The following is a 72,089-nucleotide window of genomic DNA, read 5'->3' as shown; positions in this document are numbered from 1 at the left end:
ACATTATAGCGATATTTCACTGGGACTCTTCAGACAAAAAACTGTGTCTGTCATTTAAGCAATTTGGAAGCTACTTGCCTACCCATCTTTCATGTTCATATAATTATTCCTTTTCAGGTCTCTAATGGGTTTCAGGTCTAGATAGTTACAGTCTCACAATTAATCTTAAAGCTGTTCAGGATTTAAGAACTTTGTTTGTTTGTTTGTTTGTTTGTTTGTTTTTAATCTTGCTGTTGCATTGAAGTCTAAGAATTTTTTGTGTTAGTAATACAAATTATGATAGAAAATTATTTAGATATCAAACTTCAAAGTCCCCATGATAGTATTGACAATAGAACTGCAATATATGTGTTCTATACACATTATACTGTAGATATCACCTTATAGTATTCATAATTGTACTTATTATATATAGGCTACTATTATAAGAAGATGAATCTTTATCAGGACAAAAAGAGAAGTGTAGGCACAATGATTTTATGCACTGTGTAAAAGTTATCCTTGTATTGTACAATTCTGATTTTTCTGCCCCACCCCCTCCTATTACAATCAGGACATGGCGTTGTAATGCTTAAATCAAGAATCTCTTGTCTCAGGTATGAATAAACATTCTTATCATTTACTGTCTAACTTGTCAATAAAAGCTGATCACAGAATGTCTGGGTAGAAAAGATAATAGGGTGGATCTTTTACCAGTGAGAAAAAACAGGGAAGGAGAGGTGGGATAGAGTTTGGCCCCCTGATTAAGTGATGGAGAGAGAGGTCATGGAAACACATCTGAATCACAGAAAGCCAGAACAATAATGAAATGCAATTATCTTGAGATTTTAGGTGGGAGGTAGCCGTATTAGCTTAGAGGATTATGAGAAACTGCCCAGGTATTGATCTAAAACTTTTGGCAACCTCATCCCTCCACTTGATTCCCTGTCTTTCTACTGAAAACATGTAGAATCTACAACTTCACTGTACACACTGTTGGACATTTCATCTAAGGACCTTTATATTACTTTTATTATGTTTTGGTATGGGCCTAAAAGTTTGAAGTTGGGCATACATAATCACTGGTGGTAACAATTTAAATTAAGTGTGATAGAAATAGTATTTTCTGACACTTGAATAAAATTATTATTAAAATATTAGACAGATCCCATGCAGTTTCTCTCAACATCACACATTCTCTTCATCTTCATAATCCAGACTACAAATCTAATAAATGTCATCTGCATTACCAGAGGCAATGGCTGTACTAAAAACCCAGATAAGACCTGTACAGAGCCCAATAGCACTTGGTCAAAATCTGCCCAGTAGCTCCCAAGAACCTCTCTCCCCTCAATTTCATATCCACATGACTCTGAATTTTGATTGAGATATTGTACTATACCAGAGGGCACACTAGATCCCTGAACTCCAAAAAATAACCCTATCCTTAGAGTTCAATGTTTCTTCATAGCCCACCTAGCTTTCTCCACCTTGTCCACTTGTTTCCACATCTTGTTCTAGCCCCCTGTAGCCACATTAACTGGGTTCCTGAGTGGGAGGTAGGAGCTGTATGAGAGAGAACTATGAGAGAAATAATGGAGTCCAAGACACGTTTCTGTTCAAGGTCCCTTAAGTTTACTGAGAGTCCATGCTTATAAAGAGGGTAAGACCTCCTATGCCAGCCCATTTTTTGGTGCCTGGAGCCAGCCCATAGGCGATTTACAGGGTGTGTCTTCAGAACTTCTCAAGGATCTTTCAGCAGGAAGCAGAGTCTTTGAGAAGAGCAAATAGAGCCATCAAAGTCAGAATGCTCTACCCTAGGTAATCTCCTTCTTAGTTACAGCAAGGTCAAAGTCTGGATCAGCTTGCTTCAAGGCTGAGGGAGGCTACATCTTGTCCCACAAATCCAGAACTAACACCATGTTCTATCAAAGACAGTTCTAATGCTTGGATCTACAAATATTATACCACCACTCCAAAATCCAGAGATGACACATGTATTGAGAACCACAGAAGACCCTGGATCTGCCAGAGTCTTGCTAATTCAGGGCTCAAGGATCTCAATGACATGAAGGGGTCCTAGTGAAAATACATTTTAATATTGTCACAAGTACCAGAAATCTAGGACCAGACTGATGACTCATTGTAATAAACATTTGCAAGTATATGTACGGACAGAGGAAAATCCTTTGAGAACATTATGATATACTACAGCTTTCATGATGAGAAGTATCTTATGCTTTTATTGTTGTTAATTGTTGTTAAACTTCTTTATTTGTTTGTGTTATATTTTTGGAATGACATTGCAAGTTTAAATGGTAGAAATAAGGGGATGGGCAAATGAGTGTGACTATGGTTAAATGTATAAGGAATCAATAAAAAAAAACCTTTAATTCTCATACATCAAATTATATGCATTGAGAATGGAAGTCTCCCCTCCCTCCCCCCCCACCCCCAAGCAGTCTGTTATCCCTGCTGGAACTCCAATCTCACTTTCCCCAAATTCTCTGCCTGTAGCCACCCCAGCCTGCAATGGGCTGGTACAAACCTTGTCATCACTGAGGTGGGGACACCTGTGGTGCAGCTTTCCAACTTGGCTGCCTCCTTTTTGAAGTGACAACTGCCCTGAGATTCTGCTACCTGCCAATAGGCTGAACCTGTTTTTCCTGAGAGATTCCTGAATAAGCAACCAGCCTGGCCACTGAGTGCTGGTGGAATGGCTCCAGGCACCAAGAGTGGACTGGGGGGGAGGGGGGGGTTGGGGGAAGGTATGGGCCTTCTCCCTTATAAGCACAGTCTCTTAGTAAAATTGTGAGCCTTGAACAGAATCGTGTCTTGGTCTCCATTAATCTCTCTTGCTGTCTAAGTCTTTTTCAGTCCCAGCCTGCCTCCCAGGTGTACCCGGTTCTTGTAGGCCACGGGCCTGCATACAACAGATTGGCGTCTGAACAGAAACTGGGAAACATGGAGATGGCAGGAAAACACTGAGGGAATCACTGTCTTGTATGGAGCTCCAAGGGAAGGAAAGAATCAGAGGATCATATAGGGCAAGGTGAGCAACAGGTATTTATGCTAGCGCTGGCTTTAAACTTCATTTTTTAAAAGTGTTGCTGGAGGTGCGGTAGCATAAGGACTAAGTTGGAACAGTGCTGACTGTGCACTAGGTCCACTTAGGATTCGAAAGCTAAGGACTAGAAGCTTTGAATCAGGTGGTTGTCCATAGTTTTCAAAAGCTGCTTTAAGCAAGAGGAATAGGGTTTAAAATAATGAAACAGGCGATTGTCCACAGTCGAGAACTGCATCAGGCTAGAGGAATAGGGTTTAAAAATAAAATAAAATAAAATAAAATAAAATAAAATAAAATAAAATAAAATAAAATGAAATAGAGGAAAATGGATTTTGAAATTCTCCCAGAGACAGAGAGAAATCAGGGGACGCCCTGCTTTATTCTCTCTGGCTCTACAGCAGAAGTCCTCTGCCCTCTTTGTGTTGTCTAATGTTTGGTTCAGCGGTCCATTTACGTGTCAATCCATGTGTGTTTTGTTTCATTTTCTGAATGACTGAATGTTCTGTGTTTCATGTTGGAAAATAAAAATGGCTAAGACTTTATCTGCTGGTTCAGCAGGCCCCAAGAGTGGCCACACTTTAGCCAAGAATCAGGCGCAACAGGGGAGCTGCTGTTGGAAAAACTACTTTTAAAGAAAAGGAGTCTGAAACCTCTTGGTTGTAAGGCAAAAAAGCTGATAGCTGGTTTTTTCCTGGAGGGTTCTGTGCAATCGTGATTATTGTGTTTAGCAACTGACAAAGTGCCTTTTTATCTTATAATTATAGCTATAAAAAGTAAAATTCTTTGATTGGTCTAAATTTATAAGACTTGTGTAGCCACTACATTTGGTTTTTTACTGGTCTTATAGGTGTAACATTGGTAGTAAGACAGCTTTTATATGGTAACTCAGGTTTGGAGTCTTCCAAACAAGTGGCATAAAGCAGGCCAAAAAACTAGGCCTCTAAGGATATTTCTAGTTGAGATAATATTTAATGTGATTCTTATCCTAAAAAGTAGTCTTAGAGATAAGATTTAAAATGATGTCTCTTTAATGAAGCATTAAAATTTGCTCTGTCATGCATTCACAGGTATAAATTGGCAGTCAAACTTTGTAACATGATAGTAAGGCTTCTAATATTGATTTTAAAGATGATAAATTGTTTTAAAATTGGGTTTTGCTTTCCAAGGTGGTAGATATTATCCTAACATTGCAAAAGGAACTTGAAAATTATGGTTAAAACTGTCAGGTCCACTGACTACAGCTTGCAGTTCAATCACAAATTTAAGATTTTCTACTAACCCATATATTGTTAATTAAGATAATTACAAGAGTAATCATCTTATGAGAGCACTAATACAGGACTAATAAGGAGTAAGTTGGAACAGTGCTTACCGTGCACTAGGTCCACTTAGGATTCGAAAGCTAAGGACTAGAAGCTTTGAATCAGGTGGTTGTCCATAGTTTTCAAAAGCTGCTTCAAGCAAGAGGAATAGGGTTTAAAATAATGAAACAGGCGATTGTCCACAGTCGAGAACTGCATCAGGCTAGAGGAATAGGGTTTAAAAATAAAATAAATTAGATAAAAATAAAATAAATTAAAAAGAAAATAAATAAAATAGAGCACTAATATGAGAGCTCTCTGTGGCCATACAGCCATACAAAGCTCAGACCAGCCTCAGAGAGGCTTGTGTGACTTTCTTTTGTTTTGCAAACAGTGTGCCTAAGGAGGTTCTTGAAACTTGCCTCTCCTTGCCTCCAGGGGAATTTTCTTTTAGCTAAAAGAACACTGTTGCAGATCTATCCAGATGTTGTTCTAAATAAAGTTCTAATTCAAAGTTTATAAAAGGTCAATCATACTGTGGAACTTATAAAGGCATTACAATCTGGCTTGCCTACTTCATGTAAGGTTATTATAGGTTTAAAAGGTTTTCTTTTCCTTTGAATTCTGATAATTGTAAAGACTTTTACTTCTAGTGAACTGGTAATCACTGGAAAATTTTGCCTCTAGATATGGCTAATATAGCTTTACATTATGTAAGAAAAAAGTTTATTGTCTCTGCTTCTATACAAGAAGCTAAGAGTTTGAATCTTTCAGTGTATAGATTTTCCTAAGTGGGAAGTATCTTATTAGCTAATGCCTCACAAGGGAAATTTACTTCAAATCTTTGATCTCACACAATGAGCTTTAAAGTTCTGAGGAGTAGCTGTTGCTCCAGAAAAGATTCAGAGGCAATATCTTTATAATATTTATGGTTTTCATTATACTAGAATATTGTGGTACAGAACATCTAAGAACGAAAAATTGATTTGCTTCAAAATTTTATTTTCAAAAGCTTCCAGGAGATGTTAATTGGCTAAGACCTCACCTTAAACTCACCACAGGAGAACTTAAGCCCTTGTTAGGTGCTATCAAGTGAGATTCATATTAACTGGTGAGAAACAAAAAGGCTTTACAGAAAGTAGAAAAACTTCTGTGATCAATTGTTATCAATTATGATCAATGATAATTAAATATTAGCTGCTTAATTTTAGTTGTGGTTATTAAATGTGCCCACAGTGGTTCTTTGGCAAGAGCAAACATTAACGTAAAACCATCTTTCTTCACTTCCTGGGCGACCTTTGGTCTAAGGGGAGGGCCAGCTGGCTGCTGGCTGCTGGCTGCTGCAAAGCAGGGCTGTGGGGGTGGAGGGGTGGCTGTGGCACAGCATTCCCTGAGCCACCAGTGATGGTGCTGAAGGGCACCAAATAACGGGCGCCTTTGTAGAGAACTCAGTGGCAGACTTGAAGCACCAGTCATGTGTGCTGTGGCCCCCATGGATATCTGTCTGTCCCTGTTGGGCATGGCCATATTTTTCCTCCTGGAGTTCGGGAACCCCACCACTGCCCGGGTTTCCTGGCTGGCCTCTTCAGCCTCTTCAGCCTGGGCAGCAAGCTGGCGGCAGGGGAGACCTAGGTCGAATTCACCTCAAAGTAAAGTTTTAACATCTATTAAGGCTGCTGTGGTACTAATAAAGGATTGCTGAAAGGACCCAGATATAGCTGTCTCTTGTGAGACTATGCCGGGGCCTAGCAAACACAGAAGTGGATGCTCACAGTCATCTATTGGATGGATCACAGGGCTCCCAATGGAGAAGCTAGAGAAAGTACCCAAGGAGCTAAAGGGATCTGCAACCCTATAGGGGGAAAAACATGATGAACTAACCAGTACCCCGGAGCTCTTGTCTCTAGCTGCATATGTATCAAAAGATGGCCTAGTCGGCCATCACTGGAAAGAGAGGCCCATTGGACTTGCAAACTTAATATGCCACAATACAGGGGAATGCCAGGGCCAAAATTATGGGAATGGGTGGGTAGGGAAGTGGGAGGGGGGATATGGGGGACTTTTGGGATAGCATTGGAAATGTAATTGAGGAAAATACGTAATAAAAAAAAAATAAAAAGGATTGTAAGATGAATTCGTATATTTTAGAAAACCTATAACAAAAATTGTGTCGAAAGAACCTGACAAAGTATCTGTTCCTTGTTCTAAACAGCAATTAATTTGGTTATTGCAGAATACTGATATTTGGCCTATTGCATACCATCATTTTAAATAAAATTGATAATTACTATCCTGAAGATAAGTTGAAAATTGTTTTTATGCATGCTTTGGAACCTTCTATAAGTTCATTCATGCATGCATCCCATTTACTGTGTTTAAAAACAGCCCTTCTATGGGAGAAAAGTATATGTGAATTAGATCACATATTTATTCTTTTGAATTTCCTCCTGCTTCAGCACAGATACTAAATTGTGTGCTGTAGGTGGTGTTTTAAAATGTTGAATAATCAAGCTTTATTTTGTATATTAATAGTCAATATTATATCTCAGAGCTTACAATTGCCTAAAGTTGTTCATCCCTCAGATACTATAAATTCTCAAATTTTCAATGGTTTATGCATACATAACTCATAAGAAAAAAAATGCTGTTCTTTTAAGAAGACTGCTTTTGGACATTTAAGAATCTGTCCTGGATTGCCTGGACAAGACCCCTTAAGGTAATGCCATGCTAGATTTATATCTCATGCAGATTACAGGCCTTACATAAGATTAATCTCCTTCTTTATATAATCAAAACAGTAATACCTTAAGATATTATTTTGATATTTTTAGAGAATGTGCATGTCAAATTGAAAAAAGAATTTTCTTGGTGTCCTCAGATTCTACCTGTTTCCACATAATGGTGTTAATTCTTGAGGACTTATACTTAATCAATTGCTCTTATTTCTGATTAATAAGTAAATAAATTATGCACATGTGACTACTAATAACTTTTCAAGCTTTCTAGTTACAACCCCTCTTCAAGAGAAACAACTGAAAGTGTAGTCACTGCCCATTTTATATTAAAGCTGACTATAACAGTCATGTATTTGAGATGTTTTGTCAACAACTTTATAATTTTCAAAGACAAGGTATTTAACTATAGCTTCTTAAAAAACAAAGAAGAGGAGGAATTATATCCCCAAGCACATTATTTAAATCATATTTTTATTTTAAGAATTTTGGAATTTGGATGTCAAAGAGCTTAATAAATGCCTTATAGTATCTTAAAACTAGACATAATCATGTCTAAGTGAGATGAAAAGGATCTACTTATTGGCATATTGCTTGATCCTGAACAGCTACCCTATAGGGGAAAAGGGAAAGCTTAGGTTCTCTCCACAGAATGCTGCAGAAGCATGACAACTGCCAGAAGGATTCGTGTGACAAGCTGACCTGTGAGTTCCCTGAGTACCCTGATGGTGTTGACAAGAAAGCTGAATTAGGTATATGTTTTTGACACACCCTTGCTTGCCTTTGTCCCAGATTGGACAAGCTAAGGTGTCTTGCTTCAAGCTTTTTAATCTTACAGGACATAGAATGTTAGAGACCGTGGAATCTGTGTTAGAAAGATTAGTCATGAGAAAGAGTTATAATGATTTTTTCTTTTTCCTTCAATGTGACCAGTTATTCTAACTCAGTCTTGGACTGGTCTACTAATATTTCCAATATTAGAGATTCCTATTGAAGATAGCTAAAAATCTTAATTACCTAGCAAAGTTAATCTGGAGCACAGCCTCTACTTTCAGAGAATCTCCCGGCTTTCCTGCTAATTCTTGAAGCCAGCTCCCCCAAACCAGGAGGTCAGAGTCTGAGCTTGATCATTGCTAATTTGCAACTGAAAAAAGTACCTGGGCTTCTACAAAGCAGCTTTTATCCTGTTGGTTTTCACTGTCTTGACTTTGTTTTTCAAGCAGGTCAGTCAATGCTTCACAGTCTGATTTCAGCAAATGTGCATCCTCGCCTCCAGCAAGCACAGGTGGCAGAAATTAATCAATATGAAGAAGCATATTCAGTATATATTGTGGCTTTGGTCTGATTTGGGAATAAGGTGTGCTATCAGGGCTGGTTAGTCAATGACAGGCAACCAGATTTCGGAGCCATATCATTCTAAGACAGAGGTATATGCTGAGAGGCCGTGGTTTGTTAATAATACACCACAGAGCTATGTTTGTGCAAAATAAACACAAACAAGCTGCATATATTCTCCCTGATGAATAAGAATGGCTTGGGAAAATCTGAGATCCTAAAACAGGGATGGACACCAGCCACCATAACTCCCAGGCAGGATTATGGAGCATAAATAAATGTTATGCCTCAGTCCAGCTATTTTTATTATATAATCAGGGAGGAATTGTAGCCTCCCCCAGCCTGAAGTGGGCAAGTAGAAACCTTGTTGCCACTGAGGTGGGGCCACAAGTGGTGCAGCTTTCCAACTTGGCTGGCTCCTTTTTGAAGTGACAACTGTCCTGAGATTCTGCTACCTGCCAAGAGGCTGAACCTGTCTTCCTGAGAGATTCCTGAATAAGCAACCAGCCTGGCCACTTAGTGCTAGCAGAATGGCTCCAGGCACCACAAGTGGACTGGCGGGGGTGGGGGGGGGGTGGGGTGGGGGGGTGGGGGGTGGGGGGGGTGGGGGGGGAATAGGCCTTTCCCCTTTAAGCACAGTCTGCTGGCCTTGAACAGAATCCTGTCTTGATCTCCATTAATCTCTCTCAATGTCTAAGTCTTTTTCAACCCCAGCCTGCCTCCCAGGTGTACTTGGTTCTTGTAGGCCGCAGGCCAGTATACAACATCTGCCTGCATCACAAGACCCATAGAATCTGAACCATACATGTTAACTTCTCTCTCTCAATTGATCTTTGATGTTTGCCTAGTCCTCTGGGGCATGCTGACTAGCCTGCTTGCACAGGCAGGCCTCCATTCTCATGCCATGTCTCAACCCACCTTATTCAGACATGCATATCCTGAATAATACCTTTGGATGCTGACAAATTTAGACCTACTCCTCTGGAACAAGGAACAGCCCAAGGATACTGATCACAGGCTTGCCAAACAGGAAAACTGATTCTAACTCCCCTTCCAATACCTACTTAAACAGAAACATCCAGAGACTAAAGATATCTAGATGATAAAATCCCTGCAAAAAGCACAGTCAAATGAAGTGAGGGCAAAATGACACATTTGGAGCACAGCTATCCTACTACACCAAGCTCTGGATACCCTAGCACAATTAAAGGACAAGAAAATAGACCATAAGTCCAATCCAATAAAGATGAAAGTATCCTTTAAAGAGTAAATGAATATATCCCTTAAAGATATACAAGAAAATACAATTGAACACATGAAGGAAATAAATGCATTTTCTGTGCAAAACCAGAAAATGGAAAAATAAACTGTAAGGAAAATGCAAACTGAGGAAATTCTGGAAATGGGAAACAGTGAAGAGAAGAGGGAAAAACAGATGGAAGCATTACTAATAGAATACAGCAGATAGAAGACAGAATCTCAAGCATGTAAAATACAGTAGAAGAAATTGATACATCAGTCAAGGAAAATGTTAAATCTACATTATTCTTAACAAAAAATATCTAGGAAGTCAATGGTACCATGAAAAGAGATAAGCTAACAATAAGAGGAATAGAAGAATGTGAATGTCCCAAGTAGAAGGCCCAGAAAATATTTTCAACATAATCCTGGAAGAAAAAATTTCAAATACTCAAATGAGGAATACCAAATGGCTGAGAAGCACCTGAAAAAAATGTTCAGCATCCTTAATCATCAGGGAAATGCAAATCAAAACAACCATGAGATTACACCTCACACCCATCAGAATGGCTAAGACCAAAAATTCAGGGGACAGCAAATGCTGGTGAGGATGTGGAGAAAGAGAAACACTTCTCCATTTCTGCTGGGATTGCATGCTGGTACAATCACTCTAGAAATCAGTCTGGAGGTTCCTCAGAAAACTAGACCTAATACTACCAGTAGATCCAGCAATATCTCTCCTGGGCAGATAACCAGAACATGATCCAACTGCTAATAAGGACTCATGCTCCACTATGTTCATAGCAGCCTTATTTACAATAGCCAGAAGCTGGAAAGAACACAGATATCCCTCAACAGAGGAATGGATACAGAAAATGTTGTACATTTACACAATGGAGTACTATTAAGCTATTAAAACCAATGAATTTTTGAAATTCTTAGGCAAATGGATGTATCTGGAGGATATCATCCTGAGTGAGGTAACCCAGTCACAAAAGAACTCATGTGATATGTACTCACTAATAAGTGGATATTAGCCCAGAAACTTAGAATACCCAAGATACAATTTGCAAAACACAAGAAAATCAAGAAGAAGGAAGACCAATGCATGGATACTCCATTCCTTCTTAGAATAGGGTACAAAATACCCATGGAGGAGTTACAGAGAAAAAGTTTGGAGCTGAGATGAAAGGATGGACCATCTAGGGACTGCCACACCCGGGGATCCATCCCATAATCAGCCACCAAGTGCAGACACTATTGCATATGCCACAAAGATTTTACTGAAAGGACTTTGATATAGCTGTCCTTTGTGAGGCTATGCCAGTGTCTGGCAAATACAAAAGAGGATGCTCACAGTCATCTATTAGATGGAACACAGGGCCCCCAGTGGAGGAGTTAGAGCAAGTACCCAAGGAGCTGATGGGGCCTGCAACCCTATAGGTGGAACAACAATATGAACTAACCAGTAGCCCCAGAGCTTGTGTCTCTAGTTGCATATGTAGCAGAAGATGGCCTAGTTGGCCATCATTGGGAAGAAAGGCCCCTTGGTCTTGCAACTCATCATCTATGCTATAAAGCAGAAAAAGTGTATTTTACTCAATTGGTCTTATTTAATGAGTTTTCTTCCCTGAGGGACATAGACTCTATGACACTATATCTTTAACCTACATATTCAAAGACTTCTGAGCTATAATAAAACAAAAGATAGAAACAAAAACAAAACAAAACAAAACAAAAATTAAATCTGTAACCTAATTTTCTGGCCACTCAGAGGTTTTCAACTCATCTATTTACCCTATACCAATTCTGGTCTTAGAATTTGCTCATGAACAGATACTTCACTAAGATTCTGGTAATACTGGCCTCATCTACCTATGTGCTAATCTGTTCTTAATGATCTCTAAGGTATAAGGACGATTTTCAAACAGTGACATGATAAAGGTCATTTTAGGATTTTACTAAAAGCATTTAAACCTCCTTTCATCTTAGCTCCAAACTTTGTCTCTGTAACTCCTTCCATGGGTATTTTGTTCCCTATTCTAAGGAGGAATGCAGTATCCATGCGTTGGTCTTCCTTCCTCTCGTTTCTCTTCTGTTTTGCAAATTGTATCTTGGGTATTCTAGGTTTCTGAGCTAATATTCCCTTATCAGTGAGTGCATATCAAGTGACTTCTGCCCAACCCAGGGGTCCATCCCATAATCAGCCACCAAACGCAGACACTATTGCATATGCCAGCAAGATCATGCTGAAAGGACCCTGATATAGCCATCTACTGTGAGGCTATGCCAGTGCCTGGCAAATACAGAAGTGGATGCTCACATTCATCTCTTGGATGGAACACAGGGCCCCTAATGGAGGAGCTAGAAAATGTATCCAAGGAGCTAAAGGGGTCTGCAACCTTATAGGTGGAACAATAATATGAACTAACCAGTACCCCCCGGAGCTCATGTCTCAAGCTGCATATGTAGCATAAGATGGCCTAGTCAGCCATCATTGGGAAGAGAGGCCCCTTGGTCTAGCAATGTTTATATGCCCCAGTACAGGGGAATGCCAGGGCCAAGAAGAGGGAGTAGGTGGGCAGGGGAGCAGGGTCAGGGGAGGGTATAGGAGACTTTTGGGATAGCATTTGAAATGCAAATAAAGAAAATATCTAATTAAAAATGCATTTAGACATGTTATATCATCCTGAAGAAAAGACATGAAGTGATTTATAATGAAGAATATCTCCAAGAATACAACAAGAAAAGACCAAAGGACAATCTTTTAGAGATAGAAGAAATATGATTATTGCAGTCTGCTCAGACATAAAGGAATTGTGTCAAGCAACTCTGCTGGCTTCATGACTCTCAACTTTTCCAGGGTCTATAGCTGTGACAAGAGTAGTTGCAATTTTTCCTGGGTGTAATAATATGGGCTGGCATCTTTGTTGTTGTAGAGTATGCAGTATATCAGTGCAAACCTCCTGGCATTTAAATCTCCTTAGAGACATTAAGTCATAATACTTTTATGCACTGTGTAAAAATTATACTTATGCTATCTAAATGCTGAATTCTCTGTCCACATACCTAGTTTGAATCTGGACATAGCATTGTAATGCTTATGTCAAGAATCTCCTGTCTCAAGAAGAAAGAGTAGTGTAGGGACTCATAGATCCACAGAATATGGCATTTAAAGTTCTTTCATTACTAAAATATCTTTTTCGACAATGTGGCAGGTTTACTTCTGGAAGTCCCCAAAATTCACTTCTAAAAAGATGATGAACACTGAACAACATCCACTTGGAGATGACTTTAATTATGGCAAGCTTACCATTGTGCAAATAAAAAACTAACTTCATCTGTAGGTCTAATGCTGTCCAAAAAGACAAAACTTGTATGTAGGCAAAGTTGATTGCCAAGCAATGCCAAAAAGATAGATGCTCTAACATTATAGAGATATTTCACTGGGATTGTTTGTCCCAACTATGTCTGTCATTTCAGTAATTTGGATGCTGCTTACATATACTTCTTGTATATTCAAATAATTATTCCTCTCTGTCTCTCATGGTTTTCAAAACTAGATAGTTACAGTCTCATAATTAATCTTTAATTTTTTTAGGATTTGAAAAGGCTTTTTTTAGGCATTTAATTCTGAGAATATCGTTTATGTTAGTAATACAAATTAGGATAGAAGATGAATTAGATACCAAACTCTACTCTCCCAAAGACAAGATTGACAAAAGCATTTCCATATGTTTATTCTATATACATGTTACTGTAAATATCACCTTATATTATTAATAATTGTACTTATTATGTATAGATTACTACTATAAGAAAAAGAAACTTTATAAGGACAAAAAGAGGAAAGTGTATCCATAAAATTTTCATGCACCAAATAAAAGTTATCCTTGTATTATTCAAATTCTGATTTCTCTGCCCTCCACTTTTATTACAATCAGGACATGGGATTGTAATGCTTAAAGCAAGAATCTCTTGTCTCAGGTATGTATAAACATTCTTATCATTTATTCTCTAACTTGTCAATAAAAGCTGAAAACACAATGGGTAGGCATAAAAGATAGTAGGATGGAACTTTGACCTGTGAGAGAAAACAGAGAAGGAGAAGTGGATTAGAATTTGAAGTCATGACCAAGGAATGCAGAGAGAGGTCATGAAAACACATCTGAAACACAGAAAGCCAAATTCATAATAAAATGCAAACATCTTGAGATTTTTGATGGAAGGTAGCTGTGGGGCATTGGGCTATGCACAGACAGGCTGGTCTCGAGTCAAGCTGAGATGCTGAACCCCAGGACCCGGTGGTCATAATTTACCTACATGGGACTGAAGAAGTTTCCTCATGCTCCTGGAACTCTGGCTCCTGTGTAAGTTACCGCCCCTACAGCCCCCACAAGAGAAGCATGGCAGCTAGAAGTCATGTAGGCAATGTCCCAAGCTTCTTACCTTCAGGCTAAACTCCTCCCCAGTTACCTAGCAACAGAAAAGATAGCAGCTCACTTTAAAAGGGGCTGTTTGACCCCTCACTGCACTGTCATTCCTTCCTTTACTCCTCTCTCACTCAGCTCTTTGTCTTCTCTACTCTCTCCTCTCCTCTCCTTTCACTTTCTTACTCTCTTTCTCTCTAGCCTTTCCTCTCTCTCTCTCTCTCTCTCTTTTTCTCTCTCTATCTCTTACCTTTTCGCTTTCCCCCTGCCTTTCTATAATAAAGCTCTAAAACCATAGATAGTCTCTGCTCATCAAGGCTGCACTCACTTTCGCTGGTGTGGGAAGCTCTCTTCCCTCTTTCCTCTCTCCATAACCCCGGGGCTACAGGGTGTGGCCCTGGGTCCCTCAGGTTAGGGCTGCCCCTTTGTCCACCCCCAGTTGAGTGGGTCAGAGGCATGGATGCCCATCCAAGTCTCAGTGGAAAGCGTCTGGCAGCCGTCCATCATCTGCCTGTCCAGAGCATAGGTGGAACTCTGGCTGGACATGGGTCCTCCCCACCCCCTTTCCCTAAGCCCCCTTTTCAGTTCCCACCTGTAGCCAGATTAGTTTAGAGAATAAAGAGAAACTACCGAGGTATTGATCAAAAACATTTGGCAAACTCATCCCTACTTTTTGATTCCCTGTCTTTCTACTGAAAATTTGTAAAGTCTAAAAGTTCACGCTACACACCCTTGGACATTTCATCTAAGGACCTTTTTATTGCTTTTATTATTTTTTGGTATGGGCTTGAATCTGTGATCTCTCCATTACTTTTTTATTTTTTTGTTTTGTTTTGTTTTGTTTTGTTTTGTTTTGTTTTGTTTTGTTTTGTTTTGTTTTTCGCGACAGGGTTACTCTGTATAGCCCTGCCTGTCCTGGAACTCACTTTGTAGACCATGCTGGTCTCGAACTCAGAAATCTGCCTGCATCTGCCTCCTGAGTGATGGGATTAAAGGCATGTGCCACCATTCCCAGATTTCTCCAGTAATTTTAATGTGCACAAATATTGTGTTTTGTAATTTATTAAAACTTTTCAGCATGTAACAAGATGATATTAATATAAGTATGACATGTATTATAAGTTAAGAAAAATATCATACACATATATATCTTATAAATTATATGCTATAATATAAATTATATCTACTATACTATGTATTATATGCCTATTTAAGAATTTTCGTATATATGGGTGTGTAGATGGGTGTGTATTTACATTGACATAATACATTTAAATATCTAGATCCAAACTATTTACCTTATTATACCTTTTTCACCTGTAATTATTTAAGAGAAAATAAACATTTTTCTATATCTCTATCATTTTCTAGTAATATATAAGTCCTGACGTAGCAGAGACCGGTAATTTCAGCATTGTCAGTTGCAAATAGAAAAAGTCCAATACCCTTATCAAGAGAGTTTGTATAACTGATTCACTGTAATTCATTAAGTAGTGAGTATTGATTTTTCATAAAAGAAAGAAAATTAAATATTCTAACCTTTATCTCCAGATATACCAAGATGTTCTTTACCATGCAGAATGACACAGGCCCTTTGAAGACATGGTTTTGAAAAGCTTCATTTTCCATGATCATTTTATGTTCAAAATCTGTTCTATTCCACCTTATATCTTACTCATCAATGACTCATCTTTTAGCTTTGTGTACCATTTCTCTTTATTTAACTTCACAGTGAATATTGTTTCATGAATGTAACCAATATAATGATAGGACTGCCTGTCTTCACTTTCTATAAAGTCTACTATTCTGAAAGATATATTTGATAGACAAAAAAAGTCAACACACAAAACCCTACTAAATTTTTCATTCCTTATCTTTTCTGATAATATTTTAATATCTATACCTAGTCATACATGTTATGTTCTGCTTTAAATTTCAGTCATGGATATGATATCAACAACTAATCACAATTTTTTTCCTAATGTGTAAACTCCTCTGCGCTGATTCTTGTCCTGTTAGATTCTAAAATAGGGTGCATGAGGAAAATGATACCAAACATAAATTTAATTCATTATAAATACTAAAATTTTGAAGTTGCACATATACAATAAATGGTGGAAACATTTTAAATTAAGTATGATAGGAATATAATTTTCTGACCCTAGTATAGAATATTATAAAAATATTAGGCTGAGAGCCCATCCAGTTTCTCTCAACTGCATTCAATCCCTCATCTTCATATCTCAGACCATAAATCTAGTAAATGGACTCTGCTTTAATGGAGGCAATGGCTGTACTCAGAATCCAGATAAGACCTGTCCAGAACCCACCAACACTAGGACAAAATCTGCCCAGTCTCCAAACAGCACCCTCTTTCCTCAGCCTCATATTCATGTAGCTCTAGATCCTGGTTGAAATATTCTACTCCTCCAGAGTGCACACTGGATCCCTGAACTCTAAGCAGTACTCATGGCTCACCTAGCTTTCTCCAACAGTATCTTTTCCCCTTGTCTCCACATCTTGGCATAAAATCCAACTGAAGCCCCATGTTCTATCAGAGACCGGAACTTGGAACAGCTAATATCATAGTACTACTACAAAATTCAGAAATGACACAAGTACTGAGAACCACAGGAGTTCCTGGATCTGCCAGAGTCTTACTGATCCAGGGCTCCAGGATTTCAATGACAGGAAGGAGTGCGAGTGATGACACATTTTCACGATGTCACAAGAGCCCGAAATCTAGGACCAGACTAATGACCCATTGTAATAAACATCTACAAGTAAAGACGAGCAGACACAGGGATATCCTTTGAGTCACATAGTGATATACTAAACCTTTCATGATGAGCTGATTTTTATGCTTTTTTTTGGTTTTACTGTTGTTAAATTTCTTTACTTGTTTGTGTTATATTTTTGGAGGGAGTTGCAATTGTAAAGGGCAGAAATGAGGCAATGTAGAAATGTGTGTGATTGATGTGCATGATGTTAAACTCACAAGGAATCAAATATAAAGAAAAAGCTTTATCCCTCATACATCAAATTATATACAATAAAAACAGAAGGCTTCCACCATGAGCAGTCTGCTATTCCTGCTGGAGCTCCAATATTCCTCCTCCTCCACTTCTCTGCCCACATTCAAAAGAACAATGGAACTTGAACCATAAAGGTTTAACTTCCCTTCCCCAACCGATCTTCTCTGTTTGCTGAGTCCTCTAGGGAATGCCAAGCAGTGCTGAGTAGCTTTCTTGAATAGGCAGGCCTCCATTCTCATGGCATGTCTCTACCAATTTTCTTCAGACCTGCAGATCCTAAACAATACTGGTAAGTAGTGAAAAATGTAGACCTGCTTCTCTGGAACCATACAGCCCAAGGATACCCATCACAGGCTTACGAAACCAGGACACTTGATGCTAACTCTCCTTTGAATACCTAAAAAAACAGGAACATTCAGGGACTAAAGCCATCAAGGTGGTTCAAGGCCCTCAAAAATGCACAGTTAACTAAAGCAAGAGCAAAATGCCAACTTTAGAGCATAGCTATCCTACTACTCCAAGACCTGAATATCCTAGCACAACCAAAGCACAAGAATAGACCTTAATTCCAATTCTATAAAGATGATAGAATCCTTTAAATAGTAAATTAATATATTCCTTAAAGATACACAGGAAAATACAATTAAACAGGTGAAGGAAATAAATAGAACTGTGCAATGCCTGAAAATGGAAAAAGAAGTAATAAAGAAAACACAAACTGTGTGAATTCTGAAGAGTAAAAACTACTGAAGAGAAGAGGAACAACAGATACAGCTAGAAGGGCCTAGTGAGATTTCTTGTAACCTGTAAAAGACCACAGATGTTAACCTAGGCTACTGTACTCAGCAAAACTCCGATCAGCACAGATAGAGAAAAAGAAGGCATTTTAAAACAGACCTAAATTCAATATCTATTCACAAATCTAGCCCTACACATACAAAAAAAAAAATTTAATGAAAACTCCAACCCAAGGAGGAAAACAACATTCAAGAAAAAACAGGAAATAAGTGACCCCATACCAACAAAAACAATGGTAGCACACACAAATACACATGAATGCCAGTCACTGGTCTTTAATATCTCAAAATCACTTGGACTTAATTCCCCAATTTAAAAACACAGGCTAACAGAATCAACACAAAAATAAGATTTGATTTTTCTATGATTATTAACACAGAGAAATGAATGGGCTGAAGGGGAGAGAGTTGGAAACTACACAGTATTTGAGACTGAAGGGATCATATTTCATACATGTTCTTCAGGACACAAGGATTGATTGCAGTAATTTGAACAGACTGAATATAAGTGCAGGAAGTTGTAGATGACTAGGAGGAATCAACAAGTTCTGACCACAGAACAGCAGGTGCCAACTACAAGGGGCTGAGGCAGGAAATACAACACCTTGCTAGCCCAAGAAAGTTTGCATACAAATATGAAGATGAGAGATTTATACACAGTCCCTCACTGGTATTGGTGCATGGAAATTTTAGCTCCAGGAAAAGAAAAAAAAATTTAAAGAGAGAGAGTCCATACCATGACAAGTTTACCATAATTCTTTAGAAGATCAATTTTTCCATAACAATTTTGGCAGTAAATAAGCTCAAAGGGCTTAAAAGATAAAGGAGACACAGTTGGGTGGACAGTGACTGTAGGAATAAAAGAATTAGAGAATGGAGTGATTGTGATCAAAATGACTTGTAATACTAAAGACTATCTAATATCTAAAAAGTAGCACATAAAAGGTTTCAACATATTACATTCTTGCTCTTGCAATATAATTCAATAGCTAAAAAATCCCTAAAATAACAAACTTATATCTTCGAAAATGCATTCTTACAAACAGTATTACTAATAAACATGTTCACTGAGTTATATGCTCAGCCACAAAGAAAGAGGTTATTTTCTGTCTTGTATGAAGAATATTGAAGATTTTCCTTGGCAGATAATTTGTACTGTTTAATGTCTACGTCTATACACCAGAAACCCTATCATAAAGGAAATCACTACAGATGAAGAATAAAAAGAATGTTTAGAACTGACTTTAAATTTTAAGTCAAACAAAATAATCCAAGACACCTGTTCATTGTAATGACACATTATTATGTAAATCATTCTTGCATATTAAAGAATGGATTTCTTAGTCAACATCACAAATAAGGTTAATACACCTTGAGGTTACATAAGACAGTTCACATTATACTGATATGTGCACTCAGCTTGCTATTTAACCTGCCTTTTAATGAACAATGAAATAAAAAATTTGCTTGCCTTGGATTTCACATTTAACAGCTTATGAATAACATCATCCAAATTATGTATTTTCCATGACCATGTTCTAACATAATTCAATTCATAATAAGTGCAAGAAACAAAAAATCAGACAGAAATCAACCATATAAAGTTATTGACTACAAGTGTTTAAGACGCATAAAGGTATTGTTTATTTTAAAAAACATTTTATTACTAATGTCAATTGGGTGCAATTGGTTGGATTCCTTGACATAATTGCTTGTAAAACTCATTGGAATAAACTATGTAATCAGAGTGAACTCTTACAAATGATTTCAGAAAACTAGAATGAACGGTGCTTGTGAGCGAATAATCCCCAAAGAAATCATGTCTGGAAACTTTATGTTTACTTACATGAATGAAATCATAAGGTATATATAGAGAAGAACAATCTTGACCAAAATTATTTTCCCTGTTTTTCACCTGGACTTAGGATCTCAGATACAGAGCCCAAGGGCAGAGAGTGCTTAAGAATCCTCCAGAGGCAAACAGTGAACTGAAAAGTAAATGCTGTGAGAAGTACATGTGTTCTGTAATAGTAACTACAGAAATAAAAAGTGACACCTGGATGTGTTCATGGAAATTTGATATGTGACATTCTGCCCACCTGACACTTCATGCTGCATTTTTCTCAGGCACCTATCTTGATGGCACGGCAAAGATGTTCTCTTTGATTGTTGTCTTCTTGGTTCTGAAGCTTTCCTCTCTTTTTTGCTATTTGAGTGACCCCAGGTGCTTTTGGAGAATAAAAGACAGAGAAAATTATCTAGGAGATAAAGAGGCTGATTGTTTCTTTTCCATTTACACAAAGCATGGTTATGTGAAGAATGATTACTTCAGTGAGAATCTAGACAAGCAGTAAGTGTATGTTTCATTTATGCATAAAAGCACATAACGCATTCCAGGGACAGTGCGTTAGAGATAAAATCCTGTCCCTTCTGGCTGTCTTTCTCTAGCACATAACTAAAACATGGCTGGTCATTTTTCTAATTATGGTAGTTTATTGTGTAGATTGTTTATTCTCATTTTTGAATCACAAATCCAGTTAGATGTAGAATGAATAAATCACACTATTGGCTTTGCAGTTAGAGAGATGCCCTTTATGTGACAATTTATAACTTATGGTTTCATGTGATGCTAGTGTATGGTGTCTTGTTCGTGGCTATGTGTCTGAGACATCTAGGGGTCCAGGTTAGTTAACACTGATGGTCTTACTATTGGGTTTCCCTTCTCCTCAGCTTTTTGCAGCCTTTCCCTAATTCAACCACAGGGATCCCCAAATTCAGTCCAATCGTTGGGTGAAAGTATCTGCAGCTGCTTATTCGGCCTCTCAGAGGATGCCAATGTTAGGCTCCTGTTTGTAAGCACGCCATAGCATCAGTAATAGTTCTTAGAGCCTTCCTTGAGATGGATCCCAATTTGGCCAGGTTACTTGACCTCCTTTTCCTTCATCTTTTCTCCATATTTGTCACTGCAGTTATTTTTGACAGAAACTTTTCTGGGTCAGAGTTTTTGACTGTGGGATGGCAACCCCATCCATCCACATTTTACTCGTCTTTGTACCGAAGGTGGACTATACAGGTTCCTCCTCCCCACTGTTAGACATTTCATCTGAGGATCCTTTATATTGTTTTTTTTTTTTTTTTTTTATGTTTAGGACTGAGTCTTGAATTCGTGATCACTCCAATATTTTTAATGTGATGAGGTATTTTGTTTAGTCAAAAGCCTTTTCAGTATCTGAGATGATCATGTGAATTTTTGAGTTAGTTTTATGGTAGAGCATATTAATGAATTTTCATATAGTAAACACACCATGCATCCCTCGGATGATTTTTAAATTAACTCTCCTATAGTACTAATACGTGTTAGACCTTCATCATATGATAGTTATTTTTTCCTTTGATGTACATCTACAGAGTCATTTACAATAACTCAGACAATAATTGAAATCACTGTCTGTGAATTATGCAAAAATGTTTTCCTATTTTCTCCCAAAGGGCCTTACCAAGTGTTACCTCTTTTTAAAAAATAAATTACCCATTTGAAGTTAGCGTAGAATGCATTATCAACATACTTATTCCCTTCCAATAATTCTTCCAGATTTATGCATTCCCCCATGCTACTATTTTGGATCATTAAAAAAAAAAAACAATCAAATCTATTTTGCACCACAGATATGTTCTTATATATATGAACTTCCATTGCATGCAGTTAAATACCAAGGGGATATAGTTTAAAAGATTACTATTATTTCTCATTCAGCATCTATTCATTGCCAATATAAGTCCATATATTAATTATATTTTATGCACAGATATATATGGAGTGAATAATTTCTCATATGTGTATGTAGTAGGTTTATATGAAATAATAATAATGACTGATAATAATAGTAATAACTAACTAGAACCTTCAATTTTGAAAACTCAAAATGTCATTTCACTTTAATGCTTAGAAGTAGAAGACATGTGATCCACTGAACAGGAAATACTCATCAGAAAAACTTCAGACTTTCCACAGATTAAAGAGAAATCCCATAACTGATAAGTAGACACCAAGCACAATAGAAAATGTGGTATCATTGATAATGGCAGAACAAAACCAACAATATTTTTAAAATGTAAAGCATTACATATTTCTTGTAGAAATCATTGACTATAATATAATTGTATAATAAAAGGTTAATGTAAATTCAAGTATATGATTTGATAAAAATTAAGCACAGAATTTCTTATAGCTAATTTGATTTAGATGGTTATGCTTTTCAGTTTAGGTTTTGTAGTTACATAATTTATGATCCATGTGTTTAAAGTATTAATACAACATATGTTTTTGTGTGTGTGTGTGTGTGTGTCCAACACCATAGTCATGCTTAAAATACTTAGAATATTTCACTGGGAATCCTGAATGTTGTATCCTCAACACTTATCTTTTTATAAACTCATACTAACCCTATTACAAAATCTACCTTCTGTTCTATTTGAATTTTTAATATAATTGAAATATAATAATATAATTTAATATAATATGCCTTGTGCCTTAATATGCTTTTTACTAAGCACACTATTTCCCAAGTCCTTCTAAATTTACAGCATAAATCAAATTTATGTCCCCAGTATTGTTTATATAAAATACACTTTTAGTAAAACATGCTTAAATTGTGAATTTACCTCCTTCAACTCCTGAGAAAACATTTACTAATTACCTCCCATATGGACGTACATCATCACCCATTAAAAACGTCATATAAGAGTAAACAAATATTTCAGACTATAAAATACATTCAAACAAGCAGAAAATGAGCCCCTGCAAAAACAAAAAGGCATGAGGCACATACTATACAAATATAAAAACAGACATTTGCATCTTTACAAACAAGAAGCCCATAAAAAGAAAAGTTCAGAAACTATATCATAAACACAAAAAAACTCTAAACTTCAAAAGCTAATCTTCTGATAAAATATAATGAGACAATAATTTCCAACATATCAGAGTTTATCTTATATTGTTCATGTAGTTGGCATTAAGTATATCCTTCAAACTGTATCACAAGTGAGTTTTTCTATCCCCAGTGGGAATACAAAATTTTGAGTTGAGATTTCTTCACATTTATAGACATGGATGTATTTTTATTCTTCTCAATGAAGCCATAAAGTTGGACTCATAACATTATTCAAGATGGTTTCTTTATTTTAGTGCAGTTTTCTGTATTTATTATAAAAATCATATGTACAAAGGTATGCATTTATTGATAAGTCTTTAGTAATTCTATTGATCAACTACCACCGCCATTAAGCCCATTTTATTATAAAGGTGTGGAGTACAAAGTAAGATCAGAAGTGGTGATACTCCTACTAGTTATTTCATTATTTAAGATCATTTTGTTTTAATTCTAAACTGTACTTTGTAAAGAAAGTTCTATATTTCTTGACAGAGTAAACCCTCATACTTCAGCAATTGAAGTTGATTCATTGGAGAACTCAGTTCTCAAAATGTATAGCTGACATTAGTGGCAATCCCCTTAAAAAGTATAGCACAATTTCATGTATTTCTGAATGAAAGAAAGTATCCAATAAATAAGGGAATAAAACTAGAAAAAATGATTAAAAATAAAATTTAGTAAATAATAGAGAACATAAAACATTAAGTCCATTCAATACCAGCTTCAGAGACAAAAGTTACGTCCAATTACATAAATATTTGCTGTAGTCACAAAGCACTACAGAAAACACAGATGAGGCAAAAGTAAAAAAGCTCATGAGCAATATACTGAAATATGTAATTGTTAAATAAGATTACCAAACTGTATATAATATATCAAAGCTGAAAAATCCAGTTAAAATATGTTTAATAAAATAGAAAAATTTAAATGAACATATTCGAAACAGAAAATATCTGGACAAATCTGAACCAAATAGAACCCAAGGCCAGTCATGTGATAGCCAGGGACTGTAGAAAAGAATTAATTAGTACAATTGATAGGAGCATGTGAAGCGAGAGGAGCTCAATCTGAACAGGGGAATGCTGTAGTTATAACCAAGTTTTTATCACTCAATTTTGTACAGCCTCAAATGGAAAATAAAAAGAGATGAACTCTGTGGAATGAAGAAAAGAGTGTAAGAATTATTATGGTATTTTCATTATCTAAGTATTATTTAGGATTTGGCAATTTTTGACACACACAAATTTGACTACCTACTCTTAATTCTGTTATGAGTGTCATGACATTTTTTTAGTGCTGATTCTGTAAAGAAGTGTAACATTCAAGATAGCAGATGATTCTCATTTCTTTCCCCACATATTAAGTATAAGAGTTATAAGATGAAGGCATGGGCAGATTCAATCTTTGTTCATAATTTCATATTCATTGATGACACATGGATATTTCACCATGTTCAAGAAAACCAAGATGGAACTGTAGAAAATTTCATAAATGACAGAATCCTGTTAACATAAAATTCATATTAAAAACTTTATTAAAAACTCAAAAGAAAAAAGTACATGGTATCTAAATTTAGAACACAGTTACAAGTTCGAAGAAGAATATAACAGAGAACTCTATAAATGCTTAATACATTTATGTATATTAGCCTCAAGACTTCAGAACAGAAATAAAGTTCAATTCATCAAATTAAAAAAAAAATTCAGATAGTTAAATTGTTTTGAATGACTCACACCATAATACATCACAATAAGGAACTGTGTCAACATATGAATTGGTCACAAAAATCAAAAAAATCTTCGGTTAACCCACAATGAATTTTATTTAAGAATACAATAATTATAATTAATAACCCCATGATTGGTGTGCTCTGTTTTCAGGGTGACCCTTAAGACCATCCACTTGATTTCCTCTGTTTATTTTGCTGCTGAAGAAATCAATAGGAACATTTATATTCTACCTAACATTTCCCTAATAGTTAAGATTGAATGTAACCTAATTGCGGATAATGTGAAAAGAGTTTGGTCCTGGAAAAAAAAGGAAATTATTCCTAATTACTACTGTAAAAATCAGAGACGATATTTAATTGTATTGACTGGACCTATATGGATAACATCTTACATACTTGGACCATTCCTGTACTTCTCCCAAATTCCAGAGGTAAGTAAGAGAGGGTTACATTTATTGAAATACTATCTTACCACAGTCTGAGTTTCTGAGTACCAAGGCGGACTAAAAGGCAGAGAATTCATTTATATCTATTCTTATCTATCAAACATAAAGGTTAGATACTTTCTTTGACAAAAACAAAAACTATGACAAATGGGCAGGAGAAATAATATAATGTCAGATGTTTTACCAGACGATTTAGTTTATCTCACATTTCTAGAATATTCTCTAGCACATTTTGATCTTAGACTGAGCTCGATGCATTCCATTGCTTCATAGTGATGCTTCTGGTCAATATCTTTCAGCTTTATTGTGGTTATTTTCATCTTCTCCTAAATGACCAGGAACAGTTTCCTCATCTCTACCAGATGACTCCCAAGGACACATCTCTAGCACAAGGCATGGTGTCCCTAGCAGTTCACTTCAGATGGAACTGGGTAGGAGTCATCATTACAGATGATGACCATGGAATTCAGTTCCTTTCTGAATTGAGAACAGAAATGGAAAGTAACACTGTCTGCTTAGCATTTGTAACTATTGTCATATACAATGAGAAGTTGCACCTTAAAATGTATCATAAATATTATCACCAAATCATAATGTCATCAGCAAAAGTTGTCATCGTCTATGGGGATAAAGAATCTCCTCTACAACTTAACTTCATACTATGGAAATCTGAAAACATTCAGAGACTTTGGGTCAGTGTGTCACAATTTGATATAATCACAATGATGGGTGAATTCATGCTTAACTCTGTGCATGGAACTCTCATTTTTTCACATCAGCAATCTGAGATGTCTGGTTTTAAACAATTTATGCAGACAGTGCACCCATCTAACTACAGTAATGACATTTCCTTGGCTAAACTGTGGTGGACTTACTTTAAGTGTTCTTTGCCACCACCTGATTGTAAAACACTAAAGAATTGTCCAACCAAAACCCTACTTAAAAGTTTTTTTGTGGAACCACTTGGAATGTCTATGAGTGAAACATGTTACAACTTATACAATTCTGTGTATGCTGTGGCCCACTCACTTCATGAGATGCTTCTGCAACAAGTAGACACATGCTCAGAGAATGATGGCAAGGTACTGGAATTTAACTCCTGGAAGGTAATAATTCTTATACTGAATGGCATATACATCATAGAGGTGGCCTTCATAATGTGAATCTTAAATTTAAAATCAATGTAAATAAGTAACCTTTATCCTAAAAGCATCTATTTCCATACTCTGCCACAGTATAAAAGGCATATCATGCTAGTTTCATAATTTTAGTGACAGCCAACAATGCCACCAAGCTAGCACTTCACAATCGTAGTCATGAAGTTTCCTCCCACATTTCCATCATACATGCATCCATGATTTTACATTTGATATTTTGTCATCAAATTAATAATTGAAATAAAGAAAATGATCTGTTTTTCATTTGAACAAAAAGTTTCTAATTTATGTAATGAACAGATCTCATATAATTTTAATTACTTTTTCCATATTTTAAGAAATTGAGTATTTAGTTTCCCTGTCTTATAATCAAGTAACAGTGTTCACAAAAAGAAAATGGATAACTCATCACTACTCTCTAAACATAAAATTCCTGTGTGCATGTATTATTGCATAATATACTGAGAGAAAATGGCATTTGTAAATCATAGTGAAACTATAAATGTATATCTAATATATTTTACTTTTTCGGCACTGAATACTTCAGATAAATTTGGGTATTAGGATTGGATAGTGGATATGAGTGACATTCCAATCTTTATAATTTCTGTATTAATGTGTATGCATACTTGAAACTAAAATGACAAATGTGTCTTAGATGTTCTCTTTTCTGAAGACCATAAAATTTGTAAACCCTGTTGGAGACCTAATAAATATGAACCAGAATAGAGAACGGGATACAGAGTATGATATTTTCTATATCATGGATTTCCTAAAACACGAAGGACTTAAAATGAAAATAGGAAGATTTTCTGATCATTTTCCAAATGGTCAACAACTGTTTATATCTGATGAAATGATAGAGTGGGCTACAGATATCAAGCAGGTAATTTAGTTTTCATTTTAATACTTTACATAAAGCAAAAAAAAACCCTATAATCTTATCTACTTGTTTTTGTTATGGAATAAAATTTTTAACATTTCCTCATTTATTGACTTCCACCATCCTAGATTCTCTCTCTCTCTGTATCTCTCTCTCTGTCTCTCTCTCTCTGTCTCTGTATCTCTCTGTCTATCTTTCCACCAATTTGATCTCTCTCTTACTCACTCACTCATGTTTCATGATATAGAAATCACGAAATATTTATAAAATTTTATCATTAAATAAGAAAATAATGTAATTTTTGCTTTATAACATGATATATTATGTAAAAGGAGACCTTTTGGTGGCTTTCTCTTGTGAATCAGTGCAGTGTTTGACACATATGTTAAACTGTTTATTTCTATAATGTGTCCGATTTTCTTCAGACTCTAGCCTCCGCATGTAGTGTACCTTGCAGACCAGGACTCAGAAAATACTTTCAGGAGGGTAAGGCTGTCTGCTGTTTTGATTGTTACCCCTGCCCAGAAAACGAAATTTCCAACATGACAGGTGAGGCTATGTTTTCTCAAAGTAATAAAATTGCTTATATCTCCCATATGCACACTAATGTCCTTTGTGAAAAAGAAAAGAAATAAAAGTGAAAAAATAGTAACACTGATATGATGTATTAAACTCCCTGTCTCTTCAACTATATTTTTGTTTCATAATTCTAGAAGCAATGAAAACAATTATCTTTAGAATATTAAAGATCACACATTTCTTATGGTTGTATGCTTCAAACTTATTAAAGGTTTAGATACTTTGCCTTTTTGAGTTTTATAACAATCAGTACATGTTAATTGATGTTATATCATGTTTTAGAAGTATGAGTTTTTAAATTATCCTATGGTAGATCAAAAGTATCATTGACAGTTTGCATTTTCAATTGTCATGTTCACATATGATTTTTTTATCCAACATGAAGAAATCTGAATAACAACTTTTATTCTAAGTTTCACATCTAGAATGTACAGAGATTTCATAATTCTATAGGTATTGCTATCTAAATTGAGGTTAATAATAGCTTTGAAATTGATTTTCAAAAGTAGTAGTTCATTAAAAAGATTGTAGGTGTTAGAAATAGCCAAGCAAAGAACTGAAAGTGAAAGAACCAGGCCAGTATGGAAATGGTTCCACATGATTTGCATGTGAGGACTATGAAGACAAAGTACATGTTTCAAAAAATGCACTATAATATTAACAAAATTTCACCATACAACCCAGACACTACAGTAAGAATCTAAAATACTCAAAGTGATATATAAAATGAATTTAATATATTTTTATTGATAGAAATTATATTTTAGCACATGTATCAAAACCAAATAAATGGTCAAATTTATAGACTTTTGAGTTAGTTGAATACAGGACACTAAAATTTTATTAAATTTGTCTTCCTCTTATATGTTTTTCTTAATTGTAAATCCAGCCATGTTCCCAATTCCTCTATTTTTCTTTTCTTCTTCCCACATCCCTCTCTCCAAGAACCATTCCTGTTTTATTTTATGTTCAGAAAAGTTTGGACCTCCAAAAGAACATAGGAAAACATGAAAAAAGAAGATACAATAAGACAAGCCAAGAGTCATTATATCAAGGATGGACAAGGCAACCCAATAGGAGGAAATGAGTTTCAAAGGCCAGCAAGCAGTCAGAGATATATCTGCTCCCACTGTTAACTAGTTCCACAGAAAAGCAAGCTAACCATATATTCAGAGGACCTGGTGCAAATTGACTCACGCGTCTTTCTAGATGCTTTTGTTTTTGTAACTCTAATGTGAGGGTCCTATCTAATTGAATTGGAAGAATATGTTTTTGTTTTTGTTTTTTTCTGGTGTTCTGCAATCCTCTTGTTTTTTGTTTTTTGTTTTTTTTTTGTTTTTTTGTTTTTTTTTTCACTTTTTCCTATACTATTCTTCTGAAGAGAGAGACAGGATGTCTATTTTAGTCTCTCTCTGCATGCCTACCTAGGGTCTATACACCTGCTCCTATCTGCTATTTTGAAAAGCTTCTCTCATGATGTTGGGATAGGGCACTGATCTAAATACATATTTGTACACCCACACACACAAAACACACAGACACATATACATAATTTTGTTTGGATATTTTCTTTATTTACATTTCAAATGTTTTCCCCTTCTGAAACCCCTATCCCTTTCTCCCTCCCCTTGCCTCTGTGAGGGTGATACCCTACCCACAAACCTATCACCCATTTGGTCCCTGGCATTCCTGTACTCTGGGGCATCAAGCACCATCAGGTAAAAGGGCTTCTCCTTCCAATGATGTCCAAAAAGGTCATCCTCTCCAACACATGCAGCGAGCACTATGGGTTCCTCCATCTGTGTCCTTTTGTTGGTGGTCCAGTCCCAGGGAGATCCAAGGGTTCTGGCCCATTAACATTGTTACTCCCTCCTTGGGGCTGCAAACTCCCTCAGCTTCTTCAGTCTCTTCTCGAGGTCCTCCATAAGGGACCCCTGCGCTCAGTCTAATGGTGGGTTGTGAGCATCTATTTCTATATTTGTCAGGCTCTGGCAGAGCTTCTCAGGAGAGAGCCATACCAGGCTCCTGTCAGGAAGCACTTCCCAGCATCAGCAATAGTGTCTGTATTGGTGGCTGTATATGGGATGGATCCCCAGGTGGGTCTGTCTCTGAATGGCCTTCCTTCAGTCTCTGCTCCACAGTGTCTCCATATTTCCTACTGTGAGTATTTTGTTCACTCTTCTAAACAGCACTAAAGCATGCACATTTTGGTCTTCCTTCTTCTTATGCTCTATATGGTCTGTGAATGGAATCTTCGGTATTCTGAACTTCTGGACTAATATCCACTAATCCATGAGTCCATACTACGTGTGTTCTTTTGTGATTAGGTTACCTCACTCAGGATATTTTCAAGTTCCATCCATTTGCCTGCTTATTTCATGAAATCATTGTTTTTAATAGCTGAGTAGTATTCCATTGTGTAAACCACAGTTTCTGTATCCATTCCTCTGTTGAGGGATCTGGGTTATTTCCAGCTTCTGGATATTGAAAATATGGCTGCTATGAACATAGTGGAGCATGAGTCCTTATTACATGCTGGAGCATCTTCTGTGTATATGACCGCGAGTGGTATAGCTGCATCCTTAAATAGTACTGTACTATTTGGAATTTGTTAATTTTCTGCAATATCCATTTTCCAGGATATAACCATACAAGTAAGGTTGGGCATGAACTCCTTGTAGAGTAGGTATCAAGTTAAATCTGTCATTCATTGTTCATTTCAACAAGTTATACGCTACCATTGCCTCAGCACATCTTGCTGGACATATTGTAGGGGAAAGGTTTAGTGGAGTTATAACATCTGTGTTATCTTTGCATAGCCTGTAGAATAAGATTTTTAGCCTATACCAACTATACCTTTCCATAGTCAATAACCAGAGTTGAAGTTGTTATATGCAATGGGGCTATGCTATCAGGATTCTGATGGTTACATTCTGACCAAGTATCAACAAGGATTGTTTACAGATTTTTTTTTCTAAACTTCTCAGTCAACAACTCAATCAATTTTAACCCATCACACCACGTTCCTGGTTGCCAAAGAGCACAAGTTTAACCTCTGTAATATCCATTATTGGAAGTGTTCACTAGGACCATTCTCATAGTTTTCAAAATGTTTCTACTATACTATATTTCCACATGGTCAACTGAATACCTTCAAATTCCAGCTGTTCACTCTTCACTCCCCTACTGTAACCCACAACAGACCACTTGCCCTCCTGTTTTCTCCCCTCAACAATAAAAGGGACCTACTCTATTTCCTTATCCCAGTAAGACTCATGTTTCATGGCCCCTAGACCTCTTATCTGGCCCCTTATCTAGCCTCTCTGGTTCAGTGCATTATTTATATTTATCATTTATTAACAGCTAATATTAACTTTTAAGTGAATAGTACAACATCTGTTTTCTAGATGTGGTTTATCTGACTCAGGATGACCTTTTCTAGTTCAATCCATTTGTCAGGAAATTTGATGGTATTATTTTGTTTTAACAAATGGGTAATACTATTTTGTATAAATATATGCTATTTTCTTTACGCAAGCTTCAGCTGAAGTAAATCTACTTTTTTTGCAGTTTCTGTCTATTTTGACTACAGACACAAAAACATAGTTGAACGACTGTCCTGTGGTATGAGAAAGTACTAGGCAAATATACAAGAGTGGTATAGACAGAGTTGACAATAGATCTGTTCCCAGAGTTCTCAGAAATTTCCATATTTATTTCATAGTTGTTTTATAAGTTTGTATTTCTATCAGGAGCGGAGACATCTTCCCCTTGTCTTACATGCATGCTTACATGAGCTATCACTTGTGTTAATTGAATTTAGCCATATTGACATGTAAAGATGAAATCTCAAAATGTATTTGAATTGTATTTCCATAATGACTGAGGTTGATGACTCTCTATTTAACTGTTTCACAACTATCTGATACTCCTCTCTATAGAATTCTCCATTTAATTCTGAATCTATTAAATTGTATTTTTTAAATTGTATTTTTGATATCTAGTTTCCTTGGGTAATTCTACATTTTGGATATTAGCCCTCTTATGAATGCAAAGTTATTAAGATGATTTTCTAATTCTTAGGACATGGTTGTGTTTAATTTTTGGTATTCTATACTTTAAAGAAGATGTTCAGTTATATAATGATCCTTTATAAGTTGTTGGTGTTAGTACCTGGTCTACTGGTCTTTTGTTCAGAACAGTGTCTTGTGTCAATATATTCCCTGACTATTCTCTTGCACTCAGGTACAATGAATCTAATTTGTGGTGAGGTCTTTGATCCAATTAAACAGGAGAATTGTATGTAGAGATAAATGTGAATCTATTTATATTCTACATACAGACAATTCCTTTGCGCTCAGGTACAATAAATCTAATTCTATGCTGAGGTCTTTGATCCTATTAAACAGGACAATTTTGTACAGAGATAAATGTGAATCTATTTATATTCTACATACAGACATCCAGTTTAATAGACACTAATTTTTTTAAAATGAGGTATTTATTTCATTTACATTTCCAATGCTATCCCAAAAGCCCCCCCCCCCCATGCTCCCCCAACCATTCCCCCATCCACCCACTCCCACTTCTTGGCCCTGGTGTCCCCCTGTACTGAGGCAGATAAAGTTTGCACACACTAATTCTTAAAGAAGTGTGTATTTCTGGATTAATGATGCAGTATCACAGTCCATAGGTATTTAATTTATCTCTCATCTTCCATTCAATTCCATTGATCAATGTGCCCAATTTTATGTCAAAATCATGCAACTTTTATAGATCTATAGTACAATTTGAAATCAGAAATGGTGACTCATCCAGCAGTTCTGTTATTGTTCAAGATATCCTGTATATCACTTGACTTTATGTAATGCTCTATCAAGGTCTGTAAAAATTTCTGTTGATTTTTTTTTTATGTTTGTTTTTTATTTATGTTGTCATTTTGTCTTTGTTTTATTTTCTGTTTTTTTACAGGACAGCAGACCCTGAGGTACATGATGGTTATATCAAAAATACTCATAAATAATGTTCCTATGTAGATTTTGGTCTTGTTTCAGACTGTCATTTTTTACTTCTTTTTTATTAGATATTTTCTTCATTTACATTTCAAATGCTATCCTGAAAGTCCCCTATATCCTCCCCTGGCCCTGATCCCAAACCCACCCACTCCCATTTCCTGGCCCTGGCATTCCCCTATACTAGGGCATATGATCTTCCCAAGACTAAAGGCCTCTCATCTCATTGAAGGCCAACTAGGCTTTCCTCTGCTGCATATGCAACTAGAGACACAGTTGGGGGGGGGGTTTCTAGTTAGTTCATATTGTTGTTCCTCCTATAGGGCTGCAGACTCCTTTAGCTCCATGGGAACTTTCTCTAACTCCTTCATTAGGAGTCTTCTGTTCCATTCAATAGATGACTATGAGTATCTACTTCTATATTTTCCAGGCACTGCATAGCCTCACAAGAAAGAGCTATATCAGCATCATGCCAAGAAAATCTTTCTAGCATATGTAATATTGTCTAGGTTTGGTGGTTGTATATGGCATGCATCCCCAGACAGGGCAGTCTCTGGATAGTCCTTCCTTCAGTCTCAGCTCTGAACTTTGTCTCTGTAACTCCTTCCATGAGTATTTCATTCCCCATTCTAAGAAGGAATGAAGTATCCACACGTTGGTCTTCCTTCTCCTTGAGATTAATTTGTTTTGCAAATTGTATCTTGGGTATTCTAAGTTTCTGGGCTAATATCTGCTTATCAGTGAGTGCATATCATGTGTGTTCTTTTGTGATTGGGTTACCTCACTCAGGATGATATCCTCCAGACCCATTCATTTACTTAAGAATTGCATAAATTTATTGTTTTTTAATTACTGAGTAGTACTCCATTGTGAAATGTACCAAATTTTCTGTATCCATTCCTCTGTTGAGAGACATCTGATTTCTTTCCAGTTTCTGGTTTTATAAATAAGACTTGCAATGAACATAGTGGAGCAAGTGTCTTTATTTTAAGTTGGAACATCTTCTACCTAGATGCCCAGGAGTGGTATTGCTGAAATTTCCAGTAGTACTATGTCCAATTTTCTGAGGAACCACCAAACTGATTTCCAGAGTGGTTGTACCAGCCTGCAATCCCACCAACCAAGAGGAGTGTTTCTCTTTCTCAACATCCTAACTAGCATCTGCTTTCACCTGAATTTTTCATCTTAGCCATTCTGACTGGTGTGAGATGGAATTTCAGGGTTATTTCGATTTGCATTCTGCTGATGAATAAGGATGTTGATCATTTTTTCAGGTGCTCTTAGCCATGCAGTATTCCTCAGGTGAGAATTCTTTGTTTAGCTCTGATCTACATTTTTAAATAAGGTTATTTGATTTTTTTTTGTAGTTCATCTTCTTGAGATCTTTATGTATATTAAATATTAGTCCCCTGATTTAGGATTGGAAAAGATACATTTCAAATCTGTTGGTGACCATTTTGTCTTATTGACAGTGTCTTTTTTCCTTACAGAAGCTTTGCAATTTTAAGAGGTCCCATTTCTCCATTCTCGATCTTACAGAACAAGCCATTGCTGTTCTGTTCAGGAGCCCCCCGCCCTCCACCCCCACCCCACCCCTGCAATCCCTCCTGTCCTGTGCCATATCGTTGAGACTTTTCCCCCACTTTCTCCTCTCTAAGTTTCAGTGACTCTGGTTTTATTTGGAGTTCCTTGATCCACTTAGACTTGAGCTTTGTATAAGGAGATAAGAATGGATCAATTCCCATTCTTCTACAGGATAACTGCCAGTTGTACCAGCACCATATGTTGAAAATGGCCTAGTTGGCCATAACTGGGAAGAGAGGCCCCTGGGTATTGCAAACTTTATATGCCCCAGTACAAGGGAATGCCAGGGCCAAGAAGCAGGAGTGGGTGGGTAGGGGATCAGGGAAGGGGGAGGGTATAGGGACCTTTTGGGATAGCATTTGTAATGTATATGAAGAAAATATCAAATAAAAAATGAAAAAAAGGGAAGAAATGATTTTGTGATAAATAAAATTTTAAAAAAATGCTGTCTCTTTTCCACTGGATGGTTTTAGCTCCCTTGTAAAACATCTAGAGGCCATAAGTGTGTGGGTTCATTTCTGGGTCTTAAATTCTATTCCATTGGTCTTCCTGTCTGTCTCTGTACCAGGACCATCAAGTGTTTATCACAACTGCTCTGTAGCACAGCTTGAGATCAGGCATGGTGATTCCACCCAAGGTTCTTTTATCCTTGAGAAGAGCTTTGGCTATCCTAGGTTTTTTGTTATTCCAGATGAATTTGCAAATTGCACTTTCTAATTCATTGAAGAATTGAGTTGGAATTTTGAGGAGGATTGCATTGAATCTGTAGATTGCTTTTGATAAGACAGATATTTATACTATATTAATCCTGCCAATCCATGAGCATGTGAAATCTTTCCATCTTGTGAGATCTTCTGCAATTTCTTTCTTCAGAGACTTGACATTCTTATCATACAGATCTTTCACTTCCTTAGTTAGAGTTAACCCAAGGTATTTTATATTTTTTGTGCCTATTGTTAAGGGTGTTGTTTCCCTAATTTCTTTCTCAGCTTGTTTTTCTTTTGTGTAAAAAATGGCCACTGATTTGTTTGAGTTACTTTTATATCCAGCTACTATACTGAAGCTGTTTATCAGGTTTAGGAGTTCTCTGATGAAATTTTTAGGGTCACTTATATATACTATCATATCATCTGCAAATAGTGATATTTTTACTTCTTCCTTTACAATTTGTCTCCCCTTGGCCCCCATTCGTTGTCAAATTGCTCTGGACTTGAGCACTATATTTAATACATAGAGACAAAGTGGTCAGCCTTGTCTAGTCCCTGATTTTAGTGGGAATGCTTCCAGATTCTCTACATTTAGTTTTACATTGGCTACTGGTTTGCTGTATATTGCTTTTATTATGTTTAAGTATAGGCCTTGAATTTCTGATATTTCCAAGAATTTTATCATGAATGGGTGTTGGATTTTGTTAAAGGCTTTCTCAGCATCTAAAGAGATGATCATGCGGTTTTTGTCTTTGATTTTGTTTATATAGTGTATTATGTTGACAGATTTCCATATATTAAACCATCCCTGCATCCCTGGGATGAAGTGACTTGATCATGATGGCTGATCTTTTTGATGTGTTTCTAGATTCAATTAGCAAGAATTTTATCGAGTATTTTTGCATCAATATTCCTAAGGGAAATTGGTCTGAAGTCCTCTTTCTTTGTTGGGTCTTTTTGTGGTTTAGGAATCAGAGCAATTGTGGATTCATAGAATGAATTAGGTAGAGTACCTTCTGTTTCTATTAGGTAAAATAGTTTGAGAAGAATTAGAATTAGGTCTTCTTTGAAGGTCTGGTGGAACTCTGCACTAAACCCATGTCTTCCTGGGAGTTTTTTTGGTTGGGAGATTACTAATGACTGCTTCTTTTTCTTTAGGGAACGTGGGACTGTTTAGATCATTAATCTGATCCTGATTCAACTTTGGCACGTAGTATCTGTCTAAAAATTTGTCCATTTCATCGAGGTTTCCAGTTTTGTTGAGTATAGCCTGTAGTAGGATCTGATGATTCTTCGGATTTCCTCAGGTTCTGTTGTTGTCTCACTTTTCCTTTCTGATTTTGTTAATTAGGATACTGTCCCTGTGTCCTCTAGTTCGTCTGCCTAAGGGTTTATCTATCTTGTTGATTTTTCCAAAGAATCAGTTTCTGGTTTGGTTGATTCTTTGTTCATTTTGTTTCCACTTGGTTGATTTCAGCCCTAAGTTTGATTATTTCCTGCAGTCTACTCTTCTTGGGTGAATTTGCTTCCTTCTGTTCTAGAGCGTTTATGTGTGCTATCCAGCTCCTAGTGTATGCTCTCTCTAGTTTCTTTTTAGAGGCACTCAGAGCTATAAGTTTTCCTCTGAGGACTGCTTTCATCGTGTTTCATAAGTTTGGGTATGATGTGGCTTCATTTTCATTAAATTTCTAATTTCTAATTAAAGTCTTTAATTTCTTTCTTTATTTCTTCCTTGACCAAGTTATCATTGAGTAGAATGTTGTTCAGCATCCATGTCAATTTTGGTTTTCTATTATTTATGTTGTTATTGAAGATCAGCCTTAGTCCATGGTGTTGAGATAGGATGCATGGTATAATATCAATATTTTTGTATCTATTGAGGCCTGTTTTGTGACCAATTATATGGTCAATTTTGGAGAAGGTACCATAAGGTGCTGAGAAGAAGGTATATCCTTTTGTTTTAGGATAAACTGTTCTATAGATATCTATTAAATCAATTTGTTTCATAACTTCTGTTAGTTTCACTGTGTCTCTGTTTAGTTTCTGTTTCCAGGATCATTCTATTGATGAGAGTGGGTTGTTGAAGTCTTCCACTATTATTGTGTGCAATGTGTGCTATAAGTTTTATTGTAGTTTCCTTAAGGAATGTGGATGCCCTTGCTTTTGGAGCATAGATATTCAGAATTGAGAGTTCATCTTGGAAGATGTTACCTTGATTAGTATGAAGTGCCCTCCCTTGTATTTTTTGATAACTTGGTGTTGGAAGTCAATTTTATTCTAATATTAGAATGGCTACTGCAGCTTGTTTCTTCGGACCATTTGCTTAGAAAATTGTTTTTTAGCCTTTTACTCTGAGGTATGTCCATCTTTGTCCCTGAGGTAGGTTTCCTGTAAGCAGCAAAAAGTTGGGTCCTGTTTATGTATCCAGTCTGTTCATCTATGAATTTTATTGGGGAATTGAGTCCATTAATATTAAGAGACATTAAAGAAAAATAATTGTTCCTTCCTGTTATTTGTGCTTTTAAATCTGGGATTCTGTTCTTGTGGATGTCTTCTTTAGGTTTGTTGAAAGATTACTTTCTTGTCTTTTCTAGGGCGTAATATCTGTCCATGTGTTGGTGTTTTCCCTTTATTATCCTTTGAAGGACTGAATTTGTGGAAAGATATTGTGTGAATTTTGTTTTGTCATGGAATATTTTGGTTACTGCATCTATGGTAATTGAGAGTTTTACTGGGTATTCTAAATACCATCTGTGATCTCTTAGAGTCTGTATAACATCTGTCCAGGATCTTCTGGCTTTCATAGTCTCTGGTGAGAAGTCTGGTGTAATTCTAAGAGGCCTGCCTTTATATGTTACTTGACCTTTTTCCCTTACTGCTTTTTATATTCTCTCTTTATTTAGTGCATTTGTTGTTGTGATTATTATGTGTCTGGAGGAAATTCTTTTCTGGTCCAGTCTATTTGGAGTTCTGTAGGCTTCTTGTATGTTCATGGACATCTCTTTCTTTATGTTAGGGAAGTTTTTTCTATAATTTTGTTGAAGATATTTACTGGCCCTTTAAGTTGAAAATCTTCATTCTCATCTATACCTATTATCCTTAGGTTTGGTATTCTTATTGTGTCCTGGATTTCTTGGATGTTTTGATTTAGGATCTTTTTGCGTTTTTCTTTTTTTTTTTTTTTTTTTTTTTTTTTTGATTGTTGTGTCCCTGTTATCTATTGAAACTTGTGCACCTGAGATTCTCTCTTCCATCTCTTGTATTTTATTGCTGATGCTTGTTGCATTAGTCCCCTATTGGATTTAGGATTGGTAAAAATCCTTTCCCAATTTGTTGGTGGCCTTTTTGTCTTATTGACAGTGTCTTTTCCTTTAGAAAAGCTTTGCAATTTTATGAGGTCCCATTTGTTGATTCTCGATCTTACGGCATAAGCCATGGTGTTCTCTTCAGGAATTTTAAAAATTCAATGCTCATTCTTAGGTTCTCTTTTCATTTTTTACTTTGTTAAACTGGACATTGTCTATCTGAAATTTAATTGGGCTAAGAATTTGTCTACCTACTTGATTTTTTCAAAGAACCATCTATTGATTTTGTTGATTATTATATATCATTCTTTGTTTCTTGTTTATTGATTTCTGCCCTAAATTTGATTGTGTCCTTCTGTTTTTTTCCCCTTGAGTATTTTTTCTGTATTTCTCTAGAGATTTAAGTGTATTCTAAGTTGCTATTAATAAGCTCTTCAATTACTTTATGAAGGTGCTTAGTTCCATGAACATTTTTAATGGCTTTCATTGTGTCTCATAATATTAAGTATGCTATGTCTTCATTTTCACTAAATTATACAAATTTTTTTCCTGATCCTGCAATCAGTTATTAGTGTTGTTCAGTTTTCACAAATTTGTAAGCTTTCTGTTATTTTTGAAATCCAGTTTTAATCCATGGAGTTATGATAATATATAAGGGGTTCTTTCATTCTCATATACCTGTTGAGATTTGCTTGGTCACCATGTTTATGTCACTTTCAGAATAATTTCCATGAGGTACTGAGAAGATACTGTATTCCTTTGTGTTTAGATGAAATATTCTGGAGAAATCTATTCAGTCCATTTTTTTCATAACCTTTTTTTGTTTGTTTGTTTGTTTGTTTTTTGTTTTCTGTTTGTTTGTTTTTTGTTTTTTGTTTTGTTTTGTTTTTTCTGAGACAGGGTTTCTCTGTAGAGCCCTGGCTGTCCTGGAAATCACTTTGTAGACCAGGCTGGTCTCGAACTCAGAAATCTGCCAGCCTCTGCTCCTCATCTGGGATTAAAGAAGTGTGCCACCACAGCCAGGCATAACGTTTTTAATTTTATTATTTCTCTGTTCACTTTTGGTCTGCATTGTGGGTCAGTGAATTGTGTCATGAAACTTGGTAAAGTTAAGTGAGTTTAGAAAGCACTGTGCATTATCCATGAGGATGGTAGGCATTTCACCTACTTCTAACGAAATTTCTGGCCTGGAACTTATGACCACTACTTCCCACATAAAGAACAAGAGTAGTGGTAGCATAGCACAGAACAGAGTTCTCTACGATGATAAAGAATCTAGATAGACAATGAGGGTTTATACCATAACCTTCCCTCTTGTACCTACTTTCCTACATAAGGAATTTAATCTCTGGTCCATTCTGAGGATGTTTTATGCACCCATATTCTACTACCAATAAGCAACATGTGCAAGCAGGACTCTCATTCATCAAGAATTGCTGTGGGGAGTGTGGAAGAAAAATTCCTTGTAGAGAACTGCTGACTAAGTCTTCCACAGAAGGCCCTTCTTCACTTCCAGAAATTTAACCCCTGAATTTAACTGGAGTTGCTTATACACTGCAGCCCTAGGCTCATCTTCATGGGCCTGCGTGCTCCCCTCCATTCCTGACTCTACATGGTTTCCAGGTGTGACTAGACATCTGGAAGTTAGAGGACCCTAGCTTTGGATTAAGCCTTAGTAGTTTTTTTACTCAGGCTGAGGTTCCCCACTTAGAATGCATTTTGCTACCCTTGAAAATCTATCAACACTTCTTAAAACCCAAGGAACAGACAGAGGTGTTTGTTGAAATGCACCTTAGCTTCCCATGTTTAATCTGAATGAGCAGACTTCATATTTCCCTGCAGCAAATCTGAATATGGAACCATATCTGGTGCCCAATTCAGGTCACACTACATACCTTGTCCATTGTTGAGTGTAGGGAGTTGAGTTTTTCACTATTAATGTGTAGGGTTCGGTGAATTGTTTAAGCTTTGGTAATGTTCTTTTCCAAATGTGGTTTCACCTGCATTTGGGGCACTGATATTTTTCTTTGATGAGGATTGAAGTGTAGCTCCCCATCACTTTTCAGTATCTTTGGTTAAATACCTATTTTATTGGATATTATAATGGCTACTCCATGTTGCTTCTTAGCTTCCTTTTCTTGAAAAAGGTTCTGGCAGCTCTTTAATCTAAGGTAATATCTATCCTTTTTGCTTACATGTTTTTCTTGTATGCAGCAAAATGATGAATGTGTTTACATATCTATTCTGATAGTCTCAGTCTTTATTGAGGGAATAGTGTGTATTGATGGTGAGAGATTCTAACAACCAATTGTTAATCCTGTTACTTTGATTTTGGTGGTCATGGTGGTGGGGCATTCCCTACAGTTTGTTTTTGCTAGTATGGAATTACTTTTCCTTATCCTTTTATGTGTGTATTTAACATTCTTGGATTGGAGGTTTTCTTAAAGAATTTTCTGTAGAACTGGATTTGGGAATAGATATTATTTAAATTTGGTGTTGCCTTGGAATAACTTTTTTTCCATCTTTGTAGATAGAAAGTCTTGCTGAGTATAGTAACCTAGTTTGCCATCTATGGTTTCTAAGAAGCTGTAGGACATCTGTCCATCATCTAGCTTTAGAGTTTCTGTGAAGAATTCTGGTGTAATCCTGATAGGTCTGCACTATAAATATTTTAATATATTGTTCTTGTAGGTTTAAAATATCTTCTCTGTTCTGTACATTTAGTGTGCTAAAGACCCTCTGGGCCCCTTTATCTGCGTGGAACGGGTCTCTAGTCGAGGGTGGGAAAAGTGTCAGATGAATTGACAGACAGATGAACACAGGAGAGGTTATGTAGAATCTGAATGTATTTTGTCAAATCGAGCATCAAACTTTTTATACAGAAGACAATAAGGAAGTTGGGTGACATACCCGCAAGGTACAAAGAGGTTCCTGGAATCTTACATAAAACAGAGGAATGCAAACACAGAAGTCTAACGGGAACCACCTGGGATAGAATTCATTGTTAACAACTGGGATCAACAAGGCCTCCACCTAAGATTCACTTAATCTTAGAAGTCAGGGTCAAGTGCTCTGTGCCCTTGTCATTGTTCCTATTTTAGTCTATTGTATAGTCCACCTTCCCCTTAGGCCATTGTAAATATGTGTGTATGGGTGTAACTCCACTATAGTTCTAAGTATCTATTCTGGTTTCTCCTTTGGTCTGAAACTTCCTTCTTCCTTAGTGATGGTAAATTCCTGTGTAAGGGAGTGACTTAGCTTTTATTCAAAGTGATAGTGTAGTACCAGAGGCTATTCTGAATGTCAGTGAATAGCAACATTCTTACTGAATTTCAAGCCCATGGTCTTGCTCAAGGACGTTCTAGGACTCTTGAAACACTGGTGAAAGGTTTTTGCTATGTCAGAATTCAATTTTAAAAGGCACTTATAATAGGATAATACTAAAAGAGAGCACATGGATCCATACACTAGACTAACACGGGAATGGAAAATTAATGTATGGGTTAGAGAGAACGCCAGACTCCAGGAGTGAGTTTCCGTGAAACTCTTTTGCCTTGTGAGTAGCTTCCAAGCTTCAGTCTGTCAAGCTGACTCGACCAGAGAGCGTGGCATTAGTGTATTAATTATTGTGTGGCAGGAAAATTTTCTAATTTGTACAAATAAATTGGAGTTCCATAAGCATATTTTACATTTATATAAATCTGTTTCTTTAGGTAGGAAATTTTTCTTGTATAATTATGTTGAAAATATTTTTTGAAAATATTAAAGCTGGAACTCTTTATCTTCTTAATTCATATTTTTCGTTGATTAGGAGTTTTCATAGTACCCCAGATTTCCTGGATATTATATGTCAGGAAAAATTTAAATTTAACATTTTTTATGAATAATATATCAATTTATTCTATTATATCTTCTATGCCTGCCTGTGATATACTCTTCCATCTAATATAGCCTTTAGAAACACTTGCATCTGTATATCCCGTTCTCTTTCATAAGCTGTTTGATTACCAGGACTCCATGAGATTGTGTTTCCTTTAGGACTTCTATTCCTATTTTCAGGTCTTGAACTGTTTTATTTCCTTTACCACTTTAATTGCATTTTCCTGTATTTCTTTAAATAATGTATTACTTTCCTCTTTAACAGCCTCTACATGTTTGATTGTATTTTCTTGTATTACTTTGGGGGATTTATTCATTTCCTCTTTACAGGGATTTATCATATTAAGGTTGGAAATAGTTGATTGTCTAGTGCTGGGGTTGTTTTAGAATATACAAGGCATGCTGTAATAGGATAGGTTCATTTTAAAGGTGCCATATTGCCATGACTCTTGTTGATTGTTTTCTTTAGCTTACCTTTATCCATCTTGTTGTCCATAAATGTTTCTGGTGTAGCAGGTATTAGGAAGATGGGCCTATATCTTCATGTTCCCAGTGCATCAGGCCTCATTTGGGCAGACTTATACTGCAAAGTGAAACATAAAAAACAAAAAACTCTAGGCCTTTAGGCCCAGACTTAAGAATGTTACCTTTGTGACTCAATGTTCCAAGGCATGCTAATCATAAATCAGATAGCAACATTCCTCCACCCACCTGCTTCCTGGGTTCAGGTAGTGTTCCTTCAAAGAAAGTCACCCTGAACCACCCTGACCATTGCTGGAACCTGCTATGCAAATGTGCTTTTGTTAGGGGCTCATAGAAACTATCTTGAGAAATAACCCGAACAATTACCAGGTATTCCTTGTGACTCTTGTGACTTTGCACTTCTTTGTGACTCTTAACAGGTATTTTTGGTATTTTCCAACAATGCCTTCCCTACCCCCGTTGAGTTGTGGTTTCTTCCTTTAAATACCCCCTTACCCAGCTACTAGGGGCACCATGGTCCTCTACCCCTGTGTGGTGTATGACTGTGGGCCCAAGAGCACTCTTGAAATAAAAGTCTTCTTGCAGTTTGCATCAAGACAGTTTCTCGTGAGCGATTTGGGGTGTCACCACTCCTCAGTCAGAACGTGTGGGAGTCCTCACTTTGTGGGTCTTTAATTTGGTGTGTTGGCCGGGAAACGTGATCACCCCTCGCACCTGAGAACCGACTTGGAGGTATGAGGATCCCCTCTAGAATGTGTACATGATGGCCGTGTCCCTGTTCTGAGTGTCTGTTTTCTGAAACCAACATGTGCTTGTCGTGTTGTGGTGTTTTTTTTGTTTGTTTGTTTGTTTGTTTTTTGTTTTGTTTTGTCTCTGTCTTGTCTTTTGTTTCTGAAGCCTAGCACAGCATGAGTTTGGATCCATCTGAGTGTACACTGATCTGCCTCAGTTTTGGATTCTGATCCACCTGAGTTTATTCTGATCAGCCTGAGTTTGGATCCGCCTGAGTTTGGTTTCTCTGGTTTTGGTCGTCCAAGTGGAAGCAGATGACTGTGTTTGTAGACAATGGGGTTTTCTGAAATGTGCGCTTTGTATTTGCAGCTGTCCTTTCAGGCCTTGAGGACTGGAGGACTGTGGCCAGCAGACATGCTAGGAGGACCACAGGCTGCTGCCCTGGGGTATGCCCTGGGAAGTGGGGAGAGCCAGGGAAGCCTGGTACTCTCCGGAGATCAGTCAGTGGGACTGAGTTCTGTTGTTGCAGTGGGAGCTTCACTCTCAGAAATCCTCTAATTCTTTTGCCTGCTTGTGGAGGATGAGAAAGGGTCGTGTGTGTCTGGATCTGTTGGTTTCTGTTTTATGTGTTTTTGTGTATGTGTTTAGAGCTATGTGAAAATCTAGAGAAGTTAAGGTAATAATCATAGGTGCTTTATACTCTGACTAGAGATAGATTACACATGAGAGAAACAGGATTGAGAAATGCAGTACTCTCCGCCTATTTGGAGATAATTTGGTGAAAGAGAAAAAGAAAAAAATAAAGAGACAGTATCAATTGTTCTTTGGAGTTCTGCACCTGTAGTTAGGAGTCTATTGTGGCTGAAGAAGCCCTTCTAGGAGCTGATTGTAAATGCTGCTCTTAAAAAGACCAACAGCTTCTCAAGGTCTATGGTAAGGAAACTGATGGCTGTTTTTCCTACAAAAATCTCTGTGCATGTGATTATTGAATTCGTTAGTAACAAGGGACTCCTCTCTTGAAATTACAGCTAGAAAAAATTAAGAATTTTGTTTGGTTTAAGTAAGCAAGTTTATACAGCCATTTCATTTTTGTTTCTGAATAGTTTTAAAGGTATAAATTTGTTTTATATGTTTTGGTTATATATTATTGTCTCATAAGTTATTGGTTATGATTCAAAATTTGTACCATTGGTAACAGAAAGTTGGCTTAAAACTGGTGACTCTGGGTTGGAGTAATTTAGAACTACAACATACAGCATGAGACAACCCAAGGAAACAGGTCTCTAAAGATACACCTGAATTGGGTAATATTCTATGTAATTCTTATCCTAGAAACCAGACTTATAAAAGATAGGATTTAGGGCAGTGTCTCTTTGAAGTATTGGGGACCACACCTTCTTGTGTTTGCGTGCAGGAACAGGCAGCCAAACTTTGTAGAAAGTAATGTTTTTGGTGTTGATTTTTTAAAAGAATGGATTGTTTACATTGTTAAAACTGGGTTTTGCTTCCAAAAACTGTGGTTGTACTCTCATGTTATAAGAGAAATTGAAGGCTTCTCCCAAATCAGACCCATAGGCTCCTCTAAAATCTATCCCGAGACTGAGAAACCTCCTGAGTGGCCTAGTCAACTATCTCCTCCTTATCCACAGTCTCAAACCATGCCACCGGGGAACCCCTGAACCTCTCGGGGCAGAGGGAGGCAGACTGCTGCGGGTACACTGAGCCACAGAGCTCAGAGTCCAGACACACTCCGGTGGACCCGCCCAAACTTCAACCCCTTCATTACTGGTCATTTTTCTCTGGTGATCTTAATAACTGGAAAACTGACCACCCCATTTTCTCAGAGGATCCCCAGTGCCTCACAGGGTTGGTGGAATCCCTATGTTCTCTCATCAGTATACTTGGGATGATTGTCAACAGCTGCTGTAGATGCTCTTCACAACTGAAGAGCAAGAGAGAATTCTGTTAGAGGTTAGAAAAAATATTCCAGGAGCCGACGGGCATTCTACACAGCTACAAAATGAGATCGACATGGGATTCCCTCTGACTCACCCCGGTTGGGACTACAACATGGCTAAAGGTAGGGAGAGCTTGAAATCCTATTGCCAGGCTCTGGTCTCTGAGGCACCTCAAGATGGCCCACTAATTTGGTTAAGGTAAGAGAGGTAATTCAGTGGCCTACCGAATCTCCCTCCATGTTCCTTGAAAGGCTTATGGAAGCCTTCAGACAGTTTACTCCATTTGATTTACCTCGGAAAACCAGAAGGCCTCTGTGGATCTGGCCTTCATAAGGCAGTTGGCCTCAGATATTAAAAAGAAACTTCAGAGATTGGAAGGGTTACAAGAGGCTGAGTTACATGATCTAATGAAAGAGGTAGAGAAGGTGTATTACGAGAGAGAGAGAGAGAGAGAGAGAGAGAGAGAGAGAGAGAGAGAGCAGGAGGCAGAAGAAAGAGGCATGAGGTAGAAGAAAGAGAACAGGAGGGATCATAGACAAGAGAAAATTTAACTAGACTTTGGGCCACAGTGGTAGGAGAGAAAAAAGAAAAGAGAGGACCTAGACAGATAGGGAACCTGGGCAACAGAAGACCAATGTGCTTGACAGAATTAAGTGAGTTGGGATACTGAGCCTCAGCTAAAAAGGCTCAGCTGTGTCAGACTGAAGTTACTTATTTGGGATACACCCTTCAAGAAGGGAATCGGTGGCTAAAGGAAGTCAGAAAAAAGATTGTAACTCAAATCCTTACCCTGACTATACCAATGCAAGTAAGAGAATTCTTGGATACCACTGGTTTCTGCAGGCTCTGGATACCTGGGTTTGTGACCTTATTTGCTCCATTTTATGCCCTAACCAAGGAAGTGGAGGTGTTTGTGTGGACACCAGATCATCAGAAAGCCTTTGAAGAAGTTCAAAAGGCTCTAGTGCTGGCCAGCCTTGCCCTTGCCTGACCTAATCAAGCCTTTCACTCTTTATGTGGAAGAGAGAGCAGGGTTTGCCAGAGGAGTCCTTACTTAGACTTTAGGACTGTGAAAAAGGCCAGTGGCTTACCTATCCAAGAAGTTAGACCCCATTGACAGTGGGTTGTTTTCTTGCCTAAAAGCTATTGCTGCCATAGCTCTTCTTGTCAAAGATGCTGTTAAGCTCACTCTGAGACAGCAAAATATCTGTAGTGACACCCCACACTCTTGAAAGCATTATCCAACAGCCCCCTGACGAATGGATGACCAAAGCTCGTATGACACATTATCAGAGCCTTTTGTTAACTGAACAAGTGACATTTGCTCCCCCTGCTGTCCTTAATTCTGCTACCCAACTGCCCAAGACTAATGACTCTTCACCTAGTCATCACTGAGCTGACATTCTGACAGAAGAAACTGGTACTCAAAATGATCTGAAGGATCAGCCTTGGCCTGGGAATTCGAGCTGGTACACAGATGACAGTAGCTTTGTGGTTGAATTTACGCAGAAGGCTGGGGCAGCAGTGGTGGACAGGAAGCAAGTTATCTGGTCCAGCAGCCTCCCTGAAGGGACGTCAGCCCAGAAAGCCGAACTTGTGGCTTTGATACAAGCTCTATGAATGGCAAAGGGAAAGTCTATCAAATATTTACACTGAAAGCAGGTATGCTTTTGCAACTGCACAGAGCAATATACAAAGAGGGCTGTTGACTACTGCAGAGAAAGACATAAGATGCTGTGGCTAAAGGGAATCAGTTGGCAGACATGACCGCCAAACAGGAAGCCTAAGGATCAATGATCCTGGCAGTTAAGAAGTCTAAAGATATTATGATGTCAGAGAGACCAGCTTTACATACACCCCTGAGGACTATCAACTTATGGACCAATTAGGACTGGTAAAGGAAACCCCATATGGAGTTGTAGAAACAGAAGAAGGAAAACTATTCCCCCCACAGGAAGAATGACAGAAGTATGTTACCAACTTACATTACTTGACCAACTTGGGGGCCAAGAAATTAAAAGGTGTGGTTAGGTCCTCTGACGACTATGTTATAGGACTCTCTGACTTGTCAGAAGAAATAGTCAAAAGCTGCAAGGCCTGTGCTATGACGAATGCAGGAAACTCCATGTATACTCCTGGGAAGAGGCTCAGGGACGACCGGCCTGGAGCCTACTGAGAGGTAGATTTTACAGAATCTAAGCCAGGTAGATATGGCAACAACTACTTATTAGTTTATATAGACACCTTTTCAGGCTGAGTAGATGCTTTTCCTACCATGATTGAGATGGCCAATGTGATGGCCAAGAAGATGCTAGAAGAAATCTTCCTGAGGTTTGGGATACCCAAGGTAATCAGGTATGATAATGGACCTGCCTTTTTTGCCCAGGTAAGTCAGGGACTGGCCAAGATATTGGGCATTGATTGGAAGTTTCATTGTGCATACAGGCCTAAAAGCTCAGAACAGGTAGAGAGGATGAATAAAACCATTAAAGAGACCATTATCAAATTGACAGCAGTTACTGGCACTAATAATTGGATAGCTCTCCTACCCTTTGTGCTCTCCAGGGTTAGAAACACCCCTGGACAGTTTAGAATGACACTCTATGAATTATTCTACAGGGGGCCCCCTCCACTGGTAAAAATTGCTTCTGTACATAACACTGATGTGCTGGTTTCCCAGCCTTTGTTTTCTAGGCTCAAGGCACGCCAGTGAGTGATACAGCTAGGGTGGAAGCAGCTCCAGGAGGCCTACTCAAGAGAAGGAGACCTGCAAGCCCCACATTGCTTCCAAGTTAGAGATTCGGTCTACATTAGAGGCCACCATGCAGAAAACCTTGAGATTCGGCAGAAAGGCCCTTATCTTGTACTCTTGACCACTCTACTTTCCTTATGGGACCCCTTTTGATTTTGCTTTTGTTTTAATTATAAGTCCATGCATGTTAGATAGACTAATCAGCCTTTATTAGAGCAAGACTTAGTACAGTGCAGCTTTTAGTCTTGAGACAACAATACCATGCCCTAAAGGATCAAGTGCATCAGAGAGAAGATATTGTCTAGTTCTAAGATTAGAACTACTAACAAGCAGAAGTGGGGAATGAAAAAGTGAAACATAAAAAAACAAAAAATTCTAGGCCTTTAGGCCTTTTGTGACTCAATGCTCCAAGGCATGCCAATCATAAAACAGATAGCAACATTCCTCCACCCACCTGCTTCCTGGGTTGAGGGAGTGTTCCTTCAAAGAAAGTCACCCTGACACACCCTGACCATTGCTGGAACCCGATATTCAAATGTACTATTTTTAGGGGCTCATAGAAACTATCTTGAGAAATAACCGGCACAATTACCAGGTATTCCTTGTGACTCTTGTGACTTTGCACTTCTTTGTGACTCTTAATTGGTATTTTTAGTATCTTCCAACAACACTCTCCCCACCCCTTTGAGTTGTGTTTAAATGCTCCCTTACCCAGCTACTAGGGGCGCCACGGTCCTCAACCCCTGCTTGGTGTATGACTGTGGGCCTGAGAGCACTCTTGAAATATAAATCTTCTTGCAGTTTTCATCAATACAGTTTCTTGTGAGTGATTTGGGGTGTCGCATCTCCTCAGTCAGAATGTGGGGGAGTCCTCATGTTGTGGGTCCTTCAATACTGGATGTTCATGTATTGTAGCCCTGGATGTTGAATGTACAGGATGGCTGGTGGAGTCCAGCTGAGTGGTGGTCAGACAATGAAACTCACAGGCATGTAATGGGCTGGCTCAGGTTGAGAGGTCAAATGTATTCCATCTTGAGATCAGCCTCCATTTTAAAAGAAAAACTATCTGATAACTTGACCTGTCACTGAACCTAAGCTTCTACCAGAAGGAACCACATAGCTTGTCTCTGACCTGTTACCCAGAGTTACTTGCTAGCTATTTCCTAGTAAAAGTCAATAAGTATTTGTCTGTTATTTCCAGGTGTACTTTCAGAGTGTTTGTGATTAATCAGTTTTACTTCAGAACACCCACCTGTAAGCTTACATTTAGTTAGATGCTTGCCAAGCTAGAAACCCCCTTGCTTGCTCCCATATTCTTTAAATTCCTATCCAGCTGTGGGCTCAGGAGCTTCCCCCTCCTATCCTGTTGTGTCAGGGATGGTGGTGAGTGAAAGAAAGCTCTGGCTTAAATAAAGTCCCTAGTGTGATTCCTAAACAGGTAGGACAGAAGCAAATTAGCATGACTGATGGGAGTCAGCAGGCAGGAGAATTTCAGGGGTGAGTTCTAACCTCTAGCAGCATGCTTGAAGGTTTTTAATTTTTAATTTTTTGTTGTGATCAATTACTTTATTGAATTCAATATTGTTTGTTTCCCAAGTAACTGAAAGTTTTCTGATCTTAGCTGTTTTTGATGATGTTCATATTTAATCCACAGTGTCTTATAGGATGAGGAGTTATTTCAATTTTCTGTTAGCTTTCAAATTTTCTTTGTTTCAGAGTAGATCAATTTTGGAGAAAATTATGAGATATGCCAAAAAAAAACCTAAACTAAACAAACAATCAATCAAACAAACAAAAAAACAAGTATATATTCTTAAAATTTTGGGTGGAATGTTCTGTAGATATTTGTGAAATTGTTTTGGTTTCTAACATCAGTTAGCTCCAGTAATTATTTCACTGCTTTAGTTTTTGTCTCAATGACCTGTGGAGAGTAGGGAGTTGAGGAATCCTACTATCAGTATGTGAATCTTATGGTGTTATTTAATCAGTATTACTGTTTTCTTTACTAAGTACGTTGACTGTCTCTTTGTAGCATAGTTATCAGTAGTTGGCATGATATCTGGATTATTTTTTCTTTGTTATATATGCTTTGTCCTTCTCTGTCTCTTTTGACTAATGCTGGCTTGATGCCAATTTTGTTAAATATTAACATGGGTAAAACAGCTTGTTCCAAAATCTTCACTTTTCATAGTATCTCAGAAATATGAATATTTTCTCTCATGGATTTGTTTGTATATATAACAATATCTAAGACACATTTGTGCATTTCTCCTATCATGCCTTCAATGCACAAGAACAACTACTCTATCTTTTGTATTTTGGTTGTTGTTGTTATTTTTGCTGAAGCTTGCTTCTATATTTCCAGTTTGTAGTCCCAACATTTATTTTCAGGTACTCCCTCAATTTGTGTTTTATGTGTAGATTCTCTGTAGGCATACTTTATTTTTTTATTTAATTTTTTTTCAACTTACTTTTAACAAGGGTTCAACCTCTTCTCTAGACAACTAACCAGCAGAGGTAGTCGAAAACAAAGTTATTAGGATATGGGGAAAGTATATCTGTTCATCAATAATTCTTTCTAGGCAAGCTCCATCTTCTTTGTCAGCAGTTCCAGAGACTCAACACCAATTTATTTCTAATTGATGAATAAAGATTCCCACCGGAAATAGTTGGGCAGAAAAGACATGGATGGGGTTTATGATTGCAGGGCTTGGGGGTCAAAGTAAGGAGAAGAAGAATGTACAGGAGGAAGAAGATACGCAATGGGATAAGTGAGCCATAAAAACATGACTTTGGGATCTTGCCAATTGGAGTTAAGAGCAGCCTGGATAAAACATAGTAAGTCATAGGCAATAAATTGGAGTTATAGATATGGAAATAAATTTTAACAGCATTGAACGTAAGTAGCTTCCCAGGTCTTGTACTGAGTAAGACTTCTTAAGAATATAGTTTGAGTGTGTTTTTTACCCAGGAACTCAATAATATAATGTGAGGTAGAAACACTGGGCTTGGATTTAAATACTTTTTACAACAGAAGCTTCCCTTGTAATTTTGTTGAAATATTATGGTAGGCCCTGAGAATTATATAGGAGGAAATAGGCAGGGTGGGAATGGTCTACAGAGATCCTACCTGGTCTTCTGGCAGGTGTGGCCTGTGGAAGAGCAAGTATCACTCTTGAAGATTTAAAATTGAACGTTTTTATAATAGTTGATTTTTTGTTTTTGTTGCCTACCCCGTCTTCAGTCAAGGTTGCCACAGTTCCTCATCCCATTTATCCACCCACTTGCATCCTAGAGGATTCTCCCCAACACCACCAGACCACTCCCTTCCCTGGAGCCTGAAGTCACTAGAGGAGTATGTGCATGCTTTCCCACTGAGGCCAGACAGGCATTCCTAAGCACTATATGTGCAAGGAGCCTCTGACTGGCCCATGTATGCTGCAGGTTGGTGGCTAAATCTTTGGGAGCTCCCTGGGGTCTCCTTAGTTTAGTGTGCTGGTATTCCTATGGAGTTGCTCTCCCTAACAGCTTCTTCAATCCTTCCCCTAATTCAAACATATTTGTCCTTGATTTCAGTATAATGATTGGATATAAGTGACTGCCTTTGTCTCAGTTATCTGCTGATAGGTCCTCTCAGAGGAGAGAGGGGCAAGGCTCCCCTGTGTAAGCATATCATCATAACATCAGTAATAATGCAAGGCCTTTATGCCCCAATCCCCTATGAAATGGATCCCAAGTTGGGCCAGTCATTGGAGTGTCATTCTGTCCCTCTCTTCTCTATTTTTGTCCCTACAGTTCTTTTACACAGGAATAATCCTGGGTCAGAAATTTTGACTGTGGGTTACTAATTTTGTTACTCCACTATTTATTGAAGGTGGACTCTTTGAGTTCTTGTTCCTCCGTGCTGGCCATTTTTGCTAAGGTCAAGCCAAATGCATCATGACATTATCTTATCTCCTAGGTCTCTAGTACTTTTTAGAGTCTTTCACCTCTCCCCCACATCAGAGGCTGCTTATTTCATTTCAAATTATCTGGCTTGTGGGCTTTTCTCCTGACTCACAAATCTGATCCTATTCCCATTTTCGCTTCCCCCCGCCCTTCTATCCAGTTCCCTCCCAAACTCTGCCTCCTGTGACTATTTTGTTCTCCCTTTTAAGTGCAACTGAAACATTCTCACTTGGTTATTTCTTCTTGTTGCACTTCTTATGGCCTATATATTGTTTCCTAGGTATGCTGTACATTTTTGTTAATATCGACTTAAAAGTGAATATATTCCATATATATTTTTTTGTGTCTGAGTTACCTCACTCAGGATGATATTTTCTAGTTCCATCCATTTGCCTGTAAATTTCATGATATCTTCATTTTAATAGATAATTAGTATTTCGTTGTATAAATAAACCACATTTTTCTATATCCATTCTTTTTTTGAGGGTCATCTGGGTTGTTTCCACTGTCTGGCTATTACAAATAAGGTTGATATGAACATCATGGAGCACATGTCCCTATGGTATGGTATGGCATATTTTGGTTATATGCACAAGGTCAGTTTATCTCGGTCTTCAGGTAGACCTATTTTCAATTTTCAGAGGAATCCCCAGATTGAATTCCACAGTGGTTTTACCGGTTTTCAATCCCATCAGCAATGAAAGAATGTTCCTCTTTCTCCACATTCTTGCCAGCAAGTGTTGCCATTTGAGATTTGATCTTAGGCAGGCACTATGATTGGTTGAGGTAGAATGTCAGTGTCATTTTGATTTCCATTTCCCTGACAACTAAGTACTTTGAAATAGTCTTTAATTGCTTCTAGGCCATTACAGATTCCTCTGTTGTGAAATCTTTGTTAAGCTCTGCACCCCTTTTTATAATTAGGTTATTGGGTTCTTTGGAGGTTACCATCTTGAGTTCTTTATATATATTTTGATATCAGCCCTCCCATCAAATGGAGAGTTAGTGAATATTTTTCCAACCAGCATATTGCTGATTTTTCCAATTGATGGTGTCTTTTAAATTACAGAAGCATTCATGTAAGTTTCATGAGGTCCCATTTTTCAGTTATTGATCATAGAGCCTGAGCCATTGTTGATCTGTTCAGGAATATTTCCCCTGTGCCAATGAATTTAAGGCTCTTTACAACTTTCTCTCTTATTAAATCCAGTGTATCTGGCTTTAAGTTAAGATCCTTTATCTACTTTCGATGGAGCCTCATACAAGGTGATTAAGATATGCCTATTTTCATTCTCCTATATAGAGAACACATGTTAGACCAGCACCATTTACTGAAGATGCCTTCTTCATGCCCCTGTACTTTTTAGCTTCTTTGTCAAAGACCAAGTCTCTATAGGTGTATCGGTTTACTTCTATTTATTCCATTGATCAACCTGTCATTATCTGTACTAATATCATGCATTTTTTAATCACTATTGCTCTGTAGTCAATGTTAGGTCAAGGATGGTAATTTCCATTGGGTGTTCTTTTATTGTTAAAAATTGTTTTGGCTGTCCTGGGTTGTTTGCTTATTTGTTTGTTTTTTTCCACATGAAGTTGAAAAATTGTTCTTTCAATGTCTGTGAAGAATCTTGTTGTAATTTTAGTGAGGGCTACATTGAATCTGTAGATTGTTTTCGTAAGGTAGCCATTCTTATTATGATAATTCTACCAATGTATGAGCATTGGAAATCTTTACATCTTTTGAGGTCTTCAATTATTTTTTCCAAGTATTTGAAGTTCTTGTCATAGAGATTTTTCACCTACCTGGTAAGAGTCAAACCAAGATATTTTATAGAATTCCTGGCTACTTGTGGAGAGCCGTGAGCAATCGCCATTACAGGATGGCGCTGGCTTCCGCTGTGCCTAACTGGTAAACAAGTAATGTGTTCAGGTGCAAGAGTGAATTTGTGCCAAGTCACTGCCCATCTTGTGGCATAGCAATGAGGTGATGGGTAAGTAACAAATCAGGTGCTGACATGCTACGCCAAGGTGTATATAAGCAGCACCATTTTCCGGGGTTCGGGGTCTTCCTCCTGATGAAGCAATAAAGCTTTGCTGCAGAAGAATATGGTTGTCTGAGTGTGTTCTTGCTGGCGAGGCACTAGCTCAGGACAATTGGCGCCGAGAACCCGGGAACGTCATACCATCGCCAGGCGCTGAGGGGACCCTCTGTTCACGGGGCAGATTCAGAACTGCAGGACAAGGTAAGCTCTGTAAGATATGTTCGGTCCTGAACTTTCTCCAGTGTTAGAGGCCTTTCCCCGCCCACCCATGGGGCTCGTTCTTTTTCTTTTGGTTGCATTCTGCTTCCACCGGTGGAACTGCTGACTGGTTCTCAGTCACGGTCAGGCACAGTTAGATAAAAGGTCAGTATGGGAACTTCCCACTCTGTGGTGACTGCCTTATGGTCAGTCCAGAGGCAGTGTGGCCTGAAGATCGCCACTAACACTATAGAGGGCTTTGTTAAAGAGATAGATTGCATAGTGCCATGGTATGCGTGCTCAGGGTCCTTAACTATTGCCTCCTGGGAGAAACTGAAAGAAGATCTAGTTAGAGAACAGCAGAACGGCAAACTTAAAGCAGGGACCATGCCGTTGTGGAAGCTGGTAAGATCGTGCTTAAAAGACGAGGAATGTCAGCAAATGGTTGAGGCGGAGCAGAGGGTACTGGAGGAGATTCAAGACAGTCTATCAGAGACAGAGCGGGGAGAGAGTTTAGGAGTTCAGAGAAAAAGAGGTGCACCTAAGAAGAATAAAAGCCCTTTTGCGAACCTTGAGCCCGAGGAAGAGACATACAAGGGAAAGTATGCCCTGGGAGAGCTTAGAAAAAGGGATGGCAAGGGAGAGATAAAGAGAGATCGAGCTGGGGAGGCTCCTAGGGTAGGGATCCTCTATCCGCCGTTAGATGAGTTTAAGGCTCTAGGTTTTGATAGCTCAGAATCAGATGAGGCGCTTGGCCCCTCTGAGGAAATAGACTTAGAGGTAGAGATGGCTCGATATGAAGAAGAAAGATACCATCCAGATGAAAGATGAGCTAATCAGTCACAGAATAAGACAAAAGTGGCTAGAGACCAAAATCAGCTTGCTGCGTGGTCTCCGGGCCCTCGACCTCTGGGTCCTAGTGCACCTCTGCCTTATGTGGAGAGGTACCATTCAGACTCATTCATTCCAAAAGAGGAACAGAGAAAAGTACAGCAAGCATTTCCGGTCTTTGAAGGCACCGATGGCAGACACGTTCACGCTCTGGTGGAGTATATACAGATTAAAGAGCTTGCTGATCAGTCCGTAACTATGGAGTCAATGCCAATTTTACTATAGTGCAAGTCGAAAGGCTTGCTACTCTGGCTATGACTCCCGGGGATTCGATGACTGTTGTGAAAGCTGCAGCCCCTAATATGGGAATGTATCTAGAATGGAAAGCTTTGTGGTAAACCAGGACACTTAAAAAAGGACTGCAGAGCCCTTGTCAAAAGGAGAGTTCCAGGACTTTGTACTAAGTGTGGGAAAGGATATCATTGGGCCAGAGATTGTCGCTCAATCAAGGACATTCGAGGCAGGCCCCTGCAGCCAGGACTTCCTCAAGCAGTAGAGAATGAAGGCATTCCAAAGAACGGGTATCAGGGCCCCAGGTCTCAGGGCCCCAGGTCTCAGGGCCCCAAAACATATGGGACCCCAGCAAGGAACAGGTGGATCCCACAGTCTGCAGAGCAACAGAAGGCTCATCTGGATTGGACCTCCGTGCTGCCACCCAACTAATGCTGATGCCCCAAATGGGGGTGCAGCCTGTTCCTACTGACTACAAAGGGCCTCTGCCATCCAGAAGTGTCGGCCTAATACTGGGCTGGACCTCCCTTACCTTACAAGGCCTTATTGTTCACCCTGGAGTCGTAAATCAAGATTATGAAGGGGAACTTCAAGTTCTCCGTTCCTGCCCTCAGGGTGTCTTTTCTATTTCACAAGGGGATAGAATAGCTCAGCTAATAATTTTACCAAGCCTACATGGCTTTTTTCCCTCCTCTGGTGTCCCTAGAGCTGCCAGAGGAATTGGCTCTACTGTAAATGATTCTGCTTACTTAATAATGCCTCTTGACTCCAGGCCATCCTTAGAATTAGTTATAGAAGGGAAACAATTTAAAGGGTTTTTAGATACAGGTGCAGATAAAAGTATCATCTCTTCCCACTGGTGGCCAAAAGCCTGGCCCATCACTCAATCATCACATTCTTTACAAGGGTTAGGCAATCAGTCCTGCCCCACTATTAGCTCCCGTTCTTTGAGCTGGCAAGCACCTGAAGGTCAAATGGGACGATTCACTCCCTATGTCTTACCACTCCCACTTAATCTCTGGGGGAGAGACATTTTACAGGCAATGGGAATGACCTTGACTAATGAATACTTGCAACAAGCTGTTCAAATGATGAAGAAAATGGGCTATAAAGAAGGAAGGTGATTAGGGAAAGGAGAGCAGGGTAGACTTGAACCTATCCCTCAAGAAGGTAATAATGGGAGACAAGGTTTGGGTTTTCCCTAGGGGCCGTTGAGGGCTCCATGCCCATACCATGGCTTACAGAGGAAGCTGTATGGGTTCCTCAATGGCCTGTCTCCTCTGAAAAATTAGAAGCAGCCACAAAACTGATCTCTGAACAGTTACACTTGGGTCATTTAGAGCCCTCTACCTCACCGTGAAATACACCTATTTTTGTAATTAAGAAAAAATCTGGCAAATGGTGCTTATTACATGATCTTAGAGCAATTAATGCACAAATGCACCTGTTTGGGTCGGTTCAGCGAGGGCTACCATTGCTTTCCACCCTACCCAAGAATTGGGAGATTATAATAATAGATATTAAAGATTGTTTTTTCTCTATACCTTTATGCCCTCAAGATAGGCAAAGATTAGCATTTACCATCCCAGCCATTAATCATTTAGATCCTGATCAAAGATACCAATGGAAGGTCCTACCTCAGGGGATGGCGAATAGCCCCACCATGTGTCAACTGTATGTGCAATTGGAACTTAAGTCAGTTAGAAATCATTTTCCATCATTACTTTTGATACTTTACATGGATGATATTTTGATTTGCCATAAAAATTCAGTTATTGCAAGATAAATATACTTGAGTATATATAATATAGAGTATAAACATACTCTATATTAATAAAAATGTTAGGGCAATGGGATTGCAGGTGGCCACCGAAAAGGTGCAAGTTGCTCGAATGGGAACCTTCTTAAGGTCACTCATTTATCCTGACAAAATTGTTCCTCAAAAATTAGAGATTCGCAAAGATCAACTACATACCTTGAATGAGTTCCAAAAATTGCTAGGAGATATTAATTGGCTGACACCATTTTTGAAAATTACATCAGCGGAATTAAAGCCCTCATTTGATATATTAGAGGTAGATACCCACATCTCCTCCTACAGAGCACTTACCCCAGCTGCATGTCAAGCTTTACAAACTGTAGAAAAGGCTTTACAAGATGCTCAAATACAACGCATTGAGGAGTCGAAGTCATTTGAATTGTGCATATTAAAAACCACACAGTTACCAACAGCAGTCTTGTGGCAAAATGGACACTTATTGTGGGTCCATCCTCATGCTTCCCCTGCAAAAATCATTGAATGGTACCCTAATGCAGTTGCTCAACTTGCACTTCGGGGGATAAAAGTAGCTATTACTCATTTTGGGAAAGAACCTCATATGCTAATTGTGCCTTATACCTCTGCTCAAGTTCAAACCCTGGCAGCAACAACTAATGATTGGGCAGTCTTGGTTGCATCCTATTCAGAAAAAATTGATAATCATTATAAAAAACATCCAATCTCACAGTTTGCCTTAAGCCAAGCCATAGTGTTTCCAGTAATGACAGCCAAACACCCACTTGTGGATGGGGTAGTGGTATATACAGATGGATCCAAATCTGGCATAGGTGCATATGTAGTAAATGGCCAAGTAACATCCAAACAATATAATGAGACATCACCCCAGGTTGTAGAGTGTATTGTGGTACTGGAGGTACTTAAAACTTTCCCAGGACGGCTCAATATTGTATCTGATTCCTTATATGTGGTTAATGCAGTTAATACGCTTGAAGTTGCTGGTTTAATTAGACCCTCTAGCAAGCTTGCTCTCATTTTTCAGCAAATTCAGTCTGCCCTGTTACATAGAAGGCATCTTGTTTATATTGCTCATGTGAGGGTTCATTCTGGCCTTCCTGGCCCCATGTCTCATGGAAATGACTTGGCAGACAAAGCCACTAGAATTGTGGCTGCTGCTCTGTCCTAGCAGGCAGAGGCTGCAAGGGAGTTTCATAAATGCTTCAACGTAATGGCTGAAACTTTGTTCCACCGTTTCACTTTAACCAGGAAAGAAGCTCGTGACATTGTCACCCAATGTCAAAATTGTTGTCAATTTTTGCCTACTCCTCATGTAGGGGTAAACCCCCGAGGCATCAGGCCATTACAGGTCTGGCAAATGTATGTCACTCATATTTTCTCTGGAAGAAATCAATATTTACATGTTTCCATTGACACCTGCTCTGGTGTTATATTTGCTACACCTTTAACAGTTGAGAAAGCCTCTCATGTTATACAGCACTGTTTAGAAGCTTGGAGTGCTTGGGGCAAGCCCACAATCCTTAAAACTGATAATGGGCCAGCATATACCTCTACTAAATTTCAGCAATTTTGTCATCAAATGGATGTCACTCACCTGACTGGCCTTCCTTATAATCCTCAAGGACAAGGCATTGTGGAACGTGCCCATCGTACACTCAAGTCTTATTTTATAAAACAAAAAGGGGGAGTTGATGAGACTCTGCCCTTAGTTCCAAGAGTAGCTGTCTCCATGGCACTCTTCACACTTAATTTTTTGAATCTTGACGAGCAAGGTTGCTCTGCAGCTGATCGACATAGCTCAGACCCTGATAGACCAAAAGAAATGGTGAAATGGAAAGATGTCTTATCTGGTCTGTGGAAAGGCCCGGATCCTATTTTAATAAGATCCAGGGGAGCTGTCTGTGTTTTTCCACAGAGTGAAGACAACCCATTTTGGCTGCCGGAATGACTCACCCCAAGATATTAATCAAGGATGGTGTGGAAGATGCTGACCTCCCGAGGATTGCTTCTGATTCTGACAATGCTGAACTTTTCTCAGGTTCCTAGTATGATGGGCGAACAGAGATGGGCCATTCTTTCGGCTTTCCCTAAACCAATGCCTGTTCACCATGATGCTATAGTTTTTCCAAAATTCTTTACTACTAATAAAAAACTATATTTACCATATTTGCCATTTGACCCTTTAAGGGTCCCATTAGGAGAAAATTGCTCCCTCCAAGAACAGGGTTCCTTATGTTTTCAAGTATCGCAAAAGGGGGACTGTATTCAGCTCAGTATCCGTATGTTAGGATCATTTAAGGATAGTGGGACTGTAAATCTCACCCAAACCTGAGGAAAAGGAAATAATAGTATTATTCATGTTACATGGTTTTGGTGGCAATCGACAGTCTGGCTAAACGGTACATTCCTGTCTCCCAATTGGAATGAGACGGAGTGTCCCCATCAACCCAGAATTGCACCCCATTGTGGTGGAGAGGATGAAGGGGAGTTGCCGCCATGGTCAGACTGCCAGTCATCTGTAGCCAGATGGATTGATAAGCACAAATATTTTACCTTCTTCCCCAATATGTTGTTTGGGACTGAAGAAGAGTTTGTAATGAGAATGGGCCTCTTCTTACAGGACCGCAGAATGAGCCCTTACCACAAATGGTTACTTTGTGGGATTAATAGAAGCTGTACAGATCTTAATCCCCTTGTTTTATTAAAAGGAGGTGCCATAGGAAAGGCCATTTACACTGATCTCTCCAATTATACCAGGATTGGGTTAGATGGACAACCAACGACATATGTAATTCATACTGAAGAGATCTCTAAGTTTAAATAAGACACAAATTAATCAAACAGCTATATATCAACTCCAGTATGTGTCTATCCTCCCTTTTTTTTTATTTTATCTAATGGTTCATTTGAAAACTGTGTAAATGATTCCTGTTGGATTTCTCAATGTTGGGATGCAACAAAGGACACCCACGCCATGGTGGCCCGGATCCCACGTTGGATCCCTGTTAGGGTGGAAACACCCTCCACCTTATCCCTGTTTCGACAAAAAAGAGATTTTGGCATTACTGCTGCCGTGATCATAGCAATTTCAGCCAGTGCAGCTGCTGCTACAGCTGCAGGGTTCGCTATGGCTGGTACGGTCCAAACAGGCACAAAATTAAATCAGCTTTCAGTCAAAGAGACTGATGCCATCAATGTCCAAACTCCTGCTAGTGCCCAGTTGAAGGGAGGGCTGATGATTTTGAATCAGCACCTTGATCTGGTTGAGGAACAGATAGGTGTCTTATACCAGTTGGCCCAGTTGGGTTGTGAAAGAAAATTGGGTGCTCTGTGTATTACCAGTGTTCAATATGAAAATTTTACTCGTGCAGTAAATCTGTCTTTATTTCCTTAATAAATAAAGACAGCTTTCCTTATATCTTGCAGGAAATTGGTCCGAAGGAATCGATGAGACTCTTGAGGCCCTGAGGGCAGCAGTTCTAAGGATCAACTCGACTCGAGTGGACCTGTCATTGACAGAGGGCCTCTCCTCTTGGATTTCATCTGCATTTTCTTATTTTAAGGAATGGGTGGGGGTAGTTTTATTTGGTGCTGCCATCTGCTGTGGGCTTGTGTTCATGCTCTGGTTGGTCTGCAAGCTCAGAGCCCAACAAACACGTGACAAGATCGTCATTGCTCAAGCACTTGCGGCCAATGAACAAGGGGCCTCCCCCGAAATCTGGTTATCTATGTTGAAATAATTAATGTTGTGGTGATAAGTTTAGGAACATCATGATCAGCCCTTGCCCACTGCTGAGGTCTCCTCATTGCACGCGGTAGGGTGGTCTTGGATCCTCCTTCCTCATCACATTTTGCTTTGGCTAGCCTCTTTTGTAGAGTTCGCCCTAGGTCATTTAGCAGTTACTGTCACACAGCACTGCGGTATCCAGAGACGGGCAACGTTCCTCATGCACAGACCAACCTAAGACATGGGGCCTGGTGGTGATAGGGTTACCTGATGACGGGAAAGGCTGTGACATTAGAGGAACGACCTAAAACAGGAGCCGTGGCAGATGGACATAATTGCACAGACCTAGTCCAGCCTCATTTTACTAAAATAAAAAGGGGGAGATGTGGTGAGCCATGAGCAGTAGCCATTACAAGATGGCACCGGCTTCTGCTATGCCTAACTGGTAAACAAGTAATGTGCGCAGGTGCAAGAGTGAATTTGTGCCCAGTCACTGCCCATCTCGGGTCATAGCAATGAGGCGATGGGTAAGCAACAAATCAGGTGCTGACATGCCATGCCAAGGTGTATATAAGCAGCACCATTTTCTGGGGTTCGGGGTCTTCCTCCTGATGAAGCAATAAAGCTTTGCTGCAGAAGAATCTGGTTGTTGGAGTGTGTTCTTGCTGGTGAGGCACTAGCTCAGGACAGCTACTGTGAATGGTGCTGTTTCCCTAATTTCTTTCTCAGACTATCATTTGTATACATGAAGGCTACTAATTTGTTTGAGTTAATTTGATATCCTGCCACTGTGCTGAAATTGTTCATCAGCTATAGGAGTTCTGGTGGAATTTTAGGGGTCAGTTTTATATATATTATCATATCATCTGAAAATATCTTGGGCACTTCCTGTACAGTTTGTATCCCATGAATTCCTTTGGAGGTCTTATTCCCCTAGGTAGAACTTTAAGTACTATATTTAAGAGATATCGGAAAACTACAAAAAACTAATTAATCATTTTAAAGTGGGTAAAAGTTGGAGTATTTGAATACTTCTACTCACCAATTTAGATAACACTGTTCAGCAAAAATAAAAAAGGAAATAGAAAATGAACACAAATGTACATCTTTGAATACAGAGATTCAGTACTAGGAAAAGAGCACTACATTTCACTTTGAAATATTAGCTTAATTTGATTGAGAAAACTGAATATACTATTGTGCAAACTTCCTCTATATGAGTGGAAAGAATATTAAAAATCTCCAACTATGAAAATCTGTCAAGATTATTTTTGAGGCATTTACCATTATTTAGAGTATGATATTTTTTGATAAGTACTAAAATCTAGGGAGTACCGAATAGTCAGATCTTCCATAAATAATTAAAACTGGCAAATACTGTGCCCTGCCACAGTTAACATTCTGAATCATAAAACTTAACATGATATTTATGACATATGAAGAATTTGGGGAATGATTTTTCATGTTGTCTCATCCTACGTTGAAATTATCCTAGTTGTTTATCATACATTTATTTTGGAAATTATATGATTGCACTGTTTCTCTCCCTGTGTTTTCTACAAAAACTCCAAATAACCTGCCTTACTGTTTTTTTGTTTGTTTGTTTTTGTTGTTTTGGGTTTTTTTTTGTTTTTGTTTTCTTTTTTTGGACAGGGTTTCTCTGTTTAGCCCAGGCTGGCCTCGAACTCAGAAATCCGCCTGTCTCTGCCTCCCAAGTGCTGGGATTAAAGGCGTGCACCACCACTGCCCTGCTTAAGAAACCCCTTTTGGTGAGATGTTTATGGGTATATTTGAAAATACACACTCATAAAATCTCTTTTCCTCTAGCTCTTTCACTCTTTTTTTTTCTTTTTTTCCCTTAGATATTTATTTACATCTCAAATATCCCCTTTCCTGGATTCCCATCTGAAAATCACCTACCCCCTAATCCCTACCCCCTACCCCTGCTCACCAATCCACCCACTCCTTCTTCCTGGTCCTGGCATTCCACTACACTGGATCAAAAGATTTTCCTCCTATTGATGATCAACAAGGTCATCTTCTGCTACATATGTGGCTGTAGACATGGGGCCCTCCCTGTGTACTCTTTGATTGGTGGTATAGCTCTGGATATACTGCTTGGTTCACATTGTTGTCCCCACCACCCCCATGGACCTGCAAACCCCTTCAGATCCTTGGGTCCTTTCTCTACCTCCTCCACTGGTGACCCTGTGTTCGGTTCAATGGTTGGCTGAGAGCATCCACCTCTGTATTTGTCAGGCACTAGTAGAGCCTCTCAGGAGATAGCTATATCAGGTTCATATACACACTCATATAACTCTCTTGTCCTCAAGCTCTTACACATTTCAATCCCTTTTTTGTATTTTCTAGCCTTAACTGAGGAATAGGTTTTGGAAATGAATCCATTGGACTAGATTCCAAAAATCTAAATTTTTATTAACTATTGTTTCCTCTGACTATGTCTGTCTCTTTCAAAGGTAAGTTTCTATAATAATTGATAAGGGCTGTAAATATTTGTATATGTAAGACAAAAATTTAGAATTTGTGAATATAATGGTTTAGTAAAATTTGGCTGTAAATTCTCCTTGAGACCACATGTAGGACCACATATTTTACTGATACATAGATTCACTGGCACATCTCCTTCTAAGTTCTTCTCTTGAAAAATATACACAATTATAAGCAAAAAGAAGTATAATGCAATGAATGACAAATCTAAGACATTCTATTGTGGAAACAAAAATTATGCAACAATACAGTTTTGTTTTTGAAAAATGCAATGAGTATATTAGATAAATATGAACAAAACTTGTATAAAGATTTGAAGCATTGGAGATTAAGATCACATTTTATGAAGTTCTTTTATTTAAGTTTGCATCTAAAACAAGATGTCAGTTTAATATAGTTATGATTTTCTAAAGCATAAGATTGGTATATCTTCTGATTTTTCTAAAAAAATTAAAACTGACAATCTTCCATTCCTGCACTAGACATGGAGCAATGCATGAAGTGTCTAGAGGATGAGTATGCCAACACTGATCAAACTAACTGCCTCAAGAAAGTTGTGACCTTTCTGGATTATGACGAACCCTTGGGAATGGCTCTGGCTGTCTTGGCTGTGTTCTTTTCTTCTCTTACAGCTGTTGTACTCTGTGTCTTCTTGAAACACCGAGACACTCCCATAGTCAAGGCCAATAACGAAACTCTCAGCTATGTCTTACTCACTTCCCTCATATTTTGTTTTATCTGTTCTTTGCTTTATATTGGTTATCCCAGTATGGTTAGCTGCATCCTGCAACAGACCACATTTGCAATTGTGTTCACTGTATCTGCCTCTTGTGTCTTAGCCAAGACAATTACTGTAGTCCTAGCATTTAAGATCACTGTTCCAGGAAGAAGACTGAGGTGGCTGCTACTCTCAGGGGCACCTAATTACATCATTCCCATATGCACCATGATCCAAATGATTCTCTGTGGAATCTGGCTGGGAACTTCTCCTCCATTTGTTGATGTGGATCTACACATGGTACATGGCCACATCATCATTGTATGCAACAAAGGTTCAGTAACTGTCTTCTACTGTGTCCTGGGATACATGGGCTCTCTTGCTCTTGCAAGTTTCACTGTGGCTTTCCTGGCCAGGAATCTGCCTGACACATTCAATGAAGCCAAGCTCCTGACATTCAGCATGCTGATGTTCTGCAGTGTCTGGGTCACCTTCCTCCCTGTCTACCATAGCACTAAGGGCAAGGCTATGGTTGCTGTGGAAGTGTTCTGTATCTTGGCCTCCAGTGCAGGGATGCTTCTTTGCATATTTGTGCCAAAGTGCTACCTTATTTTGTTGAGACCACAAATAAATTCTTTTCATGAGTTTAGGAAAATGCATGCTAAAACTAAAAATATCAATTGAATTTAACTGCTTACATAGTAAAACAAACATATCCACGTGATCACCATATTGTTTCTATACATTATATTATTCTGTGGGTTTCTACCATTAAAAAATGTAGAAAACCATCTGGACAAAAAAGATCTAATATTTGATGAGGACATCAGTCTATTGGATTAAAACATGTCATCAGGCACTTTTCTACTTTTAAGGCTGGTATGGTTTTATCATTGAAACAACTAATATCTAAAAATTGTTACTTAACTGTAGAACTTATTTCATTTAACACATATTTTCCAGTATAAATTATATATTATTTTTAGATACCAAAAATATTGCCATATAGATTTTTTTATAAAATGTGCATATTATCATATAGATTTAATATGGAAAACCTATATTTTGATTTAGAACTGCAAATATATCTACAAAACATAATTAATTTTTTCTTATGTGAAGTGGTATCCCAGTGTTTGAGATTATAATAAAAAGGATGGCTCAAATTAGGATGCTTGAATCTTACTCAGACTAAGAAACAGATTAATCATTTGATATGGAGGGAGGGAGGAAACTGGGTGGGAGACAGAATAGGGTAGGGGTCGGGAGGATGTGGTGTAGGGACAGTTAGAGAGAGAGCGCCTATTCAGCAAACAAAAATTGGCAGTAGATTTATGATGGGTCATCTCAATGTGTCAAAGACCTAGGATCGGGGAGGCTCCAAGAAGACTATGAGGGGAATTTTAGGTGTGACTTCTAGAGGTGGGAGCTTTGGAACCTGAAATGGCTACCTTCTGTAGGCAAGCAGAACTCCCAGGGGACACCAACTAAAAAACTTTCAACCCATAATTTGTGCTGCAAACCATATTGAAGTACAAGGAAAATGATTAAGCAGAGAATGAGGTAATAGCTAACTAATGAATGTGCCCACTTAAGACTAATCCCATGGCAATAACCAATCCCTGCAACTACTTAAGGTACTCTATTATCCTTGCAGTTAGGAACCACGCATAATTATCCTCAGAGAGCTCCACTCAGTGACTGATGGAAACAGTTGCACAGAACCATAGCTAAACATTGGACACAGCTCAGAGAGTCTTCTGAGAGATTGAGGGAAGGATTGTGAGACCCAAATGGATCATGGCCTGCAGAAAAGCTCAACACGCATAATCAGCCTGGAGCCTTGGGAGTTCCCAGAGATGAACTGTCAACTAATGATCAAAATGGAGTGGACCTAAGCTCTCTGCACAAATGTAGCAGAAGTGAACTTTAGAATTCATTTAGATTTGCAAACATCTGTAGCAGGAGCTGCCTCTGACTCTGTTACCTTCCTGTGCAGCCAGTTCCAATGACTGGGTGCATTGTCTGGCCTCAGTGGGAGAAGATGTGCCTAGTCCTGCAGTCATTTGCTGTCTTAATGTGGGTTGTTTCCTGTGGCAGGGGATAGTTCTCTTCTTAGAAAGGAAGGGGAAGGGAGAAAATGGGGAGGAGCCATGTGAGATGAGTTATAAGAGAGGAGTCTGTGATAAGGATGTAAATTGAATAAATACATTAGTGGAGAAAATGAATAATTCATCTGAACTTTTATTCCCAGGAAGGAAATATGAAAATTAAAATTCAAGCAAAGAAAGAAATCTCAATAAAGAATATTCCTGAACCTAAAAACAGAATCATAACATTGTGTGTTTATGTTCTTTAAAATCTCCTAATGTAATAATAATCTAAAATATCACTCACTTGAATGTTCTGGAAAAAAATGATGTGACATAACAGTTTCCATTTTTAACATGAATAATTCTTAACATGAAAATATTTTATGGCTTGTAATGTAATGCTCTAGAAAACCTCATGGCTGAGGATGTAAAAATGTCCTATAATATAAGTTTGTTGTTATTTTACTAAGTAGGTATAGTATAATATACCTTTCTAAACAATTGTGTTTATATCTAAGACATAGGTTTCAATAAAACTTAGTCATAAAAAATTATTTATGTGATACACAGAAGTCAATTGAGAAATTAAAAATGGTTATTGTACTGAGAATAACAGACTAAGTGATCCAACTTACATAGAAAAGCTAACAAAATCCCCTCACCATCAAGGCTTGAGAAAAGTCTTGGCATAGGAGGCAGAAGAAATTAAGTGATTAAATGACAAAGGAGAGCTGTGAAATGCTATCTTCATAATTATATGATGCTGCAATTAAATTTCTGATTACTAAACAAAATCTACACAAGATTAAAAAGTGAAAATCCTAGCATACACTCAGAATATCTTCTTTAGGACGTCCCCATCCCCAAGCATGCTATATGCTATAGGCATTAAAGAATGCCTATTGATGGAAAACTAATTCTTTTTTGAGTACGTTGTTTATCATAGAATCCTCCTCTCTAAACCTATGCACAGCTTGGCATCACTAATTGTACATAGTAAGTTAAAAAAACAAAAGCCAATAAGTTTGGAAAAGGGTGAGTTAAAATGTGGCAAATGTTTTATGGGGAAACTAGGAATAGGTTATATGATAGTATTACATTCATTATGTTTGAAATAATCAAAGAGGAACAAGTTTAAAATATTGTATTTGCTATTTTATCTGACATCAACATTTTTAAGGTGATTATTTTCAGTATTAAATTTAAGGGACTGTGGGACTTATATGACATTTTGTGCTAAAATGGAAGGGTATGATGGGAATTCTTAAGGGCTGCTACTGTAGATGATATATTATGATATGGGGAAGGAGAGATCCAGCTACTTGAACGTTCATAAAATCTGAGAATATTGTTTAAAGGGAGCAAAAGGAATGCTAATTAAAGAACAACTTTTTAAACTCAGTACTACTTTAAGACTTATTTTAAAAGAAATTATAATGTTAAAAATTATAGTGTGGACTGAAACTGCTGTATCATTAAGAAATTCCTAAATATTCCATAAGGTTATTGTGATATTCTCCTGGACAAGATATGGTTTGGAAATGAATTGTTCCATGAGTGTAGTAATGAATAATCTATAATTTACGAAGAGCTGGCAAATATTTTCTAAGTTCATGATTTAAAGGAGCCTCTCCCTTTCAAGAAACTCATTGGTTTCATTAAAGAATGTTGTGACAGAAATAAATATCAGTGAAATTTCAGAAATTGTGATATCCCTTAGGAGAAAATAATACTTTAAGAGAACTCATTGGGCAATATATAAATACATCAGACATAAGAAAGTTAAATGTTTATTTCTGCTACATTGCAGAATAGATTAAATAAAATTAAGAATAGGAATAGGAATTTGGCCTTTCAAAATGCTTTCATATACACTTGAGTTTTTTTTTTTTTCATTACAAAAATTTCCTTGGGTAACTTCACCATAAATATATATAATTCAGAGATAGGGAACACACACACACACACACACACCAAAAAAAAAAAAAAAAACCACCTAAATTAGGTATCATTTAAGTGCAATTTGTTGGGACAATCAGTATTTCCTCGTCACTTAAAAGAATATGGTTAAGAAGTTACTTACAGGGGCAGAAATAACTCACTAAAGCCCAGCCCATCATGGGTGAAACAAAACAAAGCTGAGAATAGTATACTGCATAACTTCAGGATGTTAAAAAGGTTCGAGGTAAAGTGTCCATTCCAAAACACCTCTGATATAAAGATCTCCTAGGCAGCTTTGTGTGTTTCCTTTATCCCAGGTAGCTGGCATACTTTCAGATTCTTCATTGCAAATTTTTACGCATCTAAGTTTTTTTTTTTAATGTTTTTGTTCTAGTGGGAAGTTTTAATCTAAAAGTAAAAAGTTATACTAATACTCCACTCCTTCCTTTATCTGTGATTTCCCTTATTCCTCCTCTTCAATTTTCCCTTAGCCACGGAGGGAATAATTTTAGATGTCCATGAATGGTTATGAAATAGGCTACCATGACCCAGTAACAAACACTTGATTTCAGGGTCTTTTCCAATGATTATGAATTGAGACTGAAAATCACTAACACTGAAGTATAGGTGTAAGCACTTTCACAGGCATAGCATAGCAACCGAGAAAAACCATAGGAGTATCTTTCATAGCCACAGGATTTTGTTCTGTCTTAGAGAAACAGGTTTAAACTCCCTCTTCGTGGATGGGCCTTGAATTCTATTGGAAGAATGTTGGTATTATCCATGACAACAGGCCAACTATTGCACAAGCAAGCATATCCTGCCTATTATATTTGCAGTTTAGCATGTAGTCTCAATCAGGTATAAATGTTTAAGACAGTTCTCCAGCACCACTCATACTCCCCTTGGCCACTTCCTAATGTCAAAGCAAGCCAGCATGATAGTTTTCAGTCTAATCACAACTTAATTTCTTCATGTCTTACAGACACAGTATGTAATTGTAGGGCGTTTGGATATATGGTTTGCTGGGACACAGCCCACTGGGAAACAGTGGGGTTGGGGTTTCTTTCTTTTTGGTTCTCCTTGAAGCAAGGGAGGGGGAAGAGCATCAGTGGAGGTAAAGACTTTTGTCTTCAGAGAAGTTTAGGGTTGCAGAATAATAATTAAAGCTTCAGTTATCTAAGTATAAGTTACTTTGCTATGTAGTTGATTTGGCTTCTTTGTTCCTCTGAGGCCAGAACTGAAGTCTTTGGCATTTAGCACCTCCTATAACAGCAGGAGATTAAACAGAGAATTAATTGCTAAAGCCTTTTCCAATTTATCCTGATGACTCTTGCTAGTAAGAGTAGGGAGAAATTTGGAGCAATAAACATCTAGTGAGCCAGAAAAGGAGAAAAACCCACACAAAAAGATAAACTTTCACATAAGCAAATATGCATAAATTCCATAAATTTATATACAGATTCACACATGCATATTAATACATTACCATTCAAAACAGTTGGGTTTGCTTTGCATACATTCTCACAATTATGTATACACACACACACACACACACACACAAACACATTTATACATGCATTTGGAGGAAAAGATCAGGCACCATTGCAGATTGATTTGACTCGTTCTACATGAAAATTGAACTCCAATCTTTATTGCATAGAGAAAGAAAAGTCCTCTAACCTTTTAATGCTAATTGTATTAAACCCAAGTTTATAATAAAAAAGCTTTGATCCTTTTAATAAGACTAAGCCTGCTTTGTTATTAAGAGAAGACCTGTTCTTTCCCATGGCAGGAGAAGCCTGCCTGTTCCTTCTGTTCTCTCTGCAGTTTCTTTTTCCTTTTCACCTCTACATTCCACATATTGCTCTCTTAGGTTTTTATGTTACATTATAGTTTCTAAGCATTTCCACTTTGCATTCTCCTTCTAATGTTGCTTTCTCTTCCTGCTCTGATATTAAAAAAAAAAATAGCTCTTACTCTCAAAAGCTTTTTACCTAATGCTATTCTTTACTTCTAAATTCTACTTGCTTTCAGCTCTGTGAGAAAAAGTCCTCTAGTGCCCTAACTAAAAACTTATCTGAAGATTAATTCTGGCATAAAATGTTCTGTTCAGATTTGACTAAAAATTGTTCTGTCGAAAAAGTTCTCATCTCAGTTCTGATGTTTTTCCTTGTCCACAGCATTTATACATCTTTCATAATATATGATCACATGGTAAAAAGTTCATCAGAAGTTTACACAAAAATCCAAATCATATATTGAAATAGAAGTTTAATGCAAAAAATGTTTACATAAATATCCATTTGAAGTATTTATGTGACTAAACATTCATCACCTGTCACAGCTACACAGGTTCATCTAGTGTAAAACGATAACTAAGCTATTAATGAAGTTTTCCATAGATAATCTCAGTCAATGTTTTATATTCTGTACTAAAAAATATAATAAATCATTAATTTTCTTTTTTTATGGTCTTTGGTTAATGGTTTTACAACTTCTTGAAATGTTCTCTGTGTAGCAGAAACACATATTATTATCTAGAAGCAATTAACTGGTAGCACTGGGAAGACTGACAGAGTTCTCATTGCAGTTTTTTCCTATAAGAAACAAATTTAGTAACAGTCCCAGTATAAAAGAGCTTAATACATACTAACATAATTTTAGGAATTCTTATAGGATCATCATGAAGAATTGAGAAGTCATCTATTTGTCTATATAGCATCAATACAAGACAGTATATTTTCATGGATATGCAGAGATCTGTTCCAATGGGTAGGTAAATATCTATTGATTGTAATATATGTTTAATAATAATAGGAAAAAGAATATTCATAACAGTAATGTTTCCTAAAATGATTTTCACATGGGCCTTGTCCATAGAATCTGCCTGCATTATTAGAATATGAGGCAGGATGGATGATTGCTTTAATGTGTTCTTGGATTCTGTTAGCGAGAATTTTATTGAGTATTTTTGCATCTATATTTATAAGGGAAATTGGTCTGAAGTTCTCTATCTTTGTTGAATATTTCTGTGGTTTAGGTATCAGAGTAATTGTGGCTTCATAGAATGAGTTGGGTAGAGTTCCCTCTACTTCTATTTTGTGGAATAGTTTGTGCAGAACTGGAATTAGATCTTCTTTGAAGGTCTCATAGAACTCTGCACTAAACCCATCTCTGGTCTTGGGCTTTTTTTGGCTGGGAGACTATTAATGACTGCTTCTATTTCTTTAGGGGATATGGGATTGTTTAGATCGTTAACTTGATCCTGATTTAACTTTGGTACCTGGTATCTGTCTAGAAATTTGTCCATTTCGTCCAGTTTTGTTGAGTATAGCCCTTTGTAGAAAAATCTGATGGTGTTTTGGATTTCTTCAGGATCTGTTGTTATGTCTCCCTTTTCATTTCTGATTTTGTTAATTAGTACGTTGTCCCTATGCCCTCTAGTGAGTCTAGCTAAGGGTTTATCTATCTTGTTGATTTTCTCAAAGAACCAACTCTGCGTTTGGTTAATTCTTTGAATAGTTCTTCTTGTTTCCACTTGGTTGATTTCAACCCTGAGTTTGATTATTTCCTGCCTTCTACTCCTCTTGGGTGAATTTTCTTCCTTTTTTTCTAGAGCTTTTAGATGTGTTGTCAAGCTGCTAATGTGTGCTCTCACCAGTTTCTTTTTGGAGGCACTCAGAGCTATGAGTTTCCCTCTTAGAAATGCTTTCATTGTGTCCCATACGTTTGGGTATGTTGTGGCTTCATTTTCATTAAACTCTAAAAGTCTTTAATTTCTTTCCTTATTCCTCCCTTGACCAAGGTATCATTGAGAAGAGTGTTGTTCAGTTTCCACGTGAATGTTTGCTCTCCATTATTTATGTTGATATTGAAGATCAGCCTTAGGCCATGGTGGTCTGATAGGATGCATGGGAAAATTTCAATATTTTTGTA

The 72,089-nt window shown here is 37.8% G+C and overlaps 1 protein-coding gene across 4 annotated transcripts; it reads left to right on the top strand.

Moving 5' to 3' along the window:
* The first annotated feature begins 19,836 nt into the window (after positions 1-19,836).
* On the top strand, positions 19,837-67,360 carry LOC110298699 (vomeronasal type-2 receptor 116-like). Of its 4 annotated transcripts, XR_015047853.1 has the most exons (7): positions 19,837-20,265; positions 24,730-25,009; positions 25,324-26,130; positions 26,840-27,067; positions 27,490-27,613; positions 63,881-64,995; positions 65,774-67,360. XR_015047853.1 is itself a non-coding variant. In XM_085841546.1 (6 exons), exons 1-6 carry the CDS (start codon positions 20,069-20,071, stop codon positions 64,798-64,800), a joined length of 2,517 nt encoding a protein of 838 aa, XP_085697672.1. In that variant the 5' UTR covers positions 19,837-20,068; the 3' UTR covers positions 64,801-65,282. The 4 variants fall into 4 exon arrangements, 3 of the variants coding, with proteins under 3 accessions (XP_085697672.1, XP_085697671.1, XP_021023759.2); XM_085841546.1 differs by lacking the exon at positions 65,774-67,360 and having other exon boundaries at positions 25,363-26,130; positions 63,881-65,282; XM_085841545.1 differs by lacking the exon at positions 65,774-67,360 and having other exon boundaries at positions 26,858-27,067; positions 63,881-65,282.
* The last annotated feature ends 4,729 nt before the right edge of the window (positions 67,361-72,089 follow it).

This window comes from Mus caroli, unplaced genomic scaffold (genome assembly GCF_978045245.1).
Source record: "Mus caroli unplaced genomic scaffold, Mus_caroli_1 scaffold_8, whole genome shotgun sequence".
Taxonomy (NCBI): Eukaryota; Metazoa; Chordata; class Mammalia; order Rodentia; family Muridae; genus Mus; species Mus caroli.
This window is presented reverse-complemented; position numbering and strand designations above follow the sequence as displayed.

What these genes read in the sequence shown, in the direction of transcription:
- LOC110298699 (XM_021168100.2), top strand. Translation starts at nt 20,069, where the DNA reads ATGTTCTCTTTGATTGTTGTCTTCTTGGTTCTGAAGCTTTCCTCTCTT. An exon ending in AGTGAGAATCTAGACAAGCA is followed by an intron (nt 20,266 to 24,729) that starts GTAAGTGTATGT and finishes CTCTGTTTTCAG; the next exon opens with GGTGACCCTTAAGACCATCC. An exon ending in CGAAATTTCCAACATGACAG is followed by an intron (nt 27,614 to 63,880) that starts GTGAGGCTATGT and finishes TTCCTGCACTAG; the next exon opens with ACATGGAGCAATGCATGAAG.